Below are 72089 nucleotides of genomic sequence, written 5' to 3' on the forward strand. Positions count from 1 at the left end.
TCAGGGATAGATTGACCGAGTTTCCCTCCACTTTCTCCAGATAAATCTGCGAGTGGAGAATCCCGTGAGGCAGCCAGAGGTGTTGGATCTGGGAGGGGAGAAAATGACTCTATTAGAGGTGGTTGAGAGTCAGATTTTCCCTCTGAAGCATGTGACTGCTCTTCTGCCGTAACTATGGCAGGCACTGTAACCGACTCAATGTGCACTCCTCTCTCTGTGTCCTGAGCATCATCTATTGGTATGTATGCTTCCATTGTGAGTAATGGAAGTGTGCTTGACTCAGTACAAGATGCCATGGCCCTATGGCGAATTTCAATAGATTCATCATGTTGAGAGAATGCCTCTAGTAACTGTTCATTGGCCATTTTAAAGTCCATGTCCTGTTGGGAGGACAAGGATGGGCTTTCAGATACCTCAGTAAATGTTCTTCTTTTCTTGGGAGGAGGCAGAGCTGAGGGTTCATTCAAATCCAAAAACACACTACTTCCTACTAACATTCTCGGTAATATTTTTGACAATGGGGGAGAGTTTGAGACAGGTTGTGACTCTGTGTTTGACTCTATGACCTGGGATTGAAGCTGTGGTTCTACAACTTCATGGTCAGCCCTATCAACCACTGGGGTCTTTCAACAGAAGTAGGAATAGTTTGAGAGTGAGGAATTATTACCTGCAGTGGAAGAGCATCAGATGTTTGCGCCTGGGTGGCTTGAACCACTGGAGGTTGAGCTTGTTGTTCATGACCGGGAAGATTGAAAATTGGTAAAGGAATGAAAGTGGCCATGAAAGCAGATACAAGTACTGGAACTTGCATGAATTTGAAGGTAGTGTCTTGGCGTGTGTAGATCTTTTTGCTTACCGTAGGGGGTTCAGCTACTGATGAGTTAACAAAAAGAGCCTTATGCTCAGGTGAGAGAAGATGTTCTGCTATAAGCATAAGAAAACGAGCGTAGTAGCACGAAACCCTACGATTCGTAGAATGATCACGCAAAGCTGCAGTGAGACGTCTCAGAAGAATGGGTAAAAGTAGTTTTCCAAAATTGATCATTTGATTGAAAACAACTGCAAGACCAATATACTGCATAGTTGAAGTGATGTTGTGAAAATTAGATTTAGTGCAGTTGGCAAACACTTTGGAAAGTGTATCGAAGAAAATATCCCATTCAGAAACCAAATTGGATTTAGACAGCCTGGTTAAATTAATCACCCCCTGATAGTGAATGGCATGGAAAAAGTTTGAAATCTCAATTTCAGAGGGTAAATTACAGAAATTGTCCATTGGAAAGTTTAACGCTCGATTGATGACTCTTTCATCAACTACATACTGTGTGTTTGCCACGGTGAATGAAAAAGATTTAGAATCAGCGGCCACAGTAGAGGTTGTGCAAATCAGTCTAAGCAGATCGATATTTAATAACACATTTGATTTAATAGCAGAGCTAACAATCGAATGGTCATTTAAAAATCTAATCCACGGCTTAAATTTTTCCACATCACACTTTTCTGGATTAAAATAACCAACATGATTATGCGAGACAATTTAGAAATTGAGAGCCATTAAAAAGGTTCAATAAAACACGCACTTTCAGAATTTTAAGAATGAAATTAAGAAAATTCGAATTAAAAATAATTAATAATTTGAATTAATTCAATTAAATCCAAAAAATTTAAAAAAAATTGTGTCTTGTTGATTTTTAGTCCCACAAACACACTGTAATAACAGAGGAAGCAAACACTAAACACAATACCCAAAAAAAACTGAATTGGGTTTTAGAACATAAAAACAAAGTGAAAAAGAAACACCCAATTGCAATTGACAGATCTGAAAAAAAATGAACTGAAATAACCAAAAAAAAATTGGCAGCACTCCTCCCTGTATGTATACACACGTATATATATATAACAGTTAAGTGTGTTGAGTAAAGACTCGAGCAAGGAAGAAAGTGATTGCGATAGTGGTTTTGATTGAAAGAAAGCGGCGATTTATGTTTTGATTAGGTTAAAAGAAACTGAGAAGAAACAAAAAAAAAACAAAAGAAAAGGAGCCTAAGTACTACAACTGGTATGACAATCCTGGATTGTCATACCGATTGTCATACCAGGCAACAGTTTTGAATTTAAAAGAAAATAAAATAACTGGTATGACAATCCGATAGTCATACCGATTGTCATACCAGTACACAAAATAAATATATATATATATATATATATGATATAAGTTTTATAACTGGTAAGACAATTGATAGTCATACCGATTGTCTTGCCAGTATAAACTATACTGAAAATTTAAAATAAACACAGTTACACTGAAATGACTTTCAGCAAGACAATTGCAAAAGTCTTGCCGATTGTCATTGCAGTTATAAAACAAATATAAACAGAATTTACAAGTACAGAAAATATTTACAAAGTTAAAATATTTAGAAATAATTATATTTTAGTCCAAAAATAGATTTCTGTTGAATTTTAGCAAATAAAATTCATAGAAAAATATTTTTTAGAGAAAATAAAATATTCTGAGATATTAAAATTAACAAGTTGAATAAATAAATAAGATAATATGATAAAAATTACATAGGAATAAGCAAGAAAAAATGGTAAACATGATAAAATAAATTTTTAAATGAATTTTTCATGGATGAAAAATTTATTTGTAAATTCATTCAAGAACAAATCTCAGATATTAACTAGTTTAATCACTAAAACTATTCAACATACCCAATTTACCAACTAATCTGGTAAATGTGGATTCATCAAGTGGTTTAGTGAAAATATCTGCTATTTGTTCTTCTGTTGGAACAAAAAATAGTTCAACAGTACCATTCATGACGTGCTCTCTAATAAAATGATACCTGATGTCAATGTGCTTGGTTCTTGTGTGCTGCACAGGGTTGTTGGTGATGGCTATTGCACTTGTATTGTCACATAGAATAGGGATTTTGTTCAATACAGAGCCATAGTCCTGTAGCTGGTTCCTAATCCACAAGATCTGAGCACAACAGCTTCCAGCAGCAATATATTCAGCCTCGGCCGTTAAGTTGGAAACTGTTTGATGTTTCTTGATGTACCATGAGACTAGCCTGCTACCTAGGAATTGACAACTCCCTGAGGTGCTTTTCCTATCAACAACACTTCCTGCGTAATCTGAATCTGTATATCCAACCAGGTTAAAACCAGATTCTTTAGGGTACCAAATACCTAGATTTGGTGTTCCCTTAAGATATCTCAAGATTCGTTTAACAGCAACGAGATAAATATCTGTAGGATCCGCTTGGAACCTTGCACATAAGCATGTAGCATACATAATATCTGGTCTACTTGCAGTAAGATAGAGTAACGAGCCAATCATACCTCTGTAGCTTGTGACATCTACCTTAATGGAGTTTTCACATGGTCCAAGCTTGACAGTTGTAGATGACGGAGTCCTTACTTATGCAGAATCCTCTAGATTGTACTTTTTGAGGAGTTCCTTGAGATACTTGGATTGACAAATAAATATTCCATCTAACATTTGATTTACTTGTAATCCAAGAAAGAACTTCAGCTCTCCCATCATGCTCATTTCAAATTTGATGTGCATTAACTTAGCAAATCTCTTACAGAGACTATCATTAGTAGACCCAAATATTATATCATCCATATAGACTTGGACTAATAAAGTATCATTCTTATGTTTTTTAGAAAAGAGAGTTTTGTCTATGACACCTCTAGTAAAGCCATTTTTAATTAGAAATTCAGAAAGAGTGCCATACCATTTTCTCGGAGACTGTTTGAGACCATAAATAGCTTTGAAAAGAAAGTAGACATAGTCCAAATGATCTGGATCTTCAAAACCAGGAGGTTGCTCTACATACACTTCTTCATCCAGCTTTCCATTCAGAAATGCACTCTTGACATCCATTTGATAAACTTTAAAGTTCGAGAATGCTGTGAATGCCAGAAATATCCTGATGGCCTCTAGTCTAGCCACCGGAGCATAGGTTTCATCATAATCAATGCCTTCAGGTTGAGAATACCCTTTAGCTACCATTCTTGCTTTGTTTTTTGTAACCACACCATCTCCATCTAGTTTATTCCTGAATACCCACCGAGTACCAACAGCTTTCTTGTGTGTAGGTCTAGGTACCAGTTTCCAGACTTGTTGATGTTCAAACTGATTGAGTTCATCTTACATAGCAATCACCCAATCTGGATCAGTCAGTGCTTCATTAATCTTCTTAGGTTCCATCTCAGAAAGAAATCCTGAGAACAGACATTCATTTTGAGTAGCACGTCTAGTTCTGACTCCAACATCTGGATCACCAATAATCAACTCAAAAGGATGAGCTTTATTCCAGACAGTCTGCCTTGGAAGATTTGATCTTGACGATTCGCCTTGAAATATATTGGGATGTTGTGTCCTACTAGTTGATCCTTCAGCATCTCCCCCTGAGTTGTTTCCAGGTTGACTTGATGATTCTTCGTCAGTAACAGTGGTATCTCCATTGTTTCCAATGTTTCCATCACCATTACCTTGAGTATCATCATGATTAACAGGTTCTTCACCAGCAGCAACCTCAGGTTCTTGATCATTTTCTGATTCTGAATCTGACATATCATCAAACTTCAGTTTCTCAGAAGGATCTCCAGTTTGGATACTAGGGAGTTTAGTGTCATCAAATGTAACATTGACACTTTCAGTTACTTTGTGTTGATCAATGATATACACCCTGTATGATCTTATTTCATAACCAACAAAAATACCCTCATATGCCTTTGCCTCGAATTTACCACGACGATCATCTCCATCCTTGAGCACGAAGCATCTGGCACCAAATACATGAAAGTATTTGATAGAAGGTTTCTGTTCATTCATAATCTCATAAGAAGTCTTCATGAGGTCCCTGTTGATTAGAGTTCGATTCTGAGTATAACATGCAGTATTGACAGCTTCAGCCCAAAAATACATTGGAAGACCTGATTCACTTAACATAGTTCTTGCAGCTTCAATCAATGTACGATTCTTCCTTTCTACCACTCCATTTTCTTGAGGGGTTCTAGGAGCTGAATATTGTCTGGTAATCCCTTTGTCTATACAAAATCCATTGAGAAGTGAATTCTTGAATTCTGTTCCATTATCTGAACTTATTGCTCTAACAGGGACATTAGAATCTAACTCGATCAACTTGATATGATCAATCACAACTTGTGGTGTTTCATCCTTAGAGTGAAGGAATAAAACCCACGTATACTTGGAATAGTCATCAACTATCACAAGACAGTAACACTTCTTTGACATCGAAAGAACATTAACTGGTCCAAACAAATCCATGTGCAATAATTGAAGAATACCAGTTATGGAGGATGTGTCAGTGCTTTGTGACTTGCTTTCTTTGACTTTCCTTTCTGGCCTGCCTCACACAGTCCTTCTGGGGAGAATTCCACTTGAGGCAGACCTCTGACCAATTCTCTCTTAACAAGAGAATTCATTGCTTTGAAATTGAGATGGGAAAGTCTCTTGTGTCATAGCCAGCTCTCATTTGATGATGCCTTTGCATGGAAACAATTGACTTCAGGACTGCTTCCAGAGTTCATGTCAGCTACGAACAGATTTCCTTTACGGATTCCCATCAAGGAGGGTTTTTCACTTTTCTTATGCAGGATTTGACACTTTAGCTTGTCGAATAAAACATAGTAGCCCTTGTCACAGAACTGACTGATACTAAGCAGATTGTGTTCAAGTCCTTGCACAATAAACACATTTTCAATGATAACATTTCCAGCTTGCAAACAGCCATATCCCTCAGTTAAACCGTTGATGTTATCTCCAAAGGTAACCACTGGGCCAGCTTTCTCAACCATATTTGATAGCAGGGCTCTATCTCCGGTCATATGTCTTGATGATCCGCTGTCAAGAATCCACACTACCGGTTCCACCTGTTTAATGCCCAGCAATACAAATGGATTAGACCTTCTTCGGAACCCAAACTTGGTAGGGTCCGGCATACTTGTAGAATTGGCCTTTATCAGGCAAAACAACATTCTTAACTTTTATGTTCTCAACTTTCTCAACGACTGGACATTTGACCTTGTAAACAGCCTTGACAAATTTCTGTTTAGGCTTAGGCACAAATGTCTCATTTCTAGCTTTAGGAGGACTAGCAGTCTTAGACCTATTACGCTTCCTATTATTCATATGCTGACGAGGAGTAGTCTTATCACTAGAAACGTGCTTACCATTAAAATAAGCAAACATCAAATTAAAAGCACAAGACATGCAATTAGGAACACCACATACTTTATGAGAGGAATTAGCAACAGGCAAATTATGCATGGTAGGCATGGCATTTTTGTTATCCAACTCAGGTGTGTCTGAGTTAGTCTTAGTTGCTTTCACAACTTTAACTGGAGCTTTCGACACACTTGACTTGGAAACAGCCTTCTCATTAACAAGATCTTCAGCACGTATTTCTTCTTGAATAATAAAGGAGGTCTCATCAAATGGTTCAGCAATTTATTCTTTATAGAGGGGTTTATCAACACCCTTAAGCACATGTGGTACTTTCCTACCTTTAGCACAAACATGAGGAGGGGAGTTTATGCCTAATTCTCCAATAGCAACATTGTAATCATAACCTACTCCAGATGTTTGATTAATAGCTTGCTTATTGTAGAACTCTTTAGCCTTAGAGCAAGAATTAGAGTAAGCTTTAACCTTAGTCTCAAGACCGGTGATCTTGTCTTTAAGAATAGTTTCGAGTTGTCTATAACAGTCAACTCTATTCTCTAGAAAAGATACTTGTTCTTTTAATTTGTCTTGATTAATGTGCACAAGTCTTAATTCATTGACCTCTTTCTCAAGGTCTTTGATTTGTTGAGTTAACATTTCATTATCACGACGAGCACATTCTAAGGAGCCTCCTAGATGATAAACTAATTCAGCATCAGTAAATTTTACCTCTTTTCTTGACGATGAAGTGTTTCCATCAATAGCCATAAGAGCAAGATTCCCAACTTCTTCATCTTCACTGTCAGTATCATCCCAACTCCTTCTCTTTTCCAGGTAAGCCCTTTCAGATTTACTCTTCTGATTAGAATCATAAGAGTTCTTCCTTACTTGCTTTGGCTTCCTGCATTTTGTGGCAAAGTGTCCCAACTCATTGCAGTTAAAGCATCGAATAGTGCTCCGATCAACCATCCCTGTTTTGTATCCACCACTGTTGGTGTTAGAGGATGAAGATCCACCTTTCTGGAATCTGTTGTAGTTGGACTTGTACTTGAACTTGGGATTCCTCTTGAATCTGACATTGGAGAATCTCTTGACAATCAGTGCCATTGACTCATCTTCCAATTGTTCCAGTTCTTCCAAGGAGTAAAACTCATCTCCTGACTGATTTGTAGTAGGAGGATCAAATTCTGCTACTATCACATTTTCCTCAGCCTTGGAAGACTGTACCATTCTCTCTGACTGTTGAGATTGTTGTTGTTGTTGTTGTGGTTGTTGTTGTTGTTCTTCAGCTACTAGAGCAGTAGATGTGCTGACCACTCTACCTTTCCCGTAGACTTCCTTCTGTTGAATCTGCTCCAACTCATAGGTTTTTAGCACACCATAGAGCCTTTCCAAAGAAATCTCATTCAGATCTCTCGCTTCTCTTATGGAAGTGATTCCATGTTCAAGATGAGTTGGCAGTGTTAACAGGAACTTTTTGTTGACCTCCCTGATTGAATAATATTTTCCATTTATGTTCAGGTTGTTGATCAATGCATTGTACCTCTCAAACACTTCAGTAATTCCTTCTCCTGGATTGGATTTAAAATGTTCATACTCCGAGGTTAGGATCTCTAACTTGTTCTCCCGAACTTCATATGTGCCTTCATTAATCACCTCAATGGTTTTCCAGATATGTTTGGGATTTTTACAGTTCATCACATGTCTGTTCATCAAGGGATCAAGGGAATCAACTAAAATTAATTGAAGGCTGGCATCCAAGGAGGCTTCTTCTTTTTCAGCAGGAGAAAAATCCTCAGGATCTTTTACATAGGTTCTAGCTTTAGTAATTACAACATCATCTTCTATAACCTCTGGTTCAATAACCATCGGAATTTTTGGACCCTTCTTTAACACGTCCAGATATTTGGGATTTGCAACTTGTAAAAATAAGAGCATCTTCTTCTTCCACATAATATAATTTTCTTTATCGAACAGCGGAATTTTAACGGTTCCAACTTTTTGTGTAGTCATTATGAATTTTTGAGTAAATAAAAATTCAAGGAGTGGAAGAATCACAAAAGTCTAGGATCTTGATTTGTTCGTTAATCAGAAGGCTCTCATACCAATTGTTAGGTCCCAATATGTTTGTAGAAGGGGGGTTGAATACAAACTATACTGTTTAATCGAATATAATGCGGAATAAAAAAGTGAAACAAAATTCAAGTTAAATAAAACTATTATTAAACTTGAAAGGTGTTACAACAACGGTATCGTTTACAAGAGATTAATCTCAAATAAATTATTCCAAATCTAGAATAAATTCGACATGAACTTTTTCTATTTTTGAAATAAAAAGATCAAATGCTAAAGGCAATTTGAGATTAAGTTCTAGGGATTTTGATCCGCTAGATAGTTACACAAGAACAAGAGAAGGATTTCTAGTGGTTTAGATTTAACAATAAATACTAGAAATTAATGTCATGTAATATTGCAGTTAAAGATAATAAGTTCTCTGCTTTCTTTTTGTTTCTGTATTCATGAGTTGGTTGAAATAATCAAAGTTGTATGTTGAAAGATCTGCTTCTGTTTATAAGTAATCAAACAATCCAATTGAAATGTACTGGCAAGACAATCCTTTGATCTAGCAAGACAATCGGTGAGACTATTGAATGAACTGGCAAGACTGTCGGCAAGACAATCCTTTGAGCTGGAAAGACTATCGGCAAGACAATCAAAAAGAACTGGAAAGACTTTCGGTATGACAATCCAATTGTCATACCAGTTCAAATGTTTGTCTTGCTGAATTAATATTCAATATTAATTCAAAATCAATCCTGAAAATACATAATATTAATTCAGAATTAATTAACCAATTAATTCAATTAATCAATAAATTAATCTTTGCAGATATAATTTATTTTCTTAATTAAATTATATGACTTAATTAATTAATAGAGAATTAATACTATTCTTGAACAGCAACCACTCTTCTGACAATCTTCTGAAAATTATGAATCAATTCCACCACTTCAATGTTGACACTCGATGTACTGTCTGGTTCATGAATGACTAACTTCTGTGATGTTTCTTCATGTCTTGAATTTAATAACTTGATTTTCTTCAGATTAAATCCCTGTAATTAATTGATACACTGACAAGATCTATGTCACTTGATTAAATTCACAATCTTGATTTATATCATTGAGGCTTGATCAATTTCTTGAGCTTCTTCCATTGAATTAATTCCTCAAGTCTGTAGATGAACAATGTTCCTTAATCCTTTAACATATGTTACTTTGAGAAATCTCTTTGACGATAGAACCAATATTTACTTGTTACATTCTTATTTGAGTTGAGTTAAATCCTCGAATAAACAAATCGGCTATGACATATGCCTTTCAGAGATGTTAGCCAGTCCAGAGATCTGCTCTACTAGTAGATCATCTACAGGAGTTGGTTGAGAGGCAGATTCTTGTAGCCACTGAGAGAGTATATGAGGTTGTTGAGGTTGAGTGCTTGATGGTTCATCAGAAACTCCTGTCACTGAGATCACAGTTTGACTCACAGATTTTTCTGTGGTTATAACAGTGTGTTGTCCTCCACTTGTAGTGGGAACCTCCAATTGAATTGGAGGGGATTTGACTGGGTTACTGTCATGTGCACCAGCCTCAAACCCTTGTGTGTCTTGTAACACACTGGCACTTGAATGTGCTAAGCTTACTTCCCCTATGACAGGATCATGGGCAATTGTACTCCTAGCTTCAACTGCAGAGGCAATTTCTGCTAGGGTTATGAGGGGAGTTGTTCCTTCATGAGGAACCTCCAATTGAATTGGAGAGGATTTAGATAGCTCCCCCTCAAGAGTACTACCCTCAAACCTTTCAGTCTGTGAGGACTGTTTTGCACATGATGGTACATTAGAGATATCCATGAGGTCTTTAGTAAAGACTGATGAACCCCACATGTTTATGATGGTGTCATCAAGGTCTACCCCAGCATGTAGCCTCTCACCATCTACATGAGATGTCTGGATGGTGACCAAAGCTTCTTGAGCTAAGTCACTTGATTTTTGGTGCACTTAAGAAATGGAGTCAAGTGGAATTGGGATAGAAGAAATATTGGATATAAGAAATTATTTCTCAGTTGTGAGTGTTAGAAGCTCCCCCTGAATAGATGAGGGAGCTTCAAGAGATGTGCTCTCACAGTGAGTGCCTTCCTTGTTTCTCCTACCATACACTTGAATTGCTTCTGATGCAGGCTGTGCAGACTCACTCCTGGTTGTTTTTACAAATGCATCCTGTTGGAAGGATGTAGAGGAAGATAGAGTGGTCAGCTCGGTTTGTTTACTTTTTTTGGATTTTTTGACCAGAGGTGGTACTCTTTCAGCTTTCTCCTCACCACTCTCATTTAACGTAGCTAGGTTTATCTCCTTTCTCTTCTTTTTACTGACCTCACCTTTTTGAGAAGATGAGATAGTTGGTTTCCTAGCTTCTAAAGGTTGTGAAAGAATGGTTGCAGCTTGGGAAGATCCTTGTTGGTGATCATGTGTTTGTACTTCCAAAGGTTCAGGAATCATAGTTGTACTAGATTGTGCATTTGATCTCATGTCAGGCATAGGATAAGGATAGGTCCTAAATCTTTCCAACATAAATGGAGTGATTTTCAGACTTACATTGACCTTATTCTTTGTAGTAAGTGAGCCAAATATTATCTTGGACACTTGCTTACAATTGCCTATATTAGTACTATTTATACCATTCAACAGATGTATGTCAGCTACTTTATTATTTAAAGTGGACATAATAAATCTAGAAAAGAATATTTCCTTACCTCTAGCTGTTAGGGGCATAATCAGCCTGGTTGCAAGTTCTTCCAAGATCAGTAGACCAACATTCAGGTGTCTGTTGTGGGTAATTGAATTCACCATTTTTTGCACAACACTTGAGATATTGTCATATCCAGTTTTTCTGCAAGTAAAGACCCTTAATACAGAGTCAAAGATGAATGACCACTCCTTTCTTAGATTGGTTCTGTTTAAGCTTGACAGGTTGATTCTTCCACCATAATTGATAAGTCCATAAACTCATTCAGCTCATCAGGAGTTGGTACCTCCACCAGATTCTCAGTTGGCAGCCCCAAAGCTCTATTCACATCTTGATCATTGATATCTATTTGTTGGCCTCCAATTGTGCATGTCACCACCAGGGAGAGAGAGTTATTGTTAACATCAGTCCTTACTACAGCTGTAGTCCAGAAATCATGCAACACATCTAGATACAGTATTGGATTTATAGTCAAGGCACCTGCAAGATAGGATTCAGACGGAATTTTTACAAACCCCTTAAAACTATCAAGAGCTTGGTTTGCATCAGTGAAAGCAAGATAATTAGTTCCTTTCTCCGGGATAGAGGCCCTAGTAACATTTTGAGCCATAGTTGATTGTGAGAATGAATGGGTAGGAAAGATCACTGAGAAAGAATGAAAAACGAGAGAGAGAAAACGATTATGGATTGAAAGCTAGGTCACTTTAGATCTCGAAAGTTGTAAGTAAGTATGTATCGAAAAGTCTAGGTATTTATAGTAAAAGAAGATGACTTGTCGAGAACTCAAAAATAGATATTTGGAGTTTGTCTATCGAGAAATCATTTAGAGAAGTGAAATACATATCGAGAAGTCATTTTAAATCACTCTTGTAGAGAACTCAAGCTTGACTTATCGAAATGTAAAAAAAATACCCAGTTTGTCCCTAAAAGTGGACCGAATTAATTCTAACTTTTACTTGAATAAATTTAAAATAAAATTAGAATGCATTTTCTAAAAGTATTTTACTAAAATAATTTATCAATTTAAATTATCTAAGTTCTGAGTTATTGATAAGTTAAAGTTTGTACTTATAGAGAACTCTGTGAATGAATACTACTAGAGAACTCTATAAGGACTTGTCGATAAGTCATTTTGAACCTATCGAGAAGTCACTCGAGAAGTCCTAAAATGACTTATCGAGAAGTCACTTTATACATATCAAGAACTCGGTTCTCTAGATACTTTTTGTTATTGTAATTCACTCAGAATTTGAAAGATTCCAATTTAATTAAATTTGAAAGACAAATATACAGAGATTTTTGAAATATTTATAATTCATATTTCAGTTAATTTCTAATTTAATCAAATTAATTTTGATTTACTGGAGATTAATCTGCTGCACAACATAAGCTGAGTGCTTACCTTAGGATGAAGAATTGAGCAATCCAATTTCACTTACAAGTCTAGTGAAAGTTTCTTCATCCAAAGGTTTAGTAAAAATGTCAGCTAGCTGTTTTTCCGTTGGTGCAAGAAGTTTGAATGCTAAATCAGGATACAGGTCTTAGAAAGACAATATTTATATCTATGAAACCAACAGCTCCAAAACTGATTCCCTTGGAATGTCATAATCCCAAGTTTAGCTTCCTTCCAGTATCTGAAGATTCTCTTTCTCCCCCTGAGGTTGTGTAATCAAACTCTGGTGTATGAGATGAGCTACCATTTGCCATGATTCTCTTGTTGGGAGTTTCTTTATTTTCTTAGTCTGGCAAACTTTACAATCCTCAACTTGAGCAAGCTTGTTTCTTTCTCCTGATACCTTGGTGTAGAAGCAGCAAATACCATTCTTATTTGTTGAGTCAAAATATTCAACAAACAAGCTTCCTTTCCTTGCTCCCTTAGGAACAATTTTACCAGTTTTCTTGCTGATAACAATGCATTCTCCTTGTAGAATAAGACTTGAGACCATTGTCTACAATATGCTAATTCTGAAAAGACTCACTTCAAGATCAGCTACCAGTGCTACATTAATCAAAGACAACATTTTCAATACATTCTTGCCATATCCCATTTTGAATCCTTTGTTGTTGTCTCTAAAGGTCACAAATGAGCCAGCTTTCTCCTCAAATTGTGATAGCAGGGCTTTACCACCGGTCATATGCCTGGAACATCCACTGTTTATGATCCAGATGACTTTCTTCACTTGCCTTGCACACAATAAGTCTTAAGTGTGTTTGGAAACTCAAGCAGTGTTGGGTAGTTTCATCTTGGTAACTTTTTTAGGAGAAGTAGAATGAGTAATTTTAGAAGAAATAGAATTTAGTGATTGTTGTACATATTTTCCTTCTGATGTAGATTCATTTCTTGATTTTTTAAGGTCTACTCTCAGTTTATGGCAACTCTTCATTACCTTCATGTTACAAGGAATGCAGTCAAACTTGTCACAAAATGAATAGGGATCATTAGAATTAGCTTCATTGTATTTACAAGCTCCTTCAGCTGGCTTGCTAACAACCTTTTTATAAAGGTGAGTTAGATGATTAGAAGAGTCACATTTTTCACACTTCTTTCTAGGAGCATTTGCAACATAAGCAAAATTATTGCTTTTGTTTATCCCTATTTTTCCATTTCTATTTCTCTTTTTCTTTCTTGCATCTATAACTTTGGTTTCTTGAACAGGAGTCTTGGGACTGTGTTTGTTCATGAGCTTATCTTCAGTTTTTGAAGACTGAACTGATTCTTCAGTTTTCTTTTCTTTATCTACATCAGCAATTTCTTGCTTGATTATCAATTCTTCTTCACTGAAATTGACTACACATGCTTTGAATGTAGGTGCATTAACCTCTTTCAAAAAGGTTGGAGCATTCTCAATCTTCTTGGCTTTCCCTTTGTCAACTACAGTCATCTTTTTGTCACTTATGTCTTCATAGTCGAGGCCAATATCAATGTTTGCACATGGCTTATTCTTCTCATGATAATGTTCAACCAGTTCAGATGCATTTCTGAAAGATTTCATCTTTACTTCATTCTTTTCTAGCTTCTCCCTTAACACTGCTTCAATTTCATTTGCACACTTAAGCTTGTTCTTGAGATAGGCATTTTCTTGTTTTAAAGCTTCAAGCTCAACCAGCAACAATTCAGTTTCTTGCTTCTCACTCTCGAGCTTCTTATTTATCTTTGTTAATTTGCTAACTTCTTCATTAGCAGCAACCATGCTCGTGTGAATGTGAAATATTTATGTGCTCATCTTTTCAACAGTTTTCTTGTATTGATTTACATTTAAATCAATAGTGGTAATAATTGGTGTTTGTCCTTTTGATGAGGATGATTTACCTTGCTCCAAGGCCATTAGAGCATAGTTTCCAACTTTCTCATCTTCATCACTATCTAAATTATCCCAACTCTTTCCCTCTGCAATGTAAGCTTTGCTCTGTTGCTTTTTCAGAAGAGCTTCATACTTTGCTTCCAGTTCAAGATAAGCTTTGTCTTTTTTTGCCTTTTTGGGTTTCCTGCATTCTGTAGCAAAGTGGCCTAGTTCATCACAATTGAAGCACCTTATATTAGATTTGTCAACAGATCCAGTTTTGTAACTACTCTTGCTGTCGAAATTGTACTTCCCTTTCTATTTCCAGCTGTTATCTTTGTTGAAGGATTGTCCTTTATTCCTGAAGTACATTGGCTTCTTTACTCTAATGTTAGAGAATTTTCTAGCTAGATAGGTCATAGACTGATCTAGCTCATCCAGTTCTTCAAGAGTGTAAAACTCATCCTTTTCCAACTCTAAGATGACTTGCTCCTGTGAATCATTTGTTCTTTGCTCACTTGATAAGGCATCTGAAGTTTGGTATCTTAGTTCATTATTGAATGAGTGGCTTTCATTAACAATTAAAGCACTTGAGCCATCCACCACATGTCCTTGACCAGACCTCAGCGATTGCCTTTGAATCATCTCTAGTTCATATGTTTTAGTAATCCCATACATAACTTCCAGAGTTATTCTGCTCAAGTCTCTTCCTTCCCTGATTGCTGAGATTTTTTATTCCAAATGGTCAGGGAGAGTAAGCAAGAACTTTAGATTCACTTCTTCAGCTTTATAGTATTTGTCATGAAGCTGCAAGTCATTTATCAGCTTGTTGAATCTTTCAAACACATCAGTAATGCTTTCCTTAGGCTTAGCCATGAAACCCTCATACTGTGAAATCAGTATCCTTCTTTGATTTGATCAAACCTCCTCAGTTCCTTCACACAGTATCTCAATCTTTTTCCATATCTGCTTGGCAGTGTCACAGTTGATAATATTGTTGTATATCACATTGTCAAGTGACTCAATCAATATCATTTGCAAGCTGCTATCCAGGGAAACTTTCTCCTTTTCAGAATCTGTATACTCAGCAGGATCTTTTAGAGCATAATGAGCTGGTATGACAATGTCTCCATCTGTAGATTCCTCAACCCTTACCATAGGAATGAAGGGTCCATTCTTGAGGATCTGAATATAGAATGGATTTGTCATCCTGATAAACAACATCATTTTCTTTTTCCAAATAGTGTAGTTAGCTTTGTCAAAGGTAGGAATTTTGATGCTACTAATTTTCTGTGTATTCATTCTTCCAAGATCTTGAATCTGTTTTCTTTCAGATTTGGCTCTGATACCACTTGTTAGGTAATGATTCACACATGGAGGGGGGGTGAATGTGTTTTTCTGATTTTAGGCTTTTCTTGAAAGATAATGGTTGAACAAAGTAAATTGAATCTTGTATAGAAAAGTGTTTATGCAGAAATTAAACTTGCACAAAATAAAGAACACAGATCTTCAAAACTCACTTAATTTTTGTATTAAAAATTAAGATGCTTTGCTACAAAATTTCTAAGCTCTTCGAAGTTAAAGAGCCCAGCTTCTTCTCGAGAGTGTTACAAGAATTTTGATCTAAATTGTTACTTCTAACTAGAGGACCAGTGTTAACTTTATAGCTCAGTTAACTGCTGGTTTACACAGTGGATAATAAACATGCTATTAGCTTTTCTAAACTGTCACTTGTCATTTCTATTTATAGAAAAGTAAATCTTCCATTTCTGGCTTAGCATATCTTTAATATCCCGTGTTTACTTTAATTTTCCTCAGTCAGTTAATCTTTGTCATTGATCTTGCACACACTTAAAACTGCTTTTTGTAGACTTGTCGATCCAGCTGTTGGATTGTTTGTTGATTGTTTATCTTGGATATTAAACTGATCTGCAATTCTGTACTTTGAGACTGTACTTCGAGATCTCCAGTTTGATTCATTTGAACACTTAATATCTCGATAAGTACAAAGGTTTATCGAGATCTCTAGTTCTCCATAATGAGTTTGGCTTGTAGAGGTCTTCAGCTCATCGAGATCTCTAGTCTTCATAACTTCACTTGACTTGTAGATATCTCTGAGTTCTCGAATGGGTATAGACTTGTCGATAACTCTGAGTTCTCTAGTGAAAGAATGACTTGTCGATATCTTTTTGAGTTCTCGAGTAGTTTTCCTGACTTCTCTACTCCCGGTGGATATTGCTTATCCGTTGAGTAGATATTGCTCATCCGTCGAGTAGATATTGCTCATCCGTCGAGTAGATATTGCTCATCTGTCGAGTAGATGTTATTCATCCATCGAGTGGATATATAGCTCATCCGTCGAGTAGATATTTCTTATCCGTCGGTACTCTCTGTAGTTTGAATGACTTCTCGATAAGTTATTCTGAAGTTCTCGAATGACTTCTCTATAACATTAAATCTGTGACTTGTACAGATCTCGATTTAGAACATTTTTCTCCAAACAGATTTATTCAACTTCAAACTTCTTCAAAATTCTTCTGAGGTATGATCGTCTTGATCTTCTTTCAGATAGAATCTTTAGGTTTGATATTGTTTTAGGAAAAAGACTCAAGTCTGCTCCTTTGCGTTTTTACAGACTTTAAGTGATAACAATACAACTTACTTAGGGTTGACAAGTTGTCTTAGTCTTGTTAAAGTACATGCATGTTTTACGACAATCACAGTTATCCTATAATCCTAAGCATACATTATATCTAATAACGAATTAGGTAAATTTTATATTTTATTTTAACACGGATCAATAATATAAGAATTACCTTTAGTTTGAATTGAATTTTAGTTTTAGCATAGTTAGGAATATATATTATTTTGTGTTAGCCTTATGCCAATTATATCTACCATCTAATTATATTTAGTTTGTTTTTAATTTTATTTTAGCTCTAGTTAAATATTATTTTATTTTAATCCGAATAGATAATATATTTTGTTTTATTTTGATGACATCATATCAACCAGTGTATTATGTTGTGAACCGGTTTAATAAAATATTTTTTAGCTAGATCAGTAGTATTTACTATATTATTTTAGCCTGACATAGCAAATCTTGGTTTTAGTCTCAAACCCGTTATTTCAACCAAATTTAGCTAATTATATTTAGTTTTTTAGTTTAATTTCATTTTAGCCCAGAATGAATATTATTATGTTTTAAACTGAATTGATAATATGTATAATTTCATTTTAGTCTGATAACATTATATCTCCCAAACAAATTTATTTTCAGTTTATTTTATTTTAGCTAGTTTAGTTTTTTGTTTTTGACTTATGACATTATATCGACCAAACAAATATGCTTTCAAATTTTTTTCATTCTTTATTGTTTTATTTTAATCCAAGGCTGCAAATTCAATAATTGTACGTAAGTTGTTTTTATTTTTTATTTAGGATTGGATCAATAATATAATTTTATTTAATAATATATATTATTTTGTTTGAATCAAAACCATTAGACATATTATAATTCTAGTAGTATTTATATAATTATATTGTTAATATTAATTTATTTATGAGAATGTTTTATTTCAAATATTGTTATAATTACAATGACCAGACCGACTAATAACCAAACTTTCATTGTTTCATCTTTTAGTTTGTTTTTAATTTTATTTTAGCTCTAGTTAAATATTATTTCTATTTTAAGCCGAATAGATAATATATTTTATTTTCTTCTGATGACATTATATCGAACAACGCATTATGTTCTAGTCCGATTTGATATTTGTTATATTGTTTTAACCCGAGATAACAAATCTTGATTTTAGTCTCAAACTCGAGCTAATTATATTTAGTTTTTTGTTTAATTTTATTTTAGACCAGAATAAATATTATTATGTTTTAGACCAAATTAATAATATGTATAATTTTATTTTAGTTTATATCTGCCAAACAAATTTATTTTTAATTTATTTTGTTTAAGCTCGTTTAGTTTTTGTTTTAGCCTGATGATATTATATCGACCAAATGAATTTGCTTTCAAATTTTTGTCGATCTTTATTATTTTATTTTCATATGAGACTGCAAATCCAACTAATTGTATGTGATTTATTTTTATTTTTTATTTAGGATTGGATCAATATTATAATTTATTTAATAATATATATTATTTTGTTTAAATGAAAACCATTAGACATATTATAATTATCATTATATTTGTATTTATATAATTATATTGTTAATTGTATTCTTTTTAAAAGAGTGTTTTATTTTAAATATTATTATAATTACGATGACCAAACCAGTATCAACCAAACTTTCATTATTTCGTCTTTAAAATAATAGTATAGATTTAACAAGGTTACACATGAATCAAATATTCATATATCAAGCCACTAAAATTAGTTTTTCAATAATTAAATAATAAATATTCAAAATTTTGTTCACTTCAAATGTAAAATCTTATTTTAAAAGCTAATTCAAAACAATGAATACAACTTGGCAAAGAGAAAAACAATGACTACAATTCCATCAATCCGAACCTAAAGATTATCATAAGGTATCAAGATTTAAAGACTGGATTATATCATCATGGCAATGAGTAAAAGGAGTAATCAATCACCCAACTGTTTCAGTGCCAACAACCACTCCGATGACATCACAAAAACATGCTATAGAAAAGCAGTCCTGTTGTTTGGGCGATACAACCAGCTCCGATAAAAACCCAGAACAAGATACCAACTGATGTAATAAGCAATTCTAGCATCTAATTTTTAAATGTATCTATAGCATTCAGCCACTTTCCAGACAGCAAGGGAACCACATCTCATGACTCAAATGACCACACCAAAAAGATGACAGAAATTATGTACTAACTCTCGTGCTCCAAGATGAAACTTCAACACCAAAAAGATGACAGAAATCATGTACTAACTGTCATGCTCCAAGATGAAACTTCAACTAAATACCTATTCGGAATAAAGTAATCCTGCATGAAACAAAATATTAATATCTGAGCTTCATAATTGGTATGACAACAGTGATTGGTGATGCAGACAATTTGAGCATACTAGTATCTTCAACTTTTTCCATGAAACTATTTTGTATGCCAATGCAATTGAGCCTAAATCTTATACTAGAAAAAGCCTATCAATCACATGTGTGACTAGAATTGAAAACAAGATTATAATTAATTTATACTAATATGAATGAAGAGTTACCCCACGGTTTTTCCCGTTGGTATCCGCCCTTTCCAGCCCGTGGGAAGCCAGGGTCCTTATTGTATGACAATCTCAATTTCATTGAAACACTGTATGAACAAATTTGTTTTGAAAAAAAAAGTAAAGTGAAGGGTTAAAGAACAATGCTTGCTACAAATATAGGAATGGTATGGGATGACAATCACTCCTGTTTTTGCTCGTCTTTCTATCCATTTCCCGTAATATTCAGTATTTCAAACTTTTCGTATTTCTACTGATATCCCACATAAACTTTGCAGTATAGCCGGTCATATAATATATCAAGTGTTCATGTAAGAAGAATTTTTTTAATTTAACTTCCCTAGCAGATTAAACTTTTTAAAAATTTCTTCTTAGTAAATATTAATTTAATGCAATAGACCTAAAAGGAGAGTTAAAACCTCGAGTTTAACTGGCCATAGGAAGATAAATCTTGATGCTATCTTTCATACTGATCTTTGTCCTGCATACAGGGCATCTACCCTGAGTAGCTATTGATTGTGAGATACACTCCTTACAGAATACGTGACCGCATTTCGTAGACATCTCTTGGACAATTGGACCCAGACAAACTGGGCAGGTGAATTCAAACTTCTTGTGCTGAGCACTCCATGCATTCTCAATCTGCAATTACACAAATCATGGAAGAAATAAAAAAACTTTAACTTTTTTAACTTTTTACCTTGAAAATACTTGCTAATTAATTTTTATGGATAATGCGCTGCAAATCATTACATGCTACCATGTATGGTTAGTGCAAGGAAATTAAGTAGAAGCGAGAGACATGTACCATTAAAATATAGAATTTAATTTTACTTTCCAACATTCAGGCAGCCTAATGAATTATGAAAATGTTTCATGGATCTAAGACTTAGTGGTATGGATAACAACCAGAGTGGATATTATTACGACCAGAGACATCTATGCGCCGACTCAATTTATGTTTACAGTAGTATGTATGTCAAGATTGGCAAACCAAGAACTACAAAGCTTTCAGGCCAATACTCCAGTTTTGAGCCATCACGATGTCATATTTTTCTTTCCATCAAACAAAAATATATTACTAATCGGCTATAATATGTGCAGAAGTGCATTGCAATAGTAATTTCTGTTCAGTCATGCTCCATATTCCGGTAACATACAACCAAAGAGAAGTTCCAACACCACATAAATATAAGTATTAAAGACCATGTTACAGTTAAACTTTTGCTCAATTAGAGCACGACATTAACAAGCTTTGGTCGCCATTGTGACATCATAATTAACTAGTTACTGCAGTAGCTTGTATTAGTTGGCAGTAATTCTTCATTAGTTCTATGAATAAAGGCATGCCTCTTTGTAAAACTTGGAGAAGCAGTTATTATAAGATACACCTGCAAGCTTTTACCCCAAATGATATCTCCTCTTTCTCCATAATCTAGCATTTCAGTTCAGTCTTATCAAGTTAGCAACTAGCAAGTCCAAGGCTGTACAATGGGTAGCATAAATGATGTAACTGAATATATTCTTACTTGATGATCCTTTAGTCAGATGCTGGTATAAAAGTAACCACATTCAAACATATCACATTATCAATTTCTTTTCCCCGCTTCAGTTATTATAGAATAAAGATAACTGGAACAGAAAAAAGTTATGTAGTAAATGATTAGAATTTTTAAAATGCAAAGCACTCTTGTTGATATCATAGGTAAAGCCTACTTCTTGTTCCCCTATCTTATGATTCCCCCAAATGAGCTGCTCAATCCTTGATGGCTACATAATAACATTTCTATGTTAATTAAGGTTACCATCCTCGCCTAAACAAGACAACCCATAAGCTCAACTTTAGTGACTTATATGAATGTCAGGGACTCAGGAGAACACAGGCTGCTTCTATTTGTCTAGATGACTCGCCCAAGCCCCAAGGTAATAGCTATTACAGTACTATAGATGAAGATGAGGAACACCAATACATATTACATATTTGTTTAGGTAACACGTAATTAAAAAAACAAGGCACTAAGTGAAGTATGAGTATATTACAATGCAGTTTATCAGTGACCACTTTCAAGCGAGCATTTTGAAAAGAAAACATAACTCTAGCCATGTAACATAAGAAGAAAATGTTGCTATTAGCATATTACCACGTGTTTTTACTTACTTCCAGGTTTGACGGACCTCTTTTGCGCTTACTGCGATTCTTAGGAGAACTTCCAGTTGACTGTCCTTCTGTTTTAATATAGAATTAGTACCTCAAAGAAACAAATGAGAAACATAGATGGTTTGCAATAATGTAAGTACTGCAGAATAAGCATGCTTCTGTATTGCTAATGTTTAGCCAAAAGGTGGTATAGGTACACATGTATTTTAAAGATACTCCCAGCTTTATCTAACAGCTACATATAGAAAGGCTAAATACATAACAATAAATTCTTTATACCTGAATCCAAAGTCCTCCGACGTATTCTTCTTAGGTTGTTCTTTCTCCTTGCCTGCTATGAAATGGTTAGGATATAATAGTAGTAGTGATTACGGCTAAAAATATTAAAGCCCTACATATACAGTTTAATAAAAGAGAAACTTAATACTTGTTCAAATTCCCTAGCCGAGGACATTATGAGATCATCATCAGCTGCCACATCATCAATTTGTGGTGTTATTGATACACGAGACCGAAAACTGGAACCAACTTCAGATCCATGATGAGCAGAAGTTCCCCCTACCGCTTGAGGTGACATTAATATTGAGCTCTCTCGTTGAACATTTGTAACAACTGGCCTTGAGCCCCCGTGTTGTATATTTGGACCGACTTGTGATCCCGTATGAGCTAGAGTTTCCACATTCAATGTAGTTCGACGCATTTGCCCCCTTATATACTTAAAGTGGGTACAGAATGCGCGAGCAGTGCTGCAGCAGTAAGCTGGAAGTTGTGCAAATCTGGACATAGTCGGGGAAAATTACTTGCATAAACTCATCTACAAAGGCACAAGAATACCTTGATTAGGAAACATACGCCAATAATTTCGATGATAAGGAACTTCATCTTGCTATCGTAGTAGCACAAACACAGTACATAAGTATCAAAATCAAACCTATTAGCAGCCAACAAAAGACGACATATCTACCATAAATGAGATCGGAAGTTAAAAACTAATATCAGTGTCTTGGAAATCACTATAGGTCATAAATCAACTTCGTAATTACAATGCTACTCACTTAATTAGAGAGGATGTTAGGTATGTGCCCAAAATAGTGGTGTTGTTTACAAGCTCAATTATAGTGCAAATAAAGCATATTGCATCTTAATCAGGTAAAAATAACAATAGCGAATTCAATTGTAAGTGTTAGGGGTGCAACGCGTGATCAATCAATAAAAAGCATTCGATTAATATAATGGCAAAGTTAAATAAATCGGATGGGATAAATTGAGAAATGAATTGAGATTTAAAAACTCATGTGGTAAATACATTTTTGGTTATATAAAGGAGAGAGGGAGATGGAGAGAAACAAAGAGGAACCTGAGAAGTAAAGTACGAAAGGCGAAAGCTGAGAATTGGGATTCAAACAAAAAAGAAAGTGATTTTATATATTCAACCCGCCCGCCCCCATTCCGACTAATATTTTGGCGCTCTTGAACCTTTTTTTTTAATTTGAAATTTTGACGGAGACTTGGATTACTAATTTCAAATTGGGCATGGATACTATATTTGAGTACAACCTTTTTTTCTTATAAAAAAGGTCCAGATTCAATAATATTATTATTGGATAAATTTTTAAGCTTCTTTTTCATTTAAAATCGAGTTTCAACTTTAAAAAAAAAAAATTGAACTCTTAAATTTTTTAAAGTTTGAATCTGTTGCTTAGAGTTTTTAGTTTTAATTATTTGCATAAAAGACTAGCTTAATTGATGTTAATGAAAATGTGAAGATGCCAGAATGTAATGTAGGAAGGTTGGGACTGTATTTGTGGGATAGGTATGAGAAAACCCTCTGGCCTCAGGGTAAATATAGTATTTCTGTGGATGCCCCTGTTGCTGAGTGGGTGGTGACAGAGCAAGCGGCAATGGGCAGTAAAGGATGTATAGAGCCAGTCGTTGGGCAATGCAGGTGGGTCAATCGAGTAGTTTGGTGCACAGAAATGAAGAGAAAGAGTGGGAGGCCGACAAAATAATATATGGACCTGATCCTGATGGAAAGCCTACTGCATTGTCTCCTTTGCCAATTTCACCTTCCATTCCGCTGACTTGTTGAAAGCCTAGTAAAGTACCAGTTCCAGTCACTTGTATACATGTACTTGTATGACTTGTTCCTTTAGCAATGTACCAGACTAGCTCAAGTTAGATAGGTTGGAGCAGTAGCAGTTTCGATTACATATAATCACTGCTGCACTGAAATCTCAAGGGACCAGGTTATTATAGGAAGCTTTCTGCCTCACCATCAACAGGAACACAAGCCCAAAAATTCAGAAAGTTGAGGGTACATGAGCCTTCTCCCCCCCTGTTCCTGCCAATCACACTTTTGGCCAGTGACTCAGAGTGGCCAATTCAGACTTCACATTTGAACAATTGAAGAAATTGCAAAAATGAGCTTCGGAATTTACAAATTATTCATATCCATAAACATATATCATATATCAAAAGCATTCCACCATAACATTTCTATTGGAAACACTTTGTGCAAAATATACGTTTGAAAGAAGCATCAGGCAGCTACGTTATGATGGATGTTTTGTGGTAGATGCTCGCGGTGGAGGACTAGGAATGTTGTAGAAGGAGAAAATGAAAATGAAGTAATTGTATTCTCAAACAATCACACTGATCTCATTACCCTTGTTAATAATATTAGCTACTTAAAATGTATTAACTGTATGATATAGAAACTGAGAAAAGCTCTAGTCTTTGCTTGCCAAAAAACTTACCGTTTATTGCTGATAACTACTCAATATAAATGAAATACATCAGAAACAAGAAACTGAAAACTAGCTACAAACTAGGACACGTACATAACAGACACCTGACTTATTCAAACTCCTACAAATCAGCTACTACTGCAACATGGTCGACTAAAACAAAATAAAACAATACTGTTATCAGCTTTATTTAACATACTTAAAACAAGTTTAAGATTAAACCAACAATTACCAGAAGAATAGAAGGTATAGAGGAATGATGTTAACAGGTCTCTGCGGGAAACCAAATAGTGGTATGAGAATGAACACTTGACGATCTGTTGATTGCACGTGTAAAAATTGGTATGGAACAATAATGACAATAGAATCCCAAACAAAAAGTTTACAAAATTTGGCGGCGGGCAAAGCTATAGTGAATGGTAAAAATAATTTTTTAAAAAAGGCCGCGCATTTCTTTGGAGGCCAACGGTTGCGTCTCCTCGCGATGAGACGCACCGCATCTCAATCCATCATATATATATATATATATTTATATATATATACCGACACAAACAAGTTACTTCATATCTAAATTCATATCTAAATATAATTATTGCTAATAGCCATTCAGACACACACACACACAATATGGAAGATATAGAATACAGTTGGGGAGTTGGATCAGTGGTGATAATGCTGGTGGGTGCGAGTTGTCTTTTCTTTGCACCGCCACTGATGACTGCACTTACACCGCCTCCTATTTATGTCTTTCTCTTGGTCGCCATTTTCTTAGCTGCCATTCTCGTATACATGTCAAATGCATCATATGATTAGATAAGATTGTAGTAATTTCTCTAGATTGTTTTCAGTCTTCACATTGTTTTTGGAAGAAGCCATTCTTTTCTGGGGGGAAAATGTTCTTATATTCTTTGTTTTTCAAACAAAGGTTTTGATTGAATTTGGTTGTAAGAGAATCTGTACTTGTGGAGGAAATTATCACCTACTAAAACTTATTATGTTTTACCTTTAGCCAATTGGAAATATATACTCAATTCTCTAAATTTAGATAGTCTAGCCTTTAGCCAAGGACTTCTGATGCAAAGAACAATTACATTGCTAGTGTCTTTGTTCTAAAGGTTGTCTCACAGGTAGCACTAGTTTAGAAATTCCAGTTTGTTGCAACTGTTGAACCCATCACAATTTGTCAATGGGCAGAGTACGAGAAGTATAAATTGTATATTTATAATTTGGAAAGCACGTCCTACCGGTAGAGGTGGTCAAACGGGCGGTTAGGCTCGGTCCGATTCGCTCCGGCTCGCCTTTCTACTCATATAAAATCGGCTTGTATCGGGCCGAATCAAACTCGGCACGGACCGTAAAAAATAACGGGGCGCTCACGGGTCCAGTAATCATGATTTGAGAATTGGCACAACACGGATCGTCAAATCGGTACCGCACAGATCCGCCTCGGCACGCCAATCCGGCTCGGCCCACCAACCCGCCTAACTCGCCTAGCGCTGCACATTCAGTTTGTTTCACCTTCATTTCAATACACAAAGTCTGCACACTACTACTCCGTTGCACTAAAAACATTTGTTTTTTAGTTAATATCTCATTTCTTTTTCTTTGTTAGAAAGTTGCTTTTATTTAATATATTGTAAAATGCCAATAATTTATATATTTTATTAGAAATAACTTTAAATTGTTTTTCTTTTCATTTTAATATATTTAATCTTAAAATGATTATTATTAAATAATCAATTATTTCATTCACTTCCAATTTAGAAAAATTAAATTAACAAATACCATAGTTGATTTTTAAGCTATACATGATCCAAATCAGGTGGCCAACATACAAAACAAATGGAAAACACATTAAATATTAAATATGATAAATAATATTGTGGCAGTGGAATACAAGTTGTTATCCACACAATTCGGCCCGTCTAACTCGCCATGTGACAATTCAGCTCGCCCCAGCCCGGCACGCCTGCTCCAACACGCCAAACTCTGAATCCGTAATTAAAAAAGTACTACCTCAGTCCCTCTCATTTCTTTACAGTTTTTTTACATGCTTGACACACATTTTAAGGCAATTATAAAGTATACTTTCGTAATTTATTTTAAAATTTTTTTTTTGTATAAAACTTTGAACATTATATTTTTATTTAGAAGAAAAAAAATTAAAAAAATAATTATGCAACTACATTTAATAAAAACATTAAAGTGCGTGCCGAATCCCCGTCCCCTAATGTAAAGAATTGAGGGGGACGGAGGGAGTAATAATTTAATATTACTCGTCAGCCCGTATAACCCGGCGAGCTGTACACGAGCTTATATTTTTCGAACCGGCCCGAACCCAGCATGCCCCGTTTACCTTCACGTGCCGTTCACGAGTTGGTAGGTGACCAAATCGGCCCGATAATAATTCGGTCCGGCACGCACAGCCCGTTCATTTGGCCACCTCTACCTACCGGCGCTAATAATTGTCTCACCCGCATTTTTCATACATTCCAATTGTCGTGGCCATCAGGAGGGATTTAAGAGCTACGGTACCAATTTATAAGACAATCGCGAAGCAAGAGTCTAGTAGCCACTGTGGTTAGGTTGGATCGGCTGAAAAATCATAGAACACATGCTCAATCAATCAATCTATTAAATTCCGTTTGAATATGTTAACACCCAACCAAGAGTCGGGTTTTTTTATATCGGTTTAATCAACGAATAATAGGGTCGTGTTGGTTCAATTTGATAAGCGAACACCCCTACTAATCATAGCAAATCAATAGTCACGTATGCTTCTTCCGACAACCTCGTATTTTTTTCTTCGCCGGCAACCAGCCACATTACTTATGGAAACATAAATGTCTATGGTGCAAAAAAGCCACCAACTAAGACCATCATTAATTCCTTTAAAAAATAAGAGCTTCTTGGCAGTAAATTGTATAAATTGACAAATTTTTACAACTCTAGAATAAAGTTCGAGGAACTGATGCGATTCGGAAAATTAACTACATGTCCCCAATAGTATGCACGGCTTTGTAATCATGTCAAGTTCTTAATCCTATTTTGGTCTGGAGTTTTTAACAAGCAACAGTTGACCAGAAAGTTTTCGGCTTCATAGTACTGCATAATCTTAATTTTAACATAACAAGGTCGCACCAGAAATATTCATCTTCTAATCAAGAGTACAATAACCATAAACCAACACGCATAATGTCACAAACACTGTACTGAACAATAATACCCGATACTGACAAGAATGTATAAACCATTATAACAAACCCGTAAATACTTAAGTCATAAAACAAAAGCAGGTGAGGAATAAACCATTAATAGTTTAAACCATCTTAAAAGTCCACAATTGTTGCTCCAACTTCCCCTCGCAACCAAAAAGCTACCAAAGAACATTTGTCATCCTGCCAAGAGTAACATTCACAAGGCTCCTTGTTAAAACAAAGAACTGCTACCTATCGAATACAAAAGATTCGCAAATGACTATACACTTGATTTATACAGGAAATTCATAGGAAGTCATCCAGATATGCTATCAGAACTTTTTACTAGAATCACGGATTCACTAATTATAAAAACTCAAAAAAGGAATAATAGTTTTTGGCTACAGATTAATGGTCTATCATCTCGTACTTTTTCATTATTGGCCTATCATGATCGTCATACTTCATTGCATCACATTTTATGATATTTAAACTAACAAAATATAAAGATAAACTGTATACCAATGACAAATGGGCCTGCAATTCTGTGACACTTCCTGTAAAAGACAAAATGTAAGACGGGCTATATTTTCATAACTCACTGGCTTATTATGAATTATGATATTATCTAGTAGATGACAAGGGTGTTTATAAATGTTTTTACTTTAACCTGATTCTTCTAACCTAAGCTGAATATAAATAATACCCCCACAAAGTCTTGGCAGAATTCAGGGCAGTGCACCAATAAAATAATACTTCTTCAGCTACGCATCACACCAGAGCCAAAACAGCATCTGTGTGATTATTTTAACTACGCAAGACCCAGTATATAACTAGTTTATGCCCTCTCCAAGGCTAATGCCTACGGACAATCCCTTATTAACAATGTACAACTTTTTTACTTCACTACTTCGAAAGTGTTGTGGATAATAAAGTCTTACGTTTAAGAGTGTATCTATGATTTATTCATAAGTTTCTAATTACAACTGCTGGTGATAAAATATCATAAGAAGTATGTAGGATGTTATCAGATAAGGCTATCAGCATCACTTAAGGACTTGGCCATTATTAAGTTTCATGATTTACCAGCTAGTTATAAGAACAGTACAACTTTCTTCCACGAGTTGTCATCAAAGCCAGTACCATATTTCAAGATATATGAAATGTAAAATTACATTATACAACTTTTATGTAAGAGGGGTAATACAAGATAAAGATTTCTTACGTATCATGTCTCCGCAATTGTGTCCTGTATCCAGTTTACTAAAGCACGAGTCTGAATCCCTTGGACAGAAAATCATCCAGTTTGCTAAAAACAATGTTGGAAATCAAGTCAGACCCAGAGCATGTTAGTTATAGTCAATGACTCAATGCACTAGGTACACATAAGGGTATCAAATTGAACAACATATATGGATATGCCAACATATAGACCACATTTAACATTAATAATTCTCCAAGCACACTAATCCATTGCTAGGGAGTCCAAGTTAAATAAAATTAAAATATTAACGTAATACAATGAATAGAAAGAAATGGCGTACCTCTTTTTCATTTTCCTTTGAACCCGTGGCAGACCAGTATTAGGACCAGAGTTGAGCTTAACAAGGCTTTCCAGAGATACATAAGCTCTCCAAAAGTCGGGAATGACAGGATTGCTTTCCATTTTGATGACTTTCAATTCAAGGTCGTACCAGATAAGCTCTCCACCGTCTTTCAGTAGGAGGACTTTCTTACCATTGTTTGAATAAACCAGAGGCTTTAGTTGCATAAACTGAAGATCAACGTTCTGTACAATCTTAAGTATCTTGGTCCACGATTCGCCCACACCATAACTCTCCATCACCCACATGTCGATATGCCTCATATCATAGTTGCGATTCATACAAAGTTTCCCTCCTAAAACTGTGAGAATCTCCATAAATTCCGAGAAACCGGAGTAGGGAGGCTTAGGAATTAAACGATATTCTTGAGTTGCAAGATCGAAAGCTACAGAAGTGGGGAGGTCGAACCCAAACTGGGTAGGGATTGTAGCCATCCAATGCAAGGCATCATTAAGATACACCGCCTGTGTGGTACAACCAAGACGATACGGAAAATCATCCCCTCTTCTCCACTCATTAAACTTAAGACTATAAATCTTAACCTCGTTCATTTTCACATCAGGGAACTGAGCAATGCGAACCACATTATAATCATCATGAACAGAATCATAGCCGAAGCCGTAAGTAATAAATTCACACTTAGTCTTGGAATAACAAACAGGATACTCAATAGGCGAAACAGGCAACAGCTTATAGTTTCGAGTAGCGGGGTTAACCAAAGCAAGATTAAGATTAGGTGGGTCAGGTAGGACAACAGACTCAATAACACAATTCTCAGGACAAGTAGCAGTTAAAAAGCAAGAACAGGCCATTACAAGAAGCAAGAAAATGAGCACCAGAGTGTTTGAAAGGGTGGTTAATAAAAGTAGGAGAAGTGTTACTTAAATCAAAGTCAAGGTAATGGATGCTAGTACAATCAACAGAAGCAGTTATAACAGTGCGATTTGTGTTAGAAATGAGAGATCTACGGAGGTGAGAGTTGATGAAATGAGAGGAATCGATTAAAGAGCAAACAGGCTTGGATACACACCTGGATCGCAGTAGAGTTTTCACATCCAGGCGTGACAAGATGTTGGACAGCAAATGAGGTGGAATTAGATCCGACATTGTTTGCTTGCTTGCTGGAAACTAAAGGCGCCTCACTTTCAATGTTTTGCGACTAGGGTTTCTTCCAAAAATAAGTGAGTGTGAGGCTAATGGATACGGCTTTAAGCTCTGTTTTTCATTAATTATTACACTAGGAATTGGTCCGTCACTTGTCAACTCACAACTATCGCGGGTGATTTCTCGGTAACTATTTTTTGAGCTGCAAGCTGGCCAAATGTGCGGGTTTGAACCGCACATTCGGGACCTGTTCGTACGGAAACCCATAATTATTCGGTCTGAATCGGGCCGGTTCAAATCCGCATAATTTGTTAAATTAGTCGAGCCGGTTACGAATATAATACTCGAAAACCGGGACCGAGCCCGGCCCGCACTAACCCGCACTAGTCGAGCAGAAGGCAGTAATTATTTTCTATGTACTCCTCTCTAGTGTCTAGTACATGTGATTATGTGCCTGCAGCCTACACTGCACTGCTCCTGTCTCCTCATGCACTAAAAAGAAAGAAGGGAGAAGGTTGGCAGTGCTTTGCAAAGCAGGCACGACTCGTGGGTTAACCGCACGAGCCTGCACATCTTGTACGCGGTTATTCTACTGTGCGGTTACGATTTCGGTTTTCTCGATTCGAGCCCGGCCCGAGCCCGGTTCTTTAATTAACAGGCCGGTTCAGTGTTACCATTTCAAGTGTCCAACCCGTATGCGGTCCGACACGCACGGACCGTACAAGTGGCCAGGTCTAGATGCAAATATCTTTTCTTCTGGAAAATCGATTTTTTTAACTAAACTATTACTCCCTCCGTCCCGAACAATTGTTTACATTTGGTTTGGGTACGCAGGTTAAGAAATAAATATAAAATAGTGAAAAAAAGAAAGAAAAGTGAGTGAAGTAGTGGGACCCATTGATTTTTAATGTATAAAAATGAGATGGTTGAGTAAAACTAGTGTGAAAAGAAAAAAAAGTGGGAAAGTGGTGGGACCGATTTACTATTTTTGGTAAGTTTTGAAATGTAAATAATTGGACGGGACATCCCAAAAAGTAAAGTGTAAAAAAATGGTTGGAATAAAGGGAGGAGTATTTTTAGAAACTTACCATCCAACAATTTTTTTAATAATAATAATCATTAACGTTAATCATTTCGTCATTTTTAGAGAGGAAATCAATAAATTAATTATTTAATGTTTGGAGTATTTGTTACGAGGATAGTTTAACCAGAGATTCAATCATCGCGATTTTTTTAAAAAAAATCAGCAACTACTTTAATATTTTTAGCGGATAGAATGCTTCATCAATATTTTTAGCCGGGGATTGATTACCATTCCATTATAATTTTTAGCGTACGCATTATCACTCTACTATAATTTTTAGCGGAGTGAGCTAAAATTGAAATAGAATTAAATCTGAATTTAATAATATGCAGTGTCAAGTCAGAATTGCGGAGTGACTTCTGGACGATTACTTGCGGAGGTGGTGTGTTTAATTGATTTAAGACCATTTTCATTCATTTCATCATCGATTCATAAAAATTCAGCATTTTATTTTTTAGGATTTAAATTCGATTACGTTTTTTAATTTCAAATTAGTGGTTTTTTGTTCAAAATTCGATTTGTAGGGTTTAAAGTAATTAATTCTCGGAAGTTTAGGTCTGACACTAACCCGGCCCGAAAAAATATTGACTCATAAAATCTTGAAATTAACCCGACCTGTTCATTAGACGGGTTACTCGACCAGACCCGCTAATCTATTTATTCGATGAATATTTTATCTTCTCATGATGTAGTTATTCAAATTATTTAGTATATTTAATTGAATATTATTTTTCTAATTTATGCAATATAATGAATAAATCATATTTTTCAGTTTAAAAATACTATTTTTGAGTAACAAAATTATTCATGGCATATTAATTTAATTGAAATTCGTATGTACATTTCATTCAAAATATAAAAAATAATCAGAAAATGCTTGAAACTTTATAAGTTTATGTTTGAAATGATCAAATATATTAGTATTATTTATTTATATATTAATAAATATTTTTTAAATATAGTTTTACGGGTTATGCGGGTCGGGTTCAGGTTAACCGGGTTTACCCGTAACCCGCCTTGGATCAATTTCGTGTTCGATCGGTTTTCGACCCGAGCCGTAAAAGAAGAACCCTAACCCGTAAAATTCGTGTCGGGTTGTCGGGTGTGACGCCCTCCATATCGGGGTTAAGAAATGAGGACCCAAACACTATTAAATATAATAGCAGCAGGTAATATAAACCCCGATTAACTCTAATAGGATATAAACATGATTAAGTATGAGACAAGATTACAACTACCAACCAACATAAACATATTACAACCCATAATAATAATAAATTCAAATTTATTCGATTCCAACATGGAACCGACAGATAACCCATTGTATCTGAACCAACTTATACAATCCTTACAACTCATACGTTTGCTCACACACACACAGCTACCTGTTCTGGCATCTGGAAACCTACGACACGGTAGGGACCGCCAGGAACTCTCTAGCGAGCGGTGCGCCTAAGTCTGGTCATCTTCTTTCTTAACTGTCATGATTAGCAAAATATATGAGCAAAGAAGCTCATCAAGTAACTATATAAACAGTTCTATAATGCAGTAACAATATCAATATCAACATACGAGGCATTCTACTTTAAATATCTAGCCTCATCCCTAAGATAATAACTCGCGTATTGCGTTTTCTTATCATCCTTAACTTCTGTTAACTCAAAAGCTTTCTTCATTTTCCTCAACCAAGACTGAGCTTTAATGGGGTCGGGCAATCCTACAAACTCCGGGGGATGTACAGATTGAAATTGCTTAAAATTAACGACTTTAGGGACTGAGGGTTGTTGCGAAAGTTGAAAGAGTCGGTTCATCATAGGTGTATCTTGGTTTTGTTCTTGTTCTTGGGTTTGAGTTTTTTCTTCTTGATAATTTGGTGAAGTGGCCATTTCTTACAAACCTGGTTGAGCAATTATTTAGCAATACGATATCATGGCATACATATCAGTAGAAACTCTTTTAGAAATAGCTTTGCGGGTTTTAAGTATTACCCAGTTGCGCATGCAATCCTATTACTACATAATTCTCTTATCAATTAGGGTTCTCACATGATACAGGTAGAGCCGGCCAAACGAACGGGCCGAGCGTGCCGGTCCGAATATTTGGCGGGCCGGTTTGGTCACCACTAAACCCGTGAACGGCCCGAAAAAAGTAACGGTTCGTGCCGAACCGTGCCGATCAATCAAAAGAGTAAATCGTTAACGACCCGAGAATTAAACGAATAATACGGTTCAGGCTTGGCGCGTGTTCCAGGAGCTGCGTGGCGAATAATTCGCGGTTCAACCCGCGAATTGGCGAATCAGGCAGTCCAAACTTATTCATTTGTATTCTGATAAACAGGCTAGTCTGTTTCTGAAAATCACATACCCAATTAATTATTAACAAATTATTTTCAGGAATTTCTTTTTCTTTTTTCTAGTTCAGTTCCTACATTAACAAATTATTTATCTATTCTATTTTGATTTTAGGTCCGAAGTTGACTTAATTTTTTAAAAGTATTACAATTTGATTTTTTTAAACTAGCAAACATAAATGTTACAATTGATTTGAGCCTCTAAAAAAATTGTGTTATTTTTTTCCCGAATTTGTAAAACTAGAATGTATGCTTTGTAAAACTAGAATGTGTTAAAATAAAATAAGGAAAATAGGACGGTACCTCTATAAAATTTATTAATTAAAAAAATGTTACAATTGGCGGGCCGGTTTGACGGGCCGTGCCGAGCGGTTCGGTTCACCTGAATCATTACGATTTAGCGGGCCGTGTCGGGCCGATTCCGGTTTCACACACTACAACTCGTGTTCGGTTCGTTTGTACAGACGGTTTGGGCCGAATTCTGAACCGGCACGTGACGAGCCGACTTACGCGAATTTTACGCGAGCCGATTTCCGGTCGGGCCAAGCCAAACCGCCCGTTTGGCCGGCTCTAGATACAGGGTATGACTTATAAGGTATTGAACACGGTTATTTAGAGACATGGTATGTAAAACTGTTTATAAAGATTTCCAGGGTCCAAAATGTAAACAAGATGAAAGGTTTCAACAGTGCATAAACGGAGAAGTTCAAGTACGATAGTTCTAAAATAAGGTACAATAATATAGCATGGTTAAGCAGAGGAAAAACTGGAAAAATATCCCCCATCTACCCTTAACTTCTACCTAACTACTACTACAGTACCAAGTTCTGAAATACAACCTAAAGATGAAAAATGGATCCTGACATCTGACCAAGTATCCCAAGCCTACCAGCGCTGAAAAGAAACAAACAAATAACAACTACTACGGGATCCACCAGATGTCCCGCTTGATCACCACCAACTCACTCATCACCAGAGTCTAGAATCTCCCTTAACACAGTCAACATCCAACGAATGATCTTATGCACCCTCCGGGCCTCAGCCTCAGCATCACTAGTAGACGGTCCCTCGTCCAATCTCATGCGGGCAACCTGCTCCACCATCTGAATCTGGACTCTCTACTCATCCTCCACAACTGAAGTCCTCTGCCTAGACACACGAGTTAGACTATCCACCAAATCTCCCAACTCAGGAATGCGAGAGTAAACAAAGTCTCGATCATGGGCTAACTTGCCTCCAATATGGGCAGGCACAGTCCTAACAGGCATAGTAGGCTCTCGCTCAGGGGATGGAATCTCTGGAATGGGTCTCAGGGGAGACACATGCATAGGGGCCTCACTGCTCTCAGATGGGTCCTCCTCAGGGTCTGAACTAACATACACAGGCTCCTCTGAAGAGGGCGGAATAGAGTCTACTGGGGTACCGGTCAAACTAATCTTTGAGTCGGAATCACTACCACTACTGGGGTCCTGAGATAAATCACAAAACAACAATCAAGAAACAACATTAGGGTTGAGTAAGACTTCAACTGACTCCACACCCTAACTCTAGGTGCTACCTTGACCTATTCATTTTACTTAGACTATACCTAATAGTCTAAATCAACTCTATATGAGTCGAAACACTGTCGCAATTTACATATACCCAAATACCCTTTTATCCTATCTTGTCTCAGGAACTAGATCATGTAGCTCTGATACCAACTTGTGACGCCTTCAATCTCGGGGTTAAGAAATGAGGACCCACATACCATTAAACTAATATAATAGCAGCAGGTAATATAAACCCCGATTAACTCTAACAGGATCTAAACATGATTAAGTATGAGACAAGATTACAACTACCAACCAACATAAATATATTACAACCCATAATAATAATAAATTCAAATTTATTCGATTCCAACATGGAAACGACAGATAACCCATTGTATCTGAATCAACTTATACAATCCTTCCAACTCAAATGCTTGCTCACACACACAGCTACTTGCTCTGGCATCTGAAAACCTACGACATGGTAGGGACCGCCAGGAACGCTCTGGAGAGCGGTGCGCCTAAGTTTGGCCATCTTCTTTCATAACTGTCATGGTTAGCAAAATATATGAGCAAAAAAGCTCATCAAGTAACTATATAAACAGTTTTAGAATGCAGTAACAATATCAATATCAACATACGAGGCATTCTACTTTAAATATCTAGGTAGCAGATTTCTATCTCTGGCTATGAAAGGGTTATGAAGAAGAATTTGGGCTTTCAGGAATCAAGGCTCAGGTTAGGGTGAAAGCCGACATTCATCTCAAATCATTAGGAGGACTTCAAAGTGTTTCTCAACAGAAGGAAACAATCAATCAAACTTTGAAACTTACCATCAATGTAAAGTGAAAGGGTTCACAACATTAAAATCAAAACAAAGACTCGAGTTGTTCCATTTCATTTCATTTCATCTTTTAAAGAATAGGGAGCAACTGCTCCAAGTATATAAATATTTTCATCTTTATAGAGTATAAGAGAACCCTTGATTGGAATATCCATCTTTAAATTATAATACGGGTGATTAGCCCGTACCGACCTCTATCTAGTCGTTATGGTACCTATGGCATTATAGCCTTATATTGGACTAGCCCCGCTAGCCTCTTATGTGACTGGACTAGTTCCACTAGCCTCTTACGTCTCTATCCAATCCATCAGGAATTCGTTTGGAAAACCTTGTATTGGAAGAAGGAAAAGAGTTGACGAAATTCATTTTAGCATTACCAAGAATGTGAAATCGTTCGGACTCATTCAAGTCGAAAATCATTCTTAAGTTTAATTCAAGATTTCAAGGAAAATGAACAGATCAAGCGTAAATATGGATTCATACAAAGGAACTGCATCAAATGATAAACATGGTTAATTAGTTCCAATTCAAGAGAGTTTTAACAATCAACTCATGAAAGGGTTCACGGGTCAACGCAGAATTTGGATTGATCAAGACATTAAGTAAGGAAGAATGTAAAAGTTCTTGTAGGGTTTACGGTATCAGAAGATAACAAAGGAAATAATACGATATTCAGGGTACGAATCAACAGGGTTACTACAAAGGATCGAACAGGGTCTGATATCAAATTGTCAAAAGAACAATATCAGGGTTTCTCAGAATCAATAACAGGTATATCATAATTAAAATAAAAAGCCTCTAGTTAATCATGGCATCAATAATTTCCTCTCTATAAATAATTCACAAGAGAAGGCATAGTTACTTGCCTTAAATCGCTTTCCTGCTTTACAGAAACTGAACGACTACCACCTAGGATTCCTTTCCCCTTTCTAGCCCAATGCCTCCGCTAACCGAATCTACAATCCAAAATAGAATCCCTAATCAGCAACTTACTCGACACTCGACGTTTCTCAGAATGCCTAACGATTACCCCATATGACGATAACACTTTATTGTGGATATGTTGTGAACTTGATGATTTCATTAACAAAACACCTTAGTAGATTTAACTTAGTGAGAAATGTAGCACTCGACGGATAAGCAAATATAGTCACGACGGATGACTCATTATAGTCCCGACGGATGACTCATTATAGTCCCGACGGATAATGATTTCTTATCAATCGAGTGAGTAGCTTATGTAATAATAAGTCTGTAGCACATTTCTGTATACATCTTTGTATAGATTTTGTAGTAGCATATATAAGTCATGTTGACTTTAATTAGATATGCAGAATAGGTTGATTAAATGTACATAATTGATGTCTTGTAATTCTGCATAAATGAAATAAAGTCAAGTGCCAAATAGCTAATCGACGGATGATCAACAAGATAACTCGACGGATGATCATGTACTCAACGGATGATCATGTACTCAATAGATGATCAATTCAAATATCCGTTGACAGTGACAACACAGTCACATGCGTCAAGTGTATGCAAAAGGAATGTGGAAGCCTATTCAACTGGATTTTTGAGAACAAAGAAGTATTGCCATTTCCATGCTATTATGAAGATATTCAAAGATGCTGGAATAGAGTAATGAAGCAGCAGAGTATTAGAATTGATAGATTTTGTTTTATTATCTTGTCTTATTACTTTGTAATCTTGGTGATATATAAACCAAGAAGTACCAAATAGAAAAACATGGACACTAAGCAAGAAAATTCTCAGAGAAATATTTGTAAGCTGTATTTCTTAGCATTTCTCTGTAAACTTAGTTGTTCATATTTGTAAGCAGCTGTGAGCTAATTTACCTACACAAAGTTCTCTTGATATAATATATATCTTTGGTGGATACATTCAAATCCACCAGAAAGTTTTTAAAGACTTGTGTTTTTAATTACTTGTGTTTTGATTCATTCCAAGTTATTATTCCGCACTTTGCAAATCAATTCACACAGATATATATTTTAAGTTAGAACACTTTTAAACCAAGAAAAAGTTTCAAGAATTCCATTCAACCCCTCTTCTGTAATTCTTGTTGCATTGTTAGGGACTAACACACTTAACTCGTATACTCATGCATAATCATAGTATACTCACATAACACATATCAAGTATATACTTGACCATATTCTCATAGCATGCATTACGATATACTCGTATACTCCAAATTTACAATTAATCATCGAATCACATCGCACTACTCAATGATATCACATAACATACTATATCTTAATACTCCAAACCTTACTTATATAACCTAATATCGAAAAGACTCATCCTTTTCTTTTTAATCCCAAAATTCGAACAAAAAACACATAGTAAACCAAACAAATAACTCGACAACCAAACAACTTATTCCTTTCTTTTTAACTCAAAAATCTGAACCAAAATAATGGAACCAAGCCAAGAAATCAACATGCAACCACTTATTGTCATCATGCATAATCTATATTTTTATCCTAGCTCTATTAGGACTTAAACTAATTAAATGTTGACATATCATTAATTCACACCACAAAATTTAAATAAAAACAAGGTCACAAGCAACAAGTTATCAAATCAAAAATCTCATCAACCAATCAAGTAGTTTAAAACTTATTTCTTTCTTACAAATCCAAGCCTTATCCGGCCCTAATCAAATAAACAATATGCAACTCTTAAATTAACATGCAAAGTCAATTTTTACCTTTAAAGCTTATCTTCACTCAATTCTTAACAAGAAAACCTTTAAACTCTTTTTATTTTACATAAAATCGAACCAAGATCCAATCATCAACATGCAAGTCCAAAAATTATCTATTAACTAGCAATGATCAACATGCAAGCCCAAAAGTAACTATTAACTAAAATGATCATCATGAAAATTCAAGAATCAAACATAAACTCAAGTTATGCCACAACTCATCCATTCAAATCATTTAAAAGAAAAACCGAACCAAAAATTGAATTTTTAAACCAAAACCCTTTGCAAAACTCGATCAAAATCAAACCCTTATTTTTATTAGCAAAAATACGAACCAACATCAAAACAAAACCAAAGAATAGCACATAATTTAGTGTACTATACTCTCTTAAGATCACACACTAAGAAATTATGTTTTCTTAGATATGACCATGAGATGTTGATGCAAAAATCTTCTTAAACACTTACATGCAAAGAGTATAGAGATAGATGATTGAAAATGATGTAGATCAATGGCAAGATCTTTGAATTCTAAGTAGGATTTTGATGTTGCATGTAGGAGAGAGAGAGAGAGAGAGAGAGAGAGAGAGAGAGAGAGAGAATTCGGGAGAGCGAGGGAGAGAGAGAATTCGGGAGAGCGATGGAGAAAAGAAAAAAGAGAAAGAAAGAGTGATCTAAGAGGAAGAAGAGATTGGGTAGGAAGTAAGTAAGAAAGGGTGTATTTATAAGTGAGTGGAGGGGCAAAATGGTCTTTTGCCAACTAATACTAGAAACTTCTTTTCTTTTATTCAAAAACTCAGTAATAAATTTGGATAATACATAACTCCATCAGAAAAGATGAAAATGATATGAAAAATAATTTTAAAATATAGATCTTGAAATTATCTTTCTATCCATATTTTTAAAAATATTTTTTGAGCGTACGGTTTATTTTATATGAATTTTACAAGATTACACTCAAAATAGAAATATAACCCAATAAAATTATTTTAAAATACGCCGATCACGAAATAATTTCATCTATCATTTTTTAGAAAGTCTCTAGGACTATTTCAAAAATAATAAATCAATTCCATGCATTGACCATACTCAAATAATTTTATAAAAATATATAAAGGTTCAATAAATCTTATTTAAATCAAATAAATTCTTTAAAATCATTTAAAAATTTCCAGATCACATAATAATGCACATTAATAGGCAACAACATAAACTCACATATCACTACTCATATTGCAACATACTCAAGCATACAAATTTCCCTTTTTATTGATAATCACTTTTCGCCTAACGGGTCGCGTCCTGATTGACGGCCCGACGCTGAGCAACTACGCTTCACAATCATATCCTCTATACTAGCTGACACGTCAAACTGGAATATAATATTCATTTAAACATTTCTATTTAACACATAATTCATATTCATATGCTTAAACACCTTAATCCCTTTTTAAGACGGGTTCCGTTCAACTCGACGGCCCGACAACACAACTTAGCCTTTTAGCGGGCTCATCAAACTGGAACGAGTTACTTTACGTTCCCAGTTACTATTATATAACGACAACAGTTATCCACATTATCATTTAACCTTTTATTTTATTCACATAAATTCACAATTACGACACAAAATTTTACTTTATTCACTTAATCACGTCGCAAAATTCCCAGTCGCTACATCGGGTCGTGTCCAATTTTCACAGGCCTAATTAGGGGTGATAATCAAATCTCATAAACCGCCTACACCGCACTTCCCCATACCATAAAATGCAATTTTTATTATTCATGGTGCGCTTGTAGATTTAATTTTTAACAAACAGTGTAATACAGTGCGGTTTGTGGGTTAAATATTAAGTAATGTGATTTAAACCTACTAGTTTTAAATATTTTTAAATATAATGTGCAATTTTATTTTATATGTTTTAAATATTTTAAGTACTAATATTGATTTTATGTTATACTCCTAGTTTTGGTTGGTAGAATATATTTAAAAATAAAAGTGTTAATATGTAATTTTCAAAATTCATATAATCATTCTTATATCTTAAAAACTTGATGTTATTGCTTCTAATATAACATTTTTCGCCTCACTCCTTTTATGTTATAATATATGTTTATTTCTCTTTTACACGACTCGTTACTCGACATGTATATTTAAAATTGTATAAATTATATAATTTATCAATAAGTATTTTAAATTTTTATTTATTTGAAATATAATAATATTTGGATCAAAAATATTTATTCGATCAAAAAGCTGCACAAATCGCACCCAGGGGTGACCAAATGGGCGAGTCGACTCGCCTCATATCGCTTTTTTACTAACGTAAAATTTGCTTGAACCGTGCCACGCTTGAATCGGCACAATTCATTTTGATAGATGAAAAGTTCACAAGTCAAAAAATATTGATTTATAATTCGGCACCACTCAGCGCGATTCGGTAGGATTTTTGAACAGGCACAACTCGTGGACTCGTCTGACTTACCACGTGAGAAGAGCAGTTCGGCACGGCTCGCCCCGGCATGACCCGAGCTCGCCCGTGCACTCCACGCTAGCAACAGATCTCTGCGCTTTTGTTCGTTATGCTATAACCTACAACAAAGCAACATACGCTCCTCCCACATTTGACTTCAACAGCTCCCTTTTTCATTCATATAATACTCTTATTTTCAACTCTCCATTTAGCTCTCACTCGACTATCTCATTCTTCACTTGCATTTCGATAATCAAGATCTCCAGATCTCTACATGTAGGTTGACTTATCGATAACTCTTGGGACTTCTCGATAAGTCATTTTGGACTTCTCGATATCTCTTGATCTGTGACTTATCGATATATGACTTAAAACATTTTTATTCAAATTCAAGCTGCTACATTTCTCTCTGAGGTTAGATCAAGATTTGATCTTTTTTTAGAGTTTATTCCTTAGCTTGAAGGTTGTTCACAAAAAAATCTTTCAGTCTAATCTACTAGACAATTTTTTATAGAATTAAGGAATACAAATACAGGATACAAATATAGATTACCATACAACTTTACCTTAGGGCTGTCAATATTACTTAGTCTTGTCATATACAAGCATGTCTTGCACAACAAAGTCTCCCTCTTATACTAAAAGAATTGTAAATTCAAGCGACCTTTTAACTGCTTCATCTAATATATGTTTAGATTTCGGAACAATAACAATATATTTTCCAACCATTCTATCTATTTTTTGATGCACTCTTGTCATAAGCATTTCATGTATTTCAATCAACATATCAATAATAGGCATATATATTGCTTTCAAAATCCAAGAATTAAAACACGTGAGTATGTTTGAAAAAAGGCGTAAGGATATATTTATGATTTTAACAGGCCTTTAAACTTACATATACATAACTTAGAACCCCGTGGGGTTACGACTCACACATCATAATAGACTCTCAAGGATTTATACAGTGATTTATGCTCTGTATTTTTCGATCCTTTAATTGAAAATATAACTCTCCTTTTATAGAATAAGGAAGAGGGTCTGTACAAAAATAAAATCGTCATTGCTTATAATTTTCTGCACCTTTATTAAAATAGATACCCTACTGATAGTAGATGTTATCTTTTTTATAAAGTAGATGCTTTCCACTTTAATCCTCCATCACTTCTTTTCCGGCTGCTTTGTTAGTGGTGGGGTTGCAATTTGGTATATTATTTCTATTTGAATCAGTTATTGAATGTGTCTGTAAGTAAGCCTTGGACCACATTCCTGACTGTAATCCACTCGTCTTCTCAAAGACACCCTTTGATGCATGAGTCATATTTTTAGTTCGTTTTTAAATGCTTGAGGGTATGTTGCAGATGATGCTTCCCCAAAGACATGTTTCATAATGTTGCTTGGATGTTTATTCTTCAAGTTTGGAGACAGGTGCCTTGTGCCAAACTTATGCTCTAATTGAGGTAACAATTTCCTTATAGCCTTGTCCAACCTATTTTTACAAGTAAGTAAAAAAATAAGTAAATCTGAAAGTGTTAAAATTAAAGTAAATGAAAGCAAGTAAATTTATAACTAGTACCTCATGTTTACTAGCATAACAGAACTCATCATCGCTCTCCTAACTGCTAGGATAAAATGCAACATCTGATTAATTACTATATTCATTTTTCATCTCATTTATATCATCTAATTTTTCTTGTCTCTCGCATTCATCCATTTTAGATACTCTTATCTACAAGCCTTCATAGTCTCTACATACTCATCATCACTACAATTATATCTCTCCATTTCATCTCTTTCTATGTCAGAATCACCACTGATAGGAGTCACATGATAGACAAACAACACGATGTTATTAACACACATCTCACTCAAATAGTTGATGTTTTGATTCAACATTTAATAAATGAATATTTTCTTCTGGAGTTTTAATATATATAGAATCATACTCACTAACAACGACATCAGAACACGACTTTAATTTATTAATAGTAAGCTTCTCAAATTCGATATTCTTGTAAACTTTTTTAACATTACTCATGTAAGAGTGAAAATGAACATGAACAAAGCGACCTTAATAGTATATAGTAATATTGTATAATGCATTTATGTTAAATATAAGCAAATTATGATAGAAACTAACAGGGAATTCGAGTTCATACAAACTAACAAAAAATAAAGAACAATCACTTTACCACATAAAAAGAAAGAAATGCAAAAGTTCAGAATATTTATTATTTACATTACTTCTTCACCAGTGGTCTTGTTTGCATCTCCAGTTTCATCTTCATCTTGAATTACGATTTCATTGTCATCATTGTGAATCCAAGTTCGCACCATCTCTGTAATTAGGGTTCAAAACCGGTCAATTTAGGGAAAATAAAATTAGGGGTAACTGATTTATTTTTATAATAGAGCGTGCTATATAATTAAAAAAGGTCGTGAGTTAGATCGGGTTTTAAAATGGACGAGTTATAGTTGAATTTAATTTTTATAATGGGCGGGTTATTTTACTGATATGGCTGTTATTTGACATCAATAGACGGTCTTTCATTAAAAGTCAATGACATTTTGGTAAATTTTTTATCATGTTTAATGACCCGATTATAAATTTTTAAGAGAGATTTGAATTATTTTTTTTTTTTAACTTAAATGACACAGTTACAAATATTTAAAATGTTAAGTAACCAAACTTCAATTTCACCCTTTAAACCCCTCTTTATATATTCTCGCCAAAACTCCCTCCACCGCGGTTGTGCATACAAAACCCCGAGCATATGTATTTTTCACTGCTAAAACCCTAAACACTCCACTCCTCTCTGCGATCACAATTTGTTTGTGTTTTGTGCTCAAAATTCAATGGATTTTGCAGAAGAAGCTAAATCAATATGGCCCATATCATCTATCTTTTCAGCCCCTCTTCTACTCTCCGACAACAACTCAGACAACGATTCTCGAAAAATTGGGCCACTTTTCTTCAACCCATCTCCTGAAACACTGACCCATATCACCATTTCACCTTCTTTCTACTCTCCAACTCATTCTTTCTCTCTCTTCCCTTATCTTTCTCTCTCTAGATTTCTTGAAACCAGCAGTGACTCGTCGATTCTTCCCTCCACTAGCTATTCTATTGCTTATTCTACACTAGGCCCACAAAATAATCAGCCCCAATTAGCCCATAATGGTTTACAGAGGATGAAGTGTTCTGGGTCGGGTCGGGTTTTGTTGTTTTTTCTGGCGGGTCAGAACTTGGATAAGGTGGGTTTTGTGTTGTTGGCGGTTGAAGGTGGTCGGATTTGTGTTAAGTTTAGTGGGGCTGGAAATGGGTTGAATCATAGGATTTCGAGGATTTTGGTGCAGAAGATTGATGATTTTACATCAGGTGATTTTGGTTTTGTGTTGGTTTGTACATTGTATTCTGTTCATTGGTATGCTGTTAGGTTAGTTTTGAATTCCGATACACCGAAGTTGCAATTTTTAGGGACTAAAAGTTTTCGCAGTTCTGCTGTTGTTTATGCTTGTTGGAGTCCGCATATACCGGAGGAGTGTGTGGTTTTGTTGGAAAATGGGAAGTTGTTTTTGTTTGATTTGAAGTCGTTTTGTTTTGGTACTCAGAGTTTGATAAGTGATTTTAAAGGAAAAAATTTAAATGTCCGGTGGGATGATTATTTGGATGTGAAAGGGGAAGGTTCTTGGTTCAGTTGTGAACTTAGTTGGCATCCTAGAAATTTTGTTGTTGCTCATTCTAGTGCTGTATTTTTGGTTGATTTAAGGTCTGAAGGATGTAAAGTGGAATGTTTGTTGAGAATTTCTATGTTGGCGAGAATTTCTATGTTGGCGAGTGGTAGTTATGTAGAAGAAAATGATTGGTTAGTTGCATTTTCCAGGGCAGGTCCTGGCGGGTTTTACTTTGCAGCGGCTTCTAATAGTTTGCTTTTCCTTTGTGATGTGAGGAAGCCGTTAAAGCCTGTGCTGCAATGGAAACATAGTATTGACAATCCTGCATATATCACTGTGGTCAAGTTGTCCAAGCTAAGGTCAAACTCGAAGAATGATGAATACACGTGGGCTTCTGAGAATGGACACTGTATTCTGATGGGATCCTTTTGGAACTGCGAGTTCAGCCTCTTTTGCTACGGGCCAACTACTAGAGCATGTGCTGCTTCTGAGATTTCAAGATTCTGCAAGTCATTTTATGCTTGGGAACTCCCTTTTGAGCTGTCTCTGGCATCCGGTGATTGTTATTGTGGAAGTTGCCTTGTAAGAGAAGAGTTCTCAAAGGATGCTCTTCCTGAATGGATTGATTGGCAACAGAAGAAAGACATAGTGTTGGGTTTTTGCATCCTCGATGAAGATCTTTCTGTCGAACTGTTTGAGCCAGAGAATTTTGGTGGCTTCACTGTGATTAGGCTAATGTCTTCTGGCAATCTTGAGTTGCAAAGATACTTTGCCTCACGGGATGTTGTGAATTTTTTTGATAAAGCTCACAATGAGTCGTCAGTTCTTTTAAAAGAATCCCTTATATACGGAACTGGTGATGAAGAACATAAATTTTCCAAAAAATTTTACTTTTTCAATCTGGACTACCTCTACAGTAATCTGATTAATACGCTGGGTAAAGTTTTGATGAATAAAAAGAAAGAGACATCTGATAATGCTCCAGAAGTTTCTTCCAATCCAGAATTCCACCAAGATATATGCCAGAAGTTGAAGGCATGTGGAATCAATAAAATTAGATCATCGGCTGACATTAGCTATGCAGTTAGAGACATTGTATGCCCCATGAGTATGACGGAGATTGCTGTAGTGAGCATGTGGTCGAATTTGCCACCTATTCTCTTACGCATGGGTTTTCTCACTTACGTAGACTTATGCAATATCACCGTCGGTCAGAAGAATTTGTCCTTGCAGTTCTTAAATGTTCCACACCAGCCTCAGTTGCCTCCTTTTACCTTTCGGAATCCTTCACACTGTAGTAACAAGTGGTCTCACAAGATGCAGCTCGACAATGCGCTTTTAGGTCCAGCAGCTCCTATTCATTTTTTGGTTACTTACAACAACCTGTTTATAGAAGAAGCAGCAGGTGGACAATCAGCTAATGGTCTGCTTGAACTTGTATGCAACAAAGTCGTGAAGATGGTCTACAAAGTTGTACGAGATTCGAATTATGAGAGCCTCCCTAATGACCGTGATCATGCTGTTTCACTAGCAAATGACAAAGATGACATGTGTAATGGTTCTCATGACGGGGATTGTTTTTCGATTTATGAACCAGTTGCAATCTTAAATAAAATTTCCAATGTGGATCCTCCTTCATCAGCAAGTTCTACTTTTGAAGATAAAAGCTATTCCACCTTTTTAAGTAAATGCAGTCCAATGGAGGTATGTTCCTACGACAAACTGGATATGAGAAAACCTGAAACTATTGATGCCATATCTCGTACAGGATTGAAGTTTAATGGTCCTGCCATTGGCGATTTGTCTGCCGAATTCAAATATTTCTTTGGACATCACAAGAAATTTAAGAATAGTTTTATTGCTAAGAGGGCAGGCTCCAGGAAACAAAATATGTGATCTGCTAAAATATTTATACATCTTTGAGTCGTTATATCTCTAACATCTCTTAAGCTTAAGCAGTAAGCATCTCCTTTTTTATTATCTCTACATCCTTAATAGTTACCGAGATTTGAAGAGGCTTTCAAATTATTATAACATTACAAAATTACAGTCGTCTAAATTTTATGATTATCTTTATATCCTTAATAGTTGCAGAATACAGAGTAAGTAACGCAGGACCTCAGTATTGCAAATTATTGGCTGATATGAAATATAACACAGGACATGTATATCCTGAAAGTCTTGTTATGCTCAGCTGTAATGCTAGTAATGATTCGACACAGGTCGAAAAAGAAAGGGAAAATGAGGTACTACGTTTTCCTTGTTCACTGTGTTACGTCTTTTATTTAACTGTATATACCTAACTCCTTTAACAAATTGATTGTCGTGCACATGAATTTAGACGGAATGTCAAATTATAGAAGTTCATTCATCATTCTAGATATGTTCAACTTCTTACATACTGCCATCACTCCCATATTAGATAGTCCACTTGACTTGGGTTTTCTAACTAGAAGTGGTGGATGTTCTGGATTCATAAGGAGTCATTATTTCTGTGTAAGTATGGTATTTTTTGTTCATTGTCATTTGCATTATGGATACTGAGTGCATTGATTATAACCAGTAAGCCCTGGTAATTTCACTTATTGCTAACAATGTTGTATTGCTTTTCTTAGAGATGATCTTCGGTCCAAGGGATTCAAATGGATGCTTTGCATGACTGGATAAGATGTTAGGCAAGTGCATGAAGATGATGTGTAAGTTTCATAAAATCTATATCATGTATTACATGTCTTCAATAAAAGTTCCAATGGACTATTGTAGTTAATTTCTGCAACTTGTGAAAGATACCAGTACTGTTTTAAAAACTGAACTGCGAATCATGAAACTTTAAATAGGCCAAGTCCTATAGCAATGTTGATAGGAATTTAGGAACTTACAATATTAACATCTTACTAATTCTTGTACCTTTGTAAAAACAGTTATCTATATGTATAATGTTGTAAACAAACTACATACTAATTCTAAATTATACGAATTTAATTGACTAAAAGAATTAAGAAGTTAAAGTTTTTTATATTGGACCTTTGGAGCTAAGTTACCCGGACTCTTCGTTTTTTGCCCTCATACCCGTGTCCATCGGACATGACATGGGTGTGGGTATGGGATCTGAGTCGGATCCTTCGGATGTAAACCTGACACTTTGACCTTTAGAAATCTAAATTATCTAATTCAACATGATTTAAAAGGTATCACAACAACTCAATTTTCATATTCCGGGGAGGGATGTCTATAGATTACTCTTTTCATGTTATCCTTTTGATTGATGTTATTAATATGACATAAACCATTGTGTATATGTTACTTTATGTGGTAGCAGACACGAATTTACAAATGAAATGTAATAATTTCACTTATGTGAAGGTTATATCCGAATCCCTGCACCCGTGTCTGATTTTGGATCCGATTCCACGAATCCTAATTAAAAAAAAAATTAAAGTCCGACACTAGGATCCGCACCCGTATCCGGCACCCGTATCCGACACCCGTACCCGAGTCCAGGTAACTTAATTTTGGAGTATGATCAGACATCAGAACTTGGTAATGGTAGTTCACTTTTGCTGATTTTTTATTATATTTATTACACACTTGACTAAAAATATAAGTAGTGGACAAATTAAGTTGATTTGAAATTGACAATTGGTGGTAACCCTATAACCTAAGTTAGTTTATATACCGGATCTTGTGAAAGTGGAATAAGCACATCAATGTTGTTTTTGGTTCTTGTGTGACGCGTAAGCGGATAAGTGTTACATAATTGGTGGAGTGTCCTGTGTCCTCAGTACTGCCAAAAGTTTATGTTGATATCATCTACCGTTATCTTATTTAGGCTGTGAAGAATTGAGCAGTTTCTAAAAGCTCTAGAAATGCTCTTTTTAATTTAGTTTAGCTTCTTAAGAGTTATTCAATATGTTTATATAGATAGTAACTCGTGAGATTTAACTTAAAATTTTCTGGTTTGAGTATCTTTTAATGCATGAAGTATGAGAATAACTCCCCCCACTTCTCAAGAAAAGAGTTTGAAAAGCTAAATGTGATCTGATAGCAAGTGTCATGTGGTATGTGAGTTTACAAAAGCTGTTCTTGTTTTGATGTTTCTGTTCGTATTGTTAACCTAGCTAGACATGACTGTACTTTAAAGTGTCTAATAGACTATAGTAAAGTGATGAATCTAGTTTATAGTAATAATAGAACCAAAAAGGGGTTTACACGTCGTACTGACATTTTTGCATCTGCATGACTTCCGATGGTAATTTACAGTCAAAACTGAACCTATTGCCACCCCTCCTGCCTACACTTAATTATTTATGCACACAGTAATTTTGTATAACAAGCATTGTGAATGTTACTACTTGCAGGATCAGTTACTACCACTGTTCTAGGCAGCCGTTTGGAGTACCATGGGGGAAGTTAGGGCAGCAGAAGTAGAACTTGTAGATGATTTAAAATGTTGAAATGTATCTTTTTCTGCTTTGTTTGTTATGAATCAAGATTTATGGGTTTGTTATTATGGTTAATGGATTTAGTCAATGATCTATTCATATTTGGCGGATATCATATTTTGGAGTATCATTGTATGTTACATTGTGATGTGATTGATGTTGATTATTGAACCATAGATTACTGATGAGCCACCAAACGTACTGAAGCCTGGCATTTATAATTAGAATAAGATGATGTATTGTAGGTTACTGCTATCAAAATACACGGTGAACTGAAGCCTGAGATTTGTTGGTTAATATGTCAAAAACTGGTAGACCAGAAAAGCATAAATACCACATTCATCGTAAGTTGGCACCAAATAAAGGCTCTCTGCATTTTTTAAGATCGACCGTTGAAGGAAGTGAGTGATGAAATAGGGTTAAACCCCATTTGAGGCAGCAGGTGCATAAATGGGGTTTCTAAAGGCACATCGAAAACATCTTCCACGAACCACATGACCTCATCTTCCATACTATCACCGTTACGATCAAATGCAACAAGTCCAGCACCATGGGAACCCTACAATACGTTGAAAATTATCCTCTTCATAGATGTGAATCACTTAAAACTCATCATCTGTACCCTTCATCCCGATATACAATGCTTCTAACTGATTCAACATAGATTCTGATATACTTCCCCTGATAACCCTCAAATAAGACTGGGAGAACCGAACCTGGGACCCATTCTGTTGTCTCAACACAAGACGGAGTCTACATTCCAAACCATCTCTGGCTTCACATCCTCGACGCTTTTAATCTTCCAATTGACAGCACTGAAGCGAGTGAACGGGTAAGCTGGAATACCAAATCGCATCATCACGTGAGCGCCAAAAGGTTCAATACATATAATCAGCAGCTGTGAAATGATAATGATTACATATAATATCTTCGAATGAATATCCTCTTGCTACAACTTGTGTCCTTAAATGGGATCATTGTCTCAAATGTTTTCCATAATGCATCATCGCAAGTATCGGACGATATGGGAAGTAGGTTAATGAGCATTACCTCAGAGCCTTTCACATTTTTAGACATTTGTTCATCACCCATCTTCAGTTTCTCAGTGAGAAATTCGCTCATATCTGTTGTAAAAATAAATAATCCTACCACGCGTGAATCATTAAGCACATTATAATTATCTGAATTTTTTGAAACACGTGAATAAAAAATGATAAACATGTTGTCAAAATCACAACTTGATGGTATAGGATGTGTACCTGCTGTCCTTTGTTGCGTTCAGGACAGGCCAAAAGTTACTACGCTATACATGGTGTTTGCCAACACTTGGAGATGGTGCTTTAGTAAAATGTTGTCTTATACAGCAAAACTTACATCAAATTTAATACAAAGTAACATTATAATTTTATGTTCACATTTATTTTTAGTGATGTTGCTTTATATAAAGATAAACCTTCGGTGTCAACAATTTTGTTGGTATTGTCGTAAATAATAAATAGAGTAATGCTAGAGGCACAAAAAAAATTTACAAAAAATTGTTACAAAATGACATAATATGGATGATGTGACATAATGTGAAAATTCAATTGGTCATATTAATATTAATGTAACTACAGGAGGTTTCATTTATATAGTCAACCAAGTGACATGTAACATTTATAATTATTTTAATAACTCATTTTATACCTTCAGCATTTTTCTAATAAAAAATGTGTTATATTTTTTTTGGAAAAAAGGGCGGTCTAATTAGAGCAAAATTCCACTTTTATTTTATTTTAGTTAAATATTTTGTTAATATTTTACTTTAACTCAAACAGGTAACACTCATTCTCCCCCTCTCTGCTCATTCTCTCTCCTCGCTCTTTTCTCTCTCTCTCTCTAATTCTTTGTTTTCTTCGTTTAGATAATAGGTTATTATGGTTTGATTCACACTTTTAAACATGTAACAAACCCTAATTTCTATGTAATATATCTGCTCTTTATTTGATTTTTCTTAACTATTAAGGAAAATCTAATTTTTTTTTGTTCAAGTGAGTTTGGAGGCATTAGTTTCAAGCCGGTTTGGAGGCATTAGTCTCAATCTGGTAAGAAAACGAAACCCTAATTTAAAACCCTAATTTTCATTTTTGGGATAATTAAATTTTGTGTTTGTTTTCACTTATGTGTTATGTGTTTATATTTCGAAGATTCTTAAAATTTAAAGAGTAATTGCACTTTGCACCCCTTATAAATATTCAATTTTTCGGTTTAATTTTAATATTTTTTAATTTTGACAGAATGCATCCTTTAACTTTAAATTTCACTTTATAATGCACTCTTTCAATAATTTCCCTCCAAAATAACCGTTACTGTTTAGGATAAATTCAGATTTTTTTTAAAGTTTATATAATGGCGATATGCACCCAATATTGTGACGATATGCACCCTATAGTTTTGTAGTTTATATTTTATTTTAAATTTTCATAACTTTTGAAATCCATAAAAATATAAATTAAAAAATTAAATTAAAAAACAAAACATATAACAGACAAACTGGCTAGGGTCTAAGTATGTTTTTTAAAATTTTTAAACCGAAATCCAAAATTAATGCTATAAATACCGATCCAAATCAAAACCAAATGCTATAAAAATTAACGAAATCTTGAATCCAAAACATAAACATAAAATTCAATGGTTTTTAGTAGAATATTATATTATGAAATCCAAACCAAACCGAATAAAGTAGAATATTTTGGTTTGTGTAGTTTAGTTCAGTGAATTCCGAGAAAAAGAATGTCCAATAACATTGGATGCATTTTACGAGTTTTTAATTTGTTAAATATTTTTTACTTAATTTATTTTAAAAATAAACATAAGAACATGAATGAAATGAAGTATTCGGTAACACTAAAAAATTTGAAACATTAGAAAACTTATAGTTTTAATAGAGATTTATTATTAAAATATTAAAACAAAAATAAGAATTTATAAACTACAAAGATTGTGTCAAAAAGTAATATCAAAACCTAGACACATATATTTAATAAAATAGATATCTTTTGATATTATTATTTAAAAATATATGTAATTTAAAATTATCTGCATAGTATTTAAATTAAATTATTTTGGATAAAAGACTTATTTGTGATTTTGATTCAGATTTAATAGAGAATATTTATATTTTAATTATTTTTCAAGTGAAAAAATATTATCTAATATTACCATACAAATTTATATATTTTTTGAAACGAGTCGAAGTTAAAATCGGAGTGTAATCTATTACAATATTATAAATATGGGTGCGCATTGTAATAATATAAATATAAGAAAATTATTCCAATTTTACCTCTTGAAAATTTGTTAAAAGAGGTGTGATTTGAAAAGAAATTTAAAGTTGAGGGATGCATTCTGCCAAAATTAAAAATTTAAGATCAAACCGAAAAAGTGAATATTTATAAGGGGTGTAAAGTACAATTTACTCAAATTTAAAACCCTTATTTATAGTTTGGGAATAATGTATATTTGGTTTTGTGTTTATGTTTGTTATGTGTTACTGTGTGTTTGTGTTATGAAGCTTGTTTAATTTTTTATGACATGTTTTTAATCCTTTAATCCTTTGTTTAATCTTTTTAATTCTTTATTTGTGTTAGCCTATCTTTTTAATTCTTTGTATCTGTTGCATATTAACGGTTTTTAAAGTAACATAAATTCCCCTCCAGGAAGACTTATTTTTGAAGATCTTTGTAAGCCATATGGATTGATTGAGATGTTTTCTGATTTAAGGTTTCGTTCGTTTTTGTTCAAAATGCCTAAGTTTTGTTACTCAAATTTGGTCAAAGCCTTTTATTTGAATTTGCATGTTGATCAATCTGATCAGTATGTTTTTTGTTGTGTCTAATATGAAAATCACTTTGTCTCATTTATTTCTGCGTGCTAGTCTTGAAATCCAAAATTCAACTTCTTTATCTATTCATAATAAGTGGGGTCCCAGTGATTTAGAGGGTTTTCTTCTATGAATCAATTAAAATTGATAACTGGTGACTCAAATATTGAGTTGTTTGTTCCTTCTCATATCTCACAAGTAATCCTTATGGCTCATTTGTTGTTCAAACTTTGTATTAAAAACATCTGTCCTAGGTTAGGAACAAGGTCCGGTTTCTCTGCTCAAGATGTGTTGGTTGTGGCTATGATTTTATCTGGTAGAAAGTTTGATTTGGCTGATTTAATCTTGAAAAATATGCTTGATGTGTTGTGTGCAAAAACTGGAACTGGTTTACCTTATGGTTTATTGTTGACAAAAGTGTTCAAGTGTTATGGAGTTAAGTTAAGGGACAATGATTGTGTTCATGTTACTGATTTGTTTGATTTGAAGACACTCACTCAATCCAATTTAAAGTTTGATAACAATTGGTCCACATTAAATCTGTTGTTTTTGGTTCTGCTGAAGATGGGAGAGTTCATATACCTCCATGCAAATTCTGAAGTTTACGAAGGAGATGAAAGTAAAAAAAGAAAAGATTCTTAAGGCTGTTGAAGTTGTTGTTAAGCAAAACCAGTGGCCGAGGGAGATGGTGGATGGAATTACAACTTCTGCATCTAGTCCTTCTAATGGCCTTATCACGCCTACTCCCAGATCATGTGATATTGATGACATGGTGGATGCTGTTGCAGCTCTTCTCAAGAAGGAACAGGAAAAGGAGTCCACTGTTAGATAATGAATCACACACAGAGGGGAGGGGGGTGAATGTGTGTTTGTGTTTTTCTGCTTTTCTTGAAGTATTTTTGGTAATGAACAAAGTAAATTAAATCTTGTAGTGAAATGTTGTTAGGTCACACAACACTGTAGAAGGGGGTTGAATATAGTGTAGAATACAATCAAATCGATTTAGAACACAAGTAACAGAAAATAGATATATTCGATATAATAAACTCTGTTACAATGAAACTGTTCTCTCTCAGTGATGAACAAATATCACGAGAGCTGCTAGGTTATAATGTATGATCTTCTCGATGATCGTAACACATATAGTGTAAACCTATGTCTGTGTTTATATAGACACACAGTTACAAGATAACTTCTAATTGATATGGAATATAATTCTGTCTCCTAAAATATATCAATCAGATATCTTATACAATTCTTCTAGTCCTCTAACTCTTTCCATGCATATCTTCTTCTGTATTAGTCTCGATCTTCTTTCCTGTAAATCAGCTTCCATCCTTAACTATTAGTCCTCCAGTACTTAAGTTCTGATATCCATCTTGTGATATTATCTTCTGATAATCTAAGTCCTGATATCCTTAAGTCCTGACTTCCAGTAAGTCCTGATTCCAGTAAGAACTGATATTTCCTATTTGTTAAGATCTGAAAACTAAATATGAAACATATTAGACATGACATCTCAAATATATCCAACAATCTCCCCCAACTTGTAAATTATGCAAGAATGTACAAGTTAATAGATTTGATGATGTCAAAAACATTTAAGTTCAAATGTAATAAGAGTTTAATAAGACTATTAACTACAACTTACAAAACATCCAGCTTTACCAACATCAATGAATCAATCTGAATCCATAATGATTCTTAACAAAATCATTTATCAGATTATCTTCAGCTTTCTTAGAACTTCAGCTAACTGTGCTTTGACTTGCATCAATTCTTCTTCTTTACTATCACCAATTTGATAAATGGCTGTTCAGAGAGCTTGAATGGATGTTCTTTCAAGTTCATCACCAAGTCTGCTAACCTTAGGATGTGAAGAGTTTTCATTATAACATAAGCATCTTCCTTTCATAATAACTTCCACCTTAGCAGAATTCTTCAGCATAGGAATTTCTCTTCCATCACCTTCAGTAATCATTGGACTGTAATGAGAAGTCTTTGTACCAGAGATTCTGAATAGATCTCTTATAGCCTTCAAAATGTATTCTGACCATCTTCTTGTAACATCAAATTTTACTTCCAGAAGATAGTGAATATGTTGAAGCTCTCTGACAGACTTCTTCAGTACATCAGTATCAGCTATTCTATAAGTCCTTCCATCATTGAGAAATAAGATCAATTTCTCTTTTAGATTCTCTTTGTCATGAGCATCTATCACAATTTGAGCAGACAACACCTTGTCAAGGTGCCTTTGTTTGATTTGTTCATATGGTTTGTCTGTCAACAAGAAAGGATCTCTTAGAGTAACCTCTACTCCTGTTCGAATCTTCTCTTCGTCAGAACCTAATCCAGCTCTATCTCTAGGTTGCTTGGATCTCAACCCAAATGTAGCGAGTTGATTAATCATGAGATTGGATTTTGGTTCAACTGGAGTAGCTTTCTTCCATAACAGCTTCTTCTTATCAGCAATTGTCATTTTCTTCAAATCAACTTGAGCATTGTCAGTAGTTGATGTCTTGATAGCTTGATCAGAATTTGTTGTTTCTTCTGTACCTTGTTGTCCTTTATTCTGAACAACAACTTGAGCAGTATCAGAGGTTGTTTTAGATTCTTCAATTATCTTTCTTCTTTTCAGAATTTGAACAGTTTCATCTTCAACAAGATTATCATCCTTTACTTGAACCATTTTGCACACTGGTTTCATCAGATATTGAGAAGTTTTCAAGTCCAGTGGCTTGGTTGCTTCATCAACTTTTCCTTTCCCTTTGTCTTTGGGATCACTCTCAGTCTGTGATCTAGTCTTGAACTTTGAAGTTTCAGAATTTGACTTTTCCTTGATCACAATGCCTTTTTCCTTAGGCCTTGGAGGTTTTTTTGTATCAGAAGCTTTAGACTTAAGATTTGTCTTCTCAGCAGCAAATTTAACTCCTTCCTCCTTGAGAGTTTCTAAATCCATTCCTGGATTGTGTTTCAGAAATAATCTTATAGCTATCTCCTCATCAAGTGTCTGGATTTTAGGATTTTTGTAATAAACAATAGTCCGCTTCCCCTTTAACTTCAGAGTTTGCAAAAATTTCTAAGAGTCTTCAGATCCTGACCGAATCAGAATATCAGAAGTTGACATCAGACTTTGTTTGTCAGCACTTGACTTCAGTCTTTGAGCATTCACAACATCAGAACTTGACTTGTTCTGAATAAAAGATTTTCCTTGAAATTTTCTTTGACCTCTGCTCTTTTCAGAGTTTCCCTGGTCATCACCTTTATCATCCTTTTTCTTCAGTTCATAAGTAGGTGAGAATTTGAACTTAACTACCTTCTCCCCCTTTTTGGCATCATCAGGAAGTAAGAGAGAAAGAAGAAGTTCAACTGAAGATTGGATTTCATCCAATTGAGCTTTCTGAGAAGCTTGATTAGCCAGGACCTCAGCAATTTAGGCCTGTTGCTTCTCTTGAGTTTTCTCAATGGCTTCAACCTTTTCAGAAATAGGTCTGATATACCTGTTCTTGGCAAGCTTGAGCTGTAGATCGAGCTTATCAGCTTGTTCTCTGAGTGTATCAACCTTTTCATGAGTAGAAGTATGTAGACCTTGAAGATGTTTTGTAGACAGAGCTGTGATCGTGAGTTGTATCTTAAAATCAGCATTTGTGAGCAACTCATTAGCTTTTGCAATACGCTCTGTCAGAACTTTAGAACATGGAATAAAATCTGACTCATTCCACTTCTTGGTCCACTTAACACCTCTGTGAGTATCCTCCCAAGGAATAGGTGCTTCCTTTTCAACAAATTTCTTCACCAATTCTTCCTTGCCTAGAATAGGAACTGGATGCTCAGCAGAAACACTGTCATCAGAACTTGAGGAAGATTCATGCTGTTCTGATAGCTCAACAGTGTGTGAAGCAACTGGAGATTCAGGAATAACATCATCTAAATTCCGAGGATCAGAATTTATCTCTAGAGCTGGTGTCTTTGATGTAGATGGAGCTTCCAGATAAAGAACTTCAGGTATATTCAAATTATGAATATCTATTTCAGAATTTTCAGTTTGTTCTTTAGCATCATCTGTAGCTTTAATAGGAGAGACAAGATGGGTAACAACTGTATCATTAGCAGTGTCTTTGGCTTGAGCTGGAAGAGCTTCAATGATAACTGGTTCTTGTGAGATCATAGATTCATGATCCCCTTCCTCAGCTTCTTCAGTATCTTCTGATGGAGCCTTAGCCAAATACCTCATAGCCTTCATTTTCTTCAATCTCCTTGCCAAGGAGTTGCTTCATCAGCAACAGAACTTATAGATTTTTTTCTTTTCAAAGTATCAGAACTTTGAGCTGCTGTTTCTTTCTGAGAAGTAACATTCTCAGCTACATCTATCACAGGTTCAGATGCATGAACCCGTGCTTCAATTGTTTCCTCAAATCATCAAAAATTGAATCAAAACATTCATCACAGGATAAAGTTAAAAATCGATGAAGTAATGATTAACAAATTGCAATTAAAACATGCACAGTCATATAATTTGGGAAACAAAGACCAAATCTTGTAATTAAAGGAAATTTCATTAATATATCAGATGAGTATATTTCATGAAATTTATCAATTACATGTAAAAATAACAAGATAGTCCTATTCTAAGCTTCTTAACATCAACAACCTTAGTCCTAGTTTAAGAAGCCTAACGACTAGTTCCTTCTGCTGTTGACGAAGAGCACTGCAAGACGGATGATCCGTTCTTGCTGACGAAGAGCTTCTCTCATTTCCTCTTCCAAACGATCAAGATGGAGGTGGTAGTCCATCGAAAAGAACAAGTGGTCTGTGTGAACCTCTTGTGGAACTGAGTTCCAGAGCTCTTCAGGAATGGCGGTGACATGCCACTCCTGTTGCCAGTCATCACAACTCAACTCTATATTGAAAGTTTCATAGTTCATGAACAAGTTGAAACGAACCATTTTTGTTGATGAGAATAAAAAGAGAGTGAGTTTGTGAGAAAATGAAAGATGACTTTGGCTTTGATAAGTAGTCGGTTTAAATAGCCAATGGAAGACCAAGGGACGCAAGGACTGTTTAACTATTGAGAGTAAAAATAATGATGCCTCGTCTCCCTAGATCGATGTGTAATAATAACAGTTAGTAAAAGGTTAAAGCAGGAGTTAATGGGCACGTGAAATAATTAACAATTACTGTGTACATGCAGTTTTTCAAGACATACACATTTACCACTAACCCAAAATGATTATGAATGCTTATATCTTACCGAAATATATTCTGATTTAAATATGACTGTTTCAGATTTTACCATAAATAAGTCAAGTAAAGAATAATGCCACGTAAGCATCAAGGATTCCATCAGGATTTAATATCAGAACTTAACTTATATCAAATGTTAACAGTCATCAGAACATGGCTTATGTACTCAAAAAGTGAATATCTTTTTCTGTAATTCTTCATACAAATACTGACTTGTTTTTTTCAGAGTTTAATCATTAGAACTTCCATCAGAACTTGTCCTCATAATTTATGCAAATGACACTTAACTGTTTGTCAACAACAACTTAATCACCACAGTAATTTTCATCATTCATATGGAGTGAAAGTGTGTGTGCATTCAGCAAAATATCAGATAAAGGTTAAAGTATGATAAACTTCAGTACATCTTAGAAATAAAGCATAACTGAGAAAAATGCTTAATATCTGTCATCAGTCATGATGTCTACTATAGAACAAATTTATGTAAGAGTCCACCTCAACTGTTTGTGCTCATTTTATGCATCTTTTGAAATTCCTTTTTACAGTGGCTTCTCAGTGTAAGTGAGTCACGACTGCTTATCAGAATTTATGTTGTTATCAGAGTATTTCTCCAGTAATCATAGAATGTGAAAAGTCACCAAGAATTTTTTTTGCTTTTCTAATGCATATTACTTAATACCAACAATGCACCTGGGTCTTCCATCCACATATTTACTCTAGATCTCAAAGGAGTACCTGACTTTTATTCTTTTCATTTCTTTTCTTTTCTTTTGATAAGTGAGGCTTATCAGCACTTAGTTCATTCTTAAGATTTACTGACATCAGAATTTGACAGATAAGAAACAAGAATCTAGTTTGTGACTTAGTAATAAGATACACAAACAAAACTTGACTAAGTTCAATATCAGAATCTGCCTGTGTTAATGAGTTTCCACATAAACAACTAATTCAAACATGGGATTTCTAGTATGTTAAAGACTACTAGGTCAGCATCTAGCACAGTTATCCTCATTGGATTGAATAGTCACAGAACATTCAAAACACTTAGCAGAGTATATTGATCCACATCAGATAACAATCAGCATTTAATGAATTTTCAAATTAAGCACAGATTACATATAGATAATACAATCTGTAAACACTGATCATAAAGTCTGATGCATGAGAATAAAAACTAAGCAGATTTAGAGAAAGAACCTGAAACCATTCCAAGTTCATTTACCAATCTTATAAAAGTAGCTTCACATAGGGGTTTTGTGAAGATATCTGCTAGCTGTTGATCTGTTGGAACAAAATGCAATTCCACTGTACCTTCATCCACATGTTCCCTTATGAAATGGTACCTAATGCTGATGTGCTTTGTCATTGAGTGTTGAACTGGATTACCTGTCATAGCAATTGCACTTTGATTATCACACTAAATAGGAATTTTAGAAAATTTTAACCCATAATCCAGTAACTGATTCTTCATCCAAAGAATCTGTGCACAACAGCTTCCTGCAGCAATATATTCTGCTTCTGCAGTTGATGTAGAAATTGACTTCTGTTTCTTGCTAAACCAAGAAACCAATCTGCCTCCAAGAAATTGGCAGCTTCCACTAGTGCTTTTCCTGTCTATTTTGCATCCTGCAAAATCTGCATATGAGTAACCAATTAGCTTAAAATCTGATTCCCTAGGATACCACAATCCTAGATCAACCGTACCCTTAAGGTACTTGAAAATTCTTTTCACGGCTTTGAGTGAGGTTCTCTTGGATCAGCCTGAAATCTTGCACAAAGACAAGTAGCATACATGATATCAGGTCTACTTGCAGTTAGATAGAGTAAGGAACCAATCATACCTCTGTAGTTAGTAATATCTACTGATTTACCAGTATCCTTATCTAACTTGGTTGCAGTGGCCATGAGAGTGGATGCAGTTGAACAATCTTGCATTCCCAATTTCTTCAGTAAATTTCTTGTGTACTTGGATTGACAGATAAAAGTGCCTTCTTCATTTCGCTTGACTTGAAGGCCCAGAAAATAGCTGAGTTCTCCCATCATACTCATTTATTATCTTGACTGCATTAATTTTGCAAACTTCTCACAAAGTTTGGAATTTGTAGAACCAAATATGATATCATCAACATATATTTGTACCAAAAGTAATTCCTTTCCATGGTTGAGGTAGAATAAAGTCTTGTTAATTGCGCCTCTGTGAAATCCACTTTCCAGAAGGAATTGAGCTAAAGTCTCATACTATGCTCTTGGAGCTTGCTTAAGACCATAAAGTGCTTTGTCAAGCCTGTAGACATGATTAGGAAATTTAGGATCTACAAAGCCTGGAGGTTGTTCAATATATACCTCTTCTTCCAATTCTCAATTGAGAAAAACAATTTTCACATCCATTTGAAAGACTTTAAACTTCTTGTAAGCAGCATAAGCCAAAAAGATCCTAATGGCTTCTAATCTAGCAACTGGTGCAAATATTTCATCATAATCAATACCCTCTTGTTGAGAGTAGCCTTTAGCAACCAGTCTTGCTTTATTCCTTGTAATTATGCCATCACTGTCAGTTTTATTTCTGAATACCCATTTTGTGCCTACAACAGATCTGTTCTTTGGTCTTGGCACTAGGGTCCAGACTTTATTTCTTTCAAATTCATTTAACTCTTCCTGCATTGCTTGCACCCAATCAGCATCTTGAAGAGCTTCTTCCACTTTCTTTGGTTCAGTCTAAGATAGAAAAGAATGATAGAGACATTCATTTGAAGTTACAGTTCTAGTTCTGACACCTGCTTCAGGATCTCCAATGATTAAATCAGGTGTGTGTGCTTTAGTCCATTTCCTTGCAGATGGAAGTTGATCTCTAGAACTGGATCCTCCCCCATGATCCATGCTGTCTCTATCAGCATTTTATGATGCTCCCCCTGTAGTTATACTCTCTGACACTTCATAATTTGAGTTTGATTTTTCAGAAGTTAAAGAATCAGAGCTTCCGGAATTATCAGTACTTGGCTCATCAGATTTAGATGAATCAGAACTTGAAGAGTCAGTGACAGGTTCTGATGCTTCTTGAGAGTCTTGAGATATGGTAGGATCTTCAGCTTGCTCCCCCTGGACAGGTGCATTTTCCTTTGGAGTTGTTACCACAGTTTCAATGACATCAGAACTTAATCCAATAGAACTTACAGGATCAGGATTTAAGTCATCAGAATTTCCAGAATCAAAATTTAAATCTTCATTCTCAAATCTCAGATGATCATCGAAATCTTCAAGTCCAGTAATCTTCTTATCATCAAAAGAGACATTGATAGATTCCATGACAACCCTTGTTCTTAAATTGTAGACTCTGAAGGCTTTTGTGGAAAGTGGATATCCAACAAAGATTCCTTCATCAGTTTTAGATCAAATTTTGACAGTTGTTCAGGATGAGTCTTAAGAACAAAACACTTGTAACCAAATACATGAAAGTATTTCAGATTTGGCTTCTTTTTCTTCACCATCTCATATGGTGTTTTTCCATGCTTGTTTATGAGTGTAGCATTTTGAGTAAAACAAGTAGTCTGCACAGCTTCAGCCCAAAAATAGGTTGACAACTTTGTTTCATCAAGCATAGTTCATGCAGCTTCAATCAGAGTCCTGTTCTTTCTATCTATAACTCCAATTTGCTGTGGAGTTCCAGGTGCATGAAATTCCTGCTTGCTTCCATGCTCTTTGTAGAACTCTTCCATAATCGAATTCTTGAACTCAGTTCCATTATCACTCCTTATTATTTAACAAAATTTTTGACCAACTTATCCAGCTGTCTGACATGATCAGTTAGAGTAAATGCAGTTTCATTCTTCTTGTGCAAGAAGTACACCCAAGTGTACCTTGTGAACTCATCCACTATAACCATAACATATTTCTTTTTTACAATAGACATGACATTGACTGGACCAAATAGATCAACATGCAGTAGGTGATAAAGCTCAAGAATTGATGACTCAGTTTTGCTCTTGAAAGAAGATTTTCTTTGTTTTGCCTACTGACATGAATCACAAAGGCCATCAGGAGCAAATACTGTTTTTGGCAGTCCTCTCACAAGATCTTTCTTTACAAGTTTATTTATATTGTTGAAATTTAAATGAGAGAGTTTCTTGTACCAATTCCAGCTTTCTTCAATTGATGCTCTACTCAACAGACAAATAGCAGAACCATCAGTACTTGTTGAGAGTCTGACTTCATAAATGTTACCATGCCTGTAACCTTTCGGAACCACTTTGCCTGTAGAATTACTTATAACTTCATAGTGTTCTTCAAAGAAATCCACATGATAACCTCTGTTATAGATTTGACTTATACTCAACATATTGTGTTTAAGTCCTGAGACTAGAGCTACTGATTCAATGATGACATTCCCAAGATTGATCTTGCCATATCCCAGAGTTTTTCCAATGTTGTCATCTCCATAAGAAACTCCTGGGCCAGCTTTCTCCACAAATTCTAATAGCAGGGCTTTATTTCCAGTCATGTCCTGAACATCCACTATCCATAACTAGGATGTTCTTCCTGTTGCCCTGCAAACATAAAGACCACTAATGGTTAATTTTAAGGACCCAGACTTGCTTGGATCCTTTGGCCTTATTAAGTTTGTTAACATCAGCAGCGGATTTAACATAAGAATTTATGCTAACATTTTTCTTATCAGATTTTACAGTATCAGACTTTGCATCATACTTTACACTAGAAGGAATTAAAGCAACTTTCTTCAAAGAAGGTTTTATCTGATAATAATCATAGTACAAACTATGATATTCCGTACAAGTATAAATGGAATGCCATATACTACCACAATGAAAAAAAGGATTTTATGGCTTAAACCTAACAGACTGACTCTTAACTCCTGACTTAGGAGGTAAAAAGTTTATATTCTTATTCTTCCTGCAAAAAGAAACAAGATGGTTAGAGTTTCCACAGTTATAGCATTTCTTTTTAGGAGCATTAGGAATAGGCATATAATTATTGCTTTTATTCACACCTTCCTTTCCATTCATATTTTTCCTAGCTTCCTTTACCTTGTTCACACTGGTAATTCTTTCAGCTTATGTTTAAGCTGCTTCTTTGTCATTAAGCCTATGTAACTTCAGTTGGTTTATCCTGTTCTAATTTGTCAGAAGTTGACTCTGCTATCACTTCTGTCTCAATATCTTTCATCTTTTCAAAATCAGACTTTACTGTTTTAGCTACAAATTTAACAGGATTTACCTTTGGCTTAGTAGTCTGTTTAACAATAATTGGCTTAACTTGTTCAATTCCTTTTTCACTTTTATCATCTCCATAACCTAAGCCCTCTTTCCAGTTTCCACTACTTAGTATATCCTGAGTTGCTCTACCAGAGTTAGTCCAAGTCCTGATAATCTCTCTCTCCTTTTCTAACTCAGTTTTTAGAGATTTATTCATTTTCAGCAATTCATCTCTAACATAAAAGGCTTCATCTCTTTCTTTCTGAGTTTGATGGAACATGACTAACTTTTTTTTAAATAATCATTCCTCTTTTTAAAAGCAAGATTTTCAGAAGTTAATCTTTCACATGTTAAAGTTTGATCTCTGTAACTAATAAACATGGTTTTTGTTGTGTATATGTTGTGTACTTGATGATTTCATTAACAAAACAGCTTGGTAGATTTTACTTAGTGAAAAATGTAGCACTCGATGGATAAGGATTATAGTCCCGACGGATAACTCAATATAGTCCCGACGGATGATGATTTATTATCCATCGAGTGAGTAGCTTATGTAACAATAAGTCTGTAGCACATTTCTGCATACAAATTGTTTAGATTATGTAGTAGTACTCAAGTCATGTTGACTTTAACTAGATATACAGAATAGGTTGATTAATTGTACATAGATGATGTCTTGTAATTCTGCATAAATGAAATGAAGTCAAGTGTCAGATTGCTACCCGACGGATAAACAACAATGTCATTCGACGGATGATCAACAAGACAACCCGATGGATGATCATGAACCCAATGGATAAAGAATTCAAACATCTGTTGACAGTGATAACACAGTCACATGCGTCGAGTGTATGCAAATGGAGTGTGGTAGCCTATTCAACTGGGTTTTAGAGAACAAAGAAGCATCGCCATTTCCATGCTATTATGAAGATATTCAAAGATGCTGGAATAGAGTAATGAAGTAGCATAGTATTAGACTTGATAGTTTTTGTTTTATTATCTTGTCTTATTGCTTTGTAATCTTGGTGATATATAAACCAAGAAGTAGCAGATAGAACAATTCAACTAAGCAACCAAGAGAGAAACATTTGTAAGCTGTATTCTTAACATTTCTCTACAATCTTAGTTGTTGTCAATTTGTAAGCAGCTGTGAGCTAATTGCTACACAGAGTTCTCTTGATATATTATATATCTCTGGTGGATACATTCAAATCCGCCAGAAAGTTTTTAAAGACTTGTGTTTTTAATTACTTGTGTTTTGATTCATTTCAAGTTATTATTCCGTACTCTGCAAATCAATTCATACTGATATATATATATATATATATATATATATTTAATTTAGAACAATTTTATTTGTGAAAAAGTTTCAAAAATTCCATTCAACCCCCCCTTCTGTAATTCTTGTTATATTGTTAAGGGACTAACAATTGGTATCAGAGCAAGCTCTTGATAAAGAAAGAGTTTAAAGATCACAACAAAATAGCAAGATGAACAAGAAGGATGTTGGAGTCAAGATTCCTTTTCTGGATAAAGGTAATTACCATCACTGGAAGGTAAAGATGCATCTTCATTTACTTTCTCAAGATGAAGCCTATGTAGATTGCATAGAAAGAGGCCCTCATATACCAATGAGAGCTGCAACTGGAAATGAGCCATCTGTCCCCAAGCCAAGGCATGAATGGTCTGATCCTAATATTGAACAAGTCAGGAAAGATAAGAAGGCCATGAATATCCTGTTCAATGGAGTTGATGGTGATATGTTTGGCAACATCATCAATTTCAAAACTGCCAAGGATGTTTGGGATACAATACAGATTATCTGTGATGGCACTGAGCAAGTCAGAGAAAACAAGATGCAGCTACTGATTCAGCAATATGAGCATTTTCATAGTGAAGAAAGTGAGTCTCTCACTAACATCTTTAGTAGGTTTCAAAAACTACTAAATGCTCTGAAGCTGCATGGAAGGGTCTATCAGACAAAAGACTCCAATCTGAAGTTCCTTAGATCTCTTCCAAAGGAATGGAAACCTATGACAGTCTCATTGAGAAACTCTCAAGATTACAAGGAGTTTACTTTGGAGAGACTGTATGGCGTCCTGAAAACCTATGAGCTTGAAATAGAGCAAGATGAAAGGATGGAGAGAGGAAAGAAGAAAGGAGGTTCCATTACACTAGTTGCTGAGTTAGAAAAAGAGAAGCAGATGAAGATGGAAGCCATTGAATCAACTTCAAAGGTCTGTGAAAATAAGGGCAAGGGGCTGGCAGCAGAAAATGAAGATTCTTTGAGCCAAGATGACATGGAAGATATTGATGAACATCTAGAATTTCTTTCCAGAAGATTTGCCAAGCTCAAGTTCAAGAAGAACTTTGAAGCAGCTAAGCCAAATAGAAACATGGTGGATAAATCAAAATTTAACAAAAAGAAGCTCAAGTGTTTCAAATGTGGCTTGGCAGGGCATTTTTCCAGTGAGTGTAGAAAGTCAGATTCCAACAAAAAGAAGTTTGAGCCTGTGAATTATAAACAGAAATACTTTGAGCTGCTCAAACAAAAGGAAAGGGCTTTCATTACACAAAAAAATGACTGGGCTGCAGATGGTCTGGATGAGGATGAGGATGTCAGCTATGTCAATCTAGCCCTAATGGCCAAGTCTGATGAAACAGAGACAAGTTCTTCAAGTAATCAGGTAATCACCACTAACCTTGTACATTTATCTAAAGCTGAGTGTAATGATGCTATAAATGACATGTCTACAGAATTATATCATTTGTGCGTTACACTTAAGTCTCTCACTAAAGAAAATGCTAAAATCAAAGAAAACAATTTGTTTTTAAGTGAGAGGAATAATGTGCTAGAGTCTCAGTTCATTGAATTTGAAAAATTAAGAATTGAGTGCAAAATTGCTAAGGATGAATTAACTGAGTCCTTGAAGAAGCGACTTGAACGTGAACAGGAGATGATTAAGGCATGGAAAACATCTAGAGATGTTCATGCTCAAATCACCAAAGTTCAAGGGATTGAGTCCTTTTGTGATGCATCTTGGAAGAAGAACAAGGAGAAGCTGGAATCCAATTTGGTGGAAGGATTGCTAACAGATGTAGACTCGACGGATGATGAGGGTCATCCGTCGGATAGCAAAAAGGGTTATCCGTCGAGTGATATAAATCCTCATCTGTCGACTGTGAGCAAGCCTGTGAGTAAATCCAAGCTTGTCAAGTTAAATGAGAGATATGGATCAGTTTCCAAGAATTTTGTTTCAGGAGAATCTAGTCAAGTGAAGAAGGAGAAGAAGGCTAATGTTGGTCATATGACTGTCAAGCAATTGAGTGACAGACTTGAAAAGATTGAGGTTAAAACAGAGGCTAAAAGGAAAAATAATAGAAATGGTAAAGTAGGGATTAACAAACACAATAACTACACACCTGATAAATATGCTCCTAGAAAAATCTGTGTCAAGTGTGGTAGTGTAAATCATTTGTCTGTTAATTATAAATCTGCCATGTCTACTTCCATATCTGTGCCACCTCACTTTACCAACATGAATGCCATGCCTCCTATGCCTACACAGAATATGAATGCACAGTTTGCTAATATGCCATTTGCACCTAATCCTTATTATGCTGCATTTAGTATACCACAAATTCCATTTAGCATGCCTTACTTGAATAACATGTTCACTAATAGCATGCCATTCCATGTTAATCATAATATGCATGATAATTCTGCTGTAATGAATGGTTTCAGAGGTTCAACTCAAATGACTAAGGATGAATCTGATATCCCCCAGTCAAATGAGATCAAACCTAAGAAACAGAAAAAGAAAGCTAACAAGGCAGGACCCAAGGAAACTTGGGTACCAAAATCAACTTGATTTGATTTTGATGTGTGCAGGGAAACAGAAAGAATCTATGGTACTTGGATAGTGGTTGCTCAAGACACATGACTGGTGATTCTACCCTGCTCACAGAGTTCAAAGAGAGAGCTGGCCCTAATATTACTTTTGGAGATGATAGCAAGGGTTATACTGTGGGATATGGATTGATTTCAAAAGACAATGTCATCATTGAGGAAGTTGCCTTAGTGGATGGTCTCAAGCATAATTTGCTGAGTATCAGCCAGCTTTGTGATAAAGGCAATTCAGTAACCTTCAACTCAGAAGCCTGTGTTGTGACTAACAAGAGGAGCAACAAAGTGGTTCTCACCGGTGTGAGAAAAGGAAATGTGTACCTAGATGACTTCAACTCATCAAATGCAGAATATGTTACTTGTCTTCTCAGCAAAGCAAGTCAGGATGAAAGTTAGTTATGGCACAAAAAGCTATCCCATTTAAACTTTAAGACCATGAATGAACTAGTAAAGAAAGAACTGGTTAGAGGCATTCCTCAAGTGGAGTTTCCTAAGGATGGATTGTGTGATGCCTGTAAAAAAGGAAAGCAGATCAAGGCATCATTCAGGAAGAAGCTTGATTCAATAATTGAAGAACCTTTGCAACTGCTTCACATGGATTTATTTGGACCAGTCAATGTATTGTCCATTTCAAGGAAAAGATTTTGCCTAGTAATTGTAGATGATTTCTCAAAGTTCTCTTGGACATATTTCCTAAAGTCTAAAGATGAGGCTAGTGAAATCATCATCAATCACATAAGGCAAGTCAATAATCATCCTGATTTCAAAGTGAGGAGAATCAGGAGTGACAATGAAACTGAGTTCAAGAATTCTGTCATGAGAGCATTTTATGAAGAAAATGGAATTTTGCATGAGTTTTCAGCAGCAAGAACTCCACAACAGAATGGAGTAGTGGAAAGGAAGAACAAATCACTTATTGAAGCTGTCGGGACAATGCTTGAAGAATCTAAATTACCAACATATTTCTGGGCTGAAGCTGTAAATACTATATGCCACACTCAGAATATTTCTCTGATTAATCAAGCAAAATGCATGACTCCCTATCAATTGTTCAAGAACAAGAAGCCAACTCTAAATTTTCTTCATGTCTTTGGCTGCAAATGTTATATCTTGAGAAATTAAACTGATCAGAATTGGAAGTTTGATGCTAAAGCAGATGAAGAAATTTTTGTTGGATATGCTGTTGGTAAAGCATATAGAGTCTACAATCTAAGAACCAAAATTGTTGTGGAATCAATACATGTTATGTTTGATGATAAAAAGATTAAAGGACTGCAAGATGGAGACTACCATGAGAGCCTCACATTTGACAATATGGAGATGGTTTGTGATGACAGTGATGATGAAAGTGATCAAGAAATAATATCAAAGGATAATGCAGAAAAATCTACTACCAATGAAGCACAAAATTCAACATCTATCGAGTTGCATAATGCTTCATCCGTCGGGAGACAATCTGCCTTATCCGTCGGAAGGCAACCTGCTTCATCTGTCGGTACTCATAATTCACCATCCGTCGGGTTATCAAAAGGAGCCGGGAGTCAGGATAGATCACTTATAGAAAGCACCCCTTTCTCAAATCAAAGATCCATTAACTCAGGGGGAGTTTCTAACAATCAAAACTCAATCACACATCAAGACAACAATGAGGCCTCTTCATCTAGAGCTAATCTACCTCATCAAATAAAATGGATAAAAGATCACCCCTTTAAGCTCATCATTGGTGATGTATCTTCTAGAGTTAAAACAAGGAGAGCAACTCAAGAAGAATGTCTATACAACAGCTTTCTTTCAAAGGAAGAACCAAAGAAGGTAGAAGAAGCTTTGTTGGATCCTGATTGGATTTTAGCTATGCAGGAGGAGCTAAACCAATTTGAGAGGAATAAGGTATGGAAGCTAGTGCCCAAGCCTAGATGAAAGAATCCAATTGACACCAAGTGGGTATTCATAAACAAGATGGATGAAAATGGCATAATAGTCAGGAACAAAGCTAGATTGGTTGCTAAGGGCTATTGTCAACAAAAAGGAATAGATTTTGATAAAACATTTGCTCCTGTTGCAAGACTTGAAGCCATCAGAATCTTCTTAGCCTATGCAGCCCATGTCAATTTCAAGGTCTATCAAATGGATGTCAAAAGTGCCTTTCTGAATGGAGACTTGGAGGAGGAAGTCTATGTTAGTCAGCCTCCTGGTTTTGAAGATCCAAATTTTCCAGAATATGTCTACTATCTTTTGAAAGCACTTTATGGACTGAAACAAGCACCTAGAGCCTGGTATGACACTTTATCAAAGTTCCTTTTGAAAAATCACTTCACAAGAGGTACTGTAGATAAAACTTTATTCTTTAGACATGTTAATGGCTCTAGGATACTTGTTCAAATTTATATAGATGATATTATTTTTGGTTCTACAGATGAAAAACTTTGCAAAAAGTTTGCCAAATTGATGCAGAGTAAGTATGAAATGAGTATGATGGGAGAACTAACTTACTTTCTTGGTTTGCAAGTTAAGCAAGTCAGTGATGGAATATTCATTAGTCAAACTAAATACATTTATGATTTTTAAAGAAGTTTGATATAATGGATTGCACATCTGTAAAAACTCCCATGGCCACTGCAACTAAGCTTAAATTAAACACTGCTGAAAAGTCTATGGATATTTCAAGTTATAGGGGCATTGTTGGCTCACTTCTGTACTTAATAGCTAGTAGGCCAGATATAATGTTTGCTACATGTTTGTGTGCTAGATTTCAGGTTGATCCTACAGAATCTCACTTAGTAGCTATTAAGAGAATTTTCAGATATCTAAAGGGAACACCAAAACTTGGCATTTGGTACCCTAGAGATTCTGGTTTTGATCTAACTGGTTATTCAGATGCAGATTATGCAGGTTGTAGAATTGATAGAAAAAGTACCACATGAATTTGTCAATTTCTAGGAAATAAGCTTGTGTCCTGGTTCAGTAAAAAGCAAAATTCAGTTTCTACCTCTACAGCTGAAGCTGAATATATTGCTGCTGGCAGTTGCTGTGCACAGATTTTATGGATGAAAAATCAATTGCTAGACTATGATCTGCAAGTTGAGAGGATTCCTATTTTCTGTGATAAAACAAGTGCAATTGCCATCACTGAAAATCCAGTACAACATTCAAGGACAAAGCACATAGACATCGAGTACCACTTCATAAGGGAACATGTAATGAATGGTACTGTGGAACTACATTTTATTCCAAGTGAAAAGCAACTTGCAGATATTTTTACCAAGCCACTGGATGAATCCACCTTCTCAAGGTTGGTAAGTGAGTTAGGTATGCTTAATTATTCTTAAGTATTTTCAGATAATTTGCTGGTTGTTATGCAGCCAGAAATTTAATTAATTTTTCAGTCTAAGATGGAATTTTGGCTAAGTCAAAATTTACATCTCGATGGATGATCTTTATCCATCGAGTTTGATCATCTGTCAGAATATTGCTTGTAAATAAAAATCAATTATTTTTCTGTAATATTTTATAACTCGACGGATAACAGTTTATCTTCATCCGTCGAATTATCTTAATCTTAGCCGTTAATTCCCTGAACATTATCCATTGAGTATACTTACAATTTGTAAGCATAACACGTCAGATAATTGATGGAATTTTTACAGTTTATTTTTAAACGGCTATTTTAGACAATTTTCATTGGTTACTTTATTTTACGTTATTATTTTTGACAGTTATTTTTGAGATAGTATAAAAGCTTATTTCATTTCCATTGCTTTTCTTTTATCATTCTCAAATTATCTGCTCTAAATTCTCTCTTTCTCAAAAGCAATTAGCATCTCTATCTCTGCAATTTCCACTCTCTAACAATGGCACCAGTAGTCAAGATTATGTCATAAACTGGATACATCTATGAGAAGAACAACTTCACGGCTTTAGTGAACAAGGGGATTCAACATTCAAGTGACTACCACAAAATGATGGATTTTGTGAAGAACTGTAAACTCAGCTATGCAATGCTAGAATCACTCACCATCTTCTGTGAGGTTGTTAAAGAGATGTAGACTACTGCTTCATACAACTCGACAGATAAGACCATCACACTCACCATTAAAGGTAAGGAATTCTGTATTAATAGTGATGTTATCAAAGCATGTTTCAAGATTCCTAATAATACTGCGACCTCACCACACACAAACACTGATATAGTTAATATGCTTAATTCCATGAACTATGCTCTCTCTACTTCTAAGTTAAGTGACATTAGGAGATTGGGTCTTAGGAAGGAATGGAGTTTCATATGTGATGTTGTGACCAAGGTCTTTTCTGGTAAAATTAGTAATTTTGATTCTGTCAATATTTCCATGCTTAACATGCTTTACATGCTAGTTACAGATAAATTCTTCAATTTTAGTGATCTTGTTTTGTTTGAGTTGGGTTTCAAATT

At 35.1% G+C, this 72089-nt stretch overlaps 3 protein-coding genes across 13 annotated transcripts; 1 reads left to right on the forward strand and 2 right to left on the reverse strand.

Annotated features, from left to right (window-relative positions):
• Positions 1-18785: 18785 nt before the first annotated feature.
• LOC141717094 (uncharacterized) lies at positions 18786-22918 on the reverse strand. Of its 2 annotated transcripts, XR_012573524.1 has the most exons (7): positions 22591-22918; positions 22087-22473; positions 21939-21990; positions 21660-21727; positions 19921-20143; positions 19502-19590; positions 18786-19269 (listed from the first exon to the last, which is right to left on the reverse strand). XR_012573524.1 is itself a non-coding variant. In XM_074519205.1 (6 exons), the coding sequence occupies exons 2-5, from the start codon at positions 22441-22443 to the stop codon at positions 19928-19930; spliced, it is 693 nt and encodes a 230-aa protein (XP_074375306.1). In that variant the 5' UTR covers positions 22444-22473; positions 22591-22918; the 3' UTR covers positions 18786-19269; positions 19921-19927. The 2 variants fall into 2 exon arrangements, 1 of the variants encoding a protein (XP_074375306.1); XM_074519205.1 differs by lacking the exon at positions 19502-19590.
• Positions 22919-27373: 4455 nt separating this feature from the next.
• LOC141720794 (F-box protein CPR1-like) lies at positions 27374-30150 on the reverse strand. Its single transcript, XM_074523412.1, has 3 exons — positions 29148-30150; positions 28829-28912; positions 27374-27804 (listed from the first exon to the last, which is right to left on the reverse strand). Exons 1-2 carry the CDS (start codon positions 30017-30019, stop codon positions 28867-28869), a joined length of 918 nt encoding a protein of 305 aa, XP_074379513.1. The 5' UTR covers positions 30020-30150; the 3' UTR covers positions 27374-27804; positions 28829-28866.
• A 13876-nt stretch (positions 30151-44026) lies between these two features.
• On the forward strand, positions 44027-49570 carry LOC141720796 (uncharacterized). 10 transcript variants are annotated; one of them, XM_074523418.1, is made up of 5 exons: positions 44027-46959; positions 47162-47247; positions 47343-47497; positions 47617-47697; positions 49360-49570. In XM_074523418.1, the coding sequence occupies exon 1, from the start codon at positions 44183-44185 to the stop codon at positions 46895-46897; it is 2715 nt and encodes a 904-aa protein (XP_074379519.1). In that variant the 5' UTR covers positions 44027-44182; the 3' UTR covers positions 46898-46959; positions 47162-47247; positions 47343-47497; positions 47617-47697; positions 49360-49570. The 10 variants fall into 10 exon arrangements, with proteins under 10 accessions (XP_074379519.1, XP_074379520.1, XP_074379523.1 ...); XM_074523419.1 differs by having other exon boundaries at positions 47424-47497; XM_074523422.1 differs by having other exon boundaries at positions 44027-46705.
• Positions 49571-72089: the final 22519 nt, after the last annotated feature.

This window comes from Apium graveolens, chromosome 4, assembly GCF_009905375.1.
Source record: "Apium graveolens cultivar Ventura chromosome 4, ASM990537v1, whole genome shotgun sequence".
Lineage (NCBI taxonomy): Eukaryota > Viridiplantae > Streptophyta > Magnoliopsida > Apiales > Apiaceae > Apium > Apium graveolens.

Bases quoted from the DNA above. Each gene is read 5' to 3' on its own strand.
- LOC141717094 (XM_074519205.1), bottom strand. From the start codon at position 22,443: ATGTCCAGATTTGCACAACTTCCAGCTTACTGCTGCAGCACTGCTCGC. The intron at 21,991-22,086 runs GTATTAAGTTTC...ATTTCATAGCAG, and splicing joins CGGCTAGGGAATTTGAACAA to GCAAGGAGAAAGAACAACCT. The intron at 21,728-21,938 runs GTATAAAGAATT...ATATTAAAACAG, and splicing joins TCGGAGGACTTTGGATTCAG to AAGGACAGTCAACTGGAAGT.
- LOC141720796 (XM_074523415.1), top strand. From the start codon at position 44,183: ATGGATTTTGCAGAAGAAGCTAAATCAATATGGCCCATATCATCTATC.
- LOC141720794 (XM_074523412.1), bottom strand. From the start codon at position 30,019: ATGGCCTGTTCTTGCTTTTTAACTGCTACTTGTCCTGAGAATTGTGTT. The intron at 28,913-29,147 runs GTACGCCATTTC...CATTGTTTTTAG, and splicing joins CAAAGGAAAATGAAAAAGAG to CAAACTGGATGATTTTCTGT.